Source organism: Schistocerca gregaria, unplaced genomic scaffold, assembly GCF_023897955.1.
Source record: "Schistocerca gregaria isolate iqSchGreg1 unplaced genomic scaffold, iqSchGreg1.2 ptg000156l, whole genome shotgun sequence".
Classification (NCBI taxonomy): Eukaryota; Metazoa; Arthropoda; class Insecta; order Orthoptera; family Acrididae; genus Schistocerca; species Schistocerca gregaria.
In genome coordinates, this window is record NW_026061720.1 from 3,056,010 (window position 1) to 3,125,999 (window position 69,990).

At 47.7% G+C, this 69,990-nt stretch overlaps 24 non-coding genes across 24 annotated transcripts; all 24 read left to right on the forward strand.

Moving 5' to 3' along the window:
• Positions 1-11,107: 11,107 nt before the first annotated feature.
• Trnar-ucg (transfer RNA arginine (anticodon UCG)) lies at positions 11,108-11,180 on the forward strand. The gene has a single exon. It is a non-coding gene; the product is annotated as a tRNA-Arg (tRNA).
• A 1,424-nt stretch (positions 11,181-12,604) lies between these two features.
• On the forward strand, positions 12,605-12,677 carry Trnar-ucg (transfer RNA arginine (anticodon UCG)). Its single transcript has one exon. It is a non-coding gene; the product is annotated as a tRNA-Arg (tRNA).
• Positions 12,678-13,129: 452 nt separating this feature from the next.
• On the forward strand, positions 13,130-13,202 carry Trnak-cuu (transfer RNA lysine (anticodon CUU)). Its single transcript has one exon. It is a non-coding gene; the product is annotated as a tRNA-Lys (tRNA).
• Positions 13,203-14,183: 981 nt separating this feature from the next.
• Positions 14,184-14,256, forward strand: Trnar-ucg (transfer RNA arginine (anticodon UCG)). The gene has a single exon. It is a non-coding gene; the product is annotated as a tRNA-Arg (tRNA).
• Positions 14,257-15,119: 863 nt separating this feature from the next.
• On the forward strand, positions 15,120-15,191 carry Trnat-agu (transfer RNA threonine (anticodon AGU)). The gene has a single exon. It is a non-coding gene; the product is annotated as a tRNA-Thr (tRNA).
• Positions 15,192-15,718: 527 nt separating this feature from the next.
• Trnar-ucg (transfer RNA arginine (anticodon UCG)) lies at positions 15,719-15,791 on the forward strand. Its single transcript has one exon. It is a non-coding gene; the product is annotated as a tRNA-Arg (tRNA).
• Positions 15,792-17,199: 1,408 nt separating this feature from the next.
• On the forward strand, positions 17,200-17,272 carry Trnar-ucg (transfer RNA arginine (anticodon UCG)). The gene has a single exon. It is a non-coding gene; the product is annotated as a tRNA-Arg (tRNA).
• A 2,922-nt stretch (positions 17,273-20,194) lies between these two features.
• Trnar-ucg (transfer RNA arginine (anticodon UCG)) lies at positions 20,195-20,267 on the forward strand. Its single transcript has one exon. It is a non-coding gene; the product is annotated as a tRNA-Arg (tRNA).
• Positions 20,268-21,676: 1,409 nt separating this feature from the next.
• On the forward strand, positions 21,677-21,749 carry Trnar-ucg (transfer RNA arginine (anticodon UCG)). Its single transcript has one exon. It is a non-coding gene; the product is annotated as a tRNA-Arg (tRNA).
• Positions 21,750-22,201: 452 nt separating this feature from the next.
• Trnak-cuu (transfer RNA lysine (anticodon CUU)) lies at positions 22,202-22,274 on the forward strand. The gene has a single exon. It is a non-coding gene; the product is annotated as a tRNA-Lys (tRNA).
• Positions 22,275-23,220: 946 nt separating this feature from the next.
• Trnar-ucg (transfer RNA arginine (anticodon UCG)) lies at positions 23,221-23,293 on the forward strand. The gene has a single exon. It is a non-coding gene; the product is annotated as a tRNA-Arg (tRNA).
• Positions 23,294-24,704: 1,411 nt separating this feature from the next.
• On the forward strand, positions 24,705-24,777 carry Trnar-ucg (transfer RNA arginine (anticodon UCG)). Its single transcript has one exon. It is a non-coding gene; the product is annotated as a tRNA-Arg (tRNA).
• A 1,449-nt stretch (positions 24,778-26,226) lies between these two features.
• On the forward strand, positions 26,227-26,299 carry Trnar-ucg (transfer RNA arginine (anticodon UCG)). Its single transcript has one exon. It is a non-coding gene; the product is annotated as a tRNA-Arg (tRNA).
• Positions 26,300-27,739: 1,440 nt separating this feature from the next.
• On the forward strand, positions 27,740-27,812 carry Trnar-ucg (transfer RNA arginine (anticodon UCG)). The gene has a single exon. It is a non-coding gene; the product is annotated as a tRNA-Arg (tRNA).
• A 452-nt stretch (positions 27,813-28,264) lies between these two features.
• Trnak-cuu (transfer RNA lysine (anticodon CUU)) lies at positions 28,265-28,337 on the forward strand. The gene has a single exon. It is a non-coding gene; the product is annotated as a tRNA-Lys (tRNA).
• A 934-nt stretch (positions 28,338-29,271) lies between these two features.
• On the forward strand, positions 29,272-29,344 carry Trnar-ucg (transfer RNA arginine (anticodon UCG)). Its single transcript has one exon. It is a non-coding gene; the product is annotated as a tRNA-Arg (tRNA).
• Positions 29,345-29,796: 452 nt separating this feature from the next.
• On the forward strand, positions 29,797-29,869 carry Trnak-cuu (transfer RNA lysine (anticodon CUU)). The gene has a single exon. It is a non-coding gene; the product is annotated as a tRNA-Lys (tRNA).
• An 884-nt stretch (positions 29,870-30,753) lies between these two features.
• Trnar-ucg (transfer RNA arginine (anticodon UCG)) lies at positions 30,754-30,826 on the forward strand. Its single transcript has one exon. It is a non-coding gene; the product is annotated as a tRNA-Arg (tRNA).
• A 452-nt stretch (positions 30,827-31,278) lies between these two features.
• Trnak-cuu (transfer RNA lysine (anticodon CUU)) lies at positions 31,279-31,351 on the forward strand. The gene has a single exon. It is a non-coding gene; the product is annotated as a tRNA-Lys (tRNA).
• Positions 31,352-32,252: 901 nt separating this feature from the next.
• Trnar-ucg (transfer RNA arginine (anticodon UCG)) lies at positions 32,253-32,325 on the forward strand. Its single transcript has one exon. It is a non-coding gene; the product is annotated as a tRNA-Arg (tRNA).
• Positions 32,326-32,777: 452 nt separating this feature from the next.
• On the forward strand, positions 32,778-32,850 carry Trnak-cuu (transfer RNA lysine (anticodon CUU)). Its single transcript has one exon. It is a non-coding gene; the product is annotated as a tRNA-Lys (tRNA).
• Positions 32,851-34,297: 1,447 nt separating this feature from the next.
• Trnar-ccu (transfer RNA arginine (anticodon CCU)) lies at positions 34,298-34,370 on the forward strand. The gene has a single exon. It is a non-coding gene; the product is annotated as a tRNA-Arg (tRNA).
• A 3,121-nt stretch (positions 34,371-37,491) lies between these two features.
• On the forward strand, positions 37,492-37,564 carry Trnar-ucg (transfer RNA arginine (anticodon UCG)). The gene has a single exon. It is a non-coding gene; the product is annotated as a tRNA-Arg (tRNA).
• A 5,244-nt stretch (positions 37,565-42,808) lies between these two features.
• Positions 42,809-42,881, forward strand: Trnar-ccg (transfer RNA arginine (anticodon CCG)). Its single transcript has one exon. It is a non-coding gene; the product is annotated as a tRNA-Arg (tRNA).
• Positions 42,882-69,990: the final 27,109 nt, after the last annotated feature.

Sequence of the window (69,990 nt, forward strand, 5' to 3'; positions counted from 1 at the left end):
AGTCGCAGTCGCAGTCGCAGTCGCAGTTCCGGAACCGCCAGCAGCAGCAGCAGCAGCAGCAGCAGTTTCCAGTGCCGCCAGTTTTGCAGTAGCAGTCGTCGCCGGACCCAGCCGCAGCTTCCGGACCCAGCCGCCGCCGCCGCCGCCGCCGCCGCAGCTTCCGGCCCCCGCCGCCGCCGCCGCCGCCGCCGCCGCCGCAGCTTCCGGCCCCCGCCGCCGCCGCCGCCGCCGCCGCCGCCAGGACCCAGTGCTTCGTCTTCCTCTCCTGCTTTCGTTGTCGTCGCTATTCTCGTCTTCGTCTTTGCCTTCATCCTTTCGCTCCTCGACGTCTCTTATCTGTCATCTGTAATCTGTTCCTGACTTTGTCCCTTGTCTGTCCCCATTCTTCTTTTCTGTGTTTCCAGTTTTCCTTACTGCCATCATGACCACCCCCACCACCACCGCCACTACCACCGCCATCGTCTATACGACGCCCTCCCTCGCTGCCACTACTCTTACTTGGTGTGCTCAGTCGCCCCCGTCCTACTATATCCCGCCCCTCCTCACCCTTCCCACCCCAGCTCCCTTTGTCGCCCCATCCCCTGCTCCTTCTCCCCAAGCCTCCACACACGACCCCTTTCCCCCACTCCCCCACACCACTCATGCGGCCCCTGCCAGGGTTGTGTCTCGTCGGGCTACGACCCATGCCGCACCATCGCCGGCGCCAGCACCACCACCTGCAGCAGCGCCACAACCAGCAGCAGCACCAACAGCAGCACCAACAGCAGCACCAGCACCAGCACCGACACCGGGACCTGCCGCTTCCCGTCATCTCCCCGTCACTCCTGTGCCCCACACCTCCTCCCATCCTGTCCCCGCTGTTAAGCGTCCCAGTGGCACCCCCGCCTCCTCTGCACCCAAGAAGTCCCAGCATCTTCCCCCTCCCCCACCCCTAGATGCCATGGATGTCTCCCCTCCAGCCCCCTCTACTTCCTCTTCTAACTCCCCCTCCTACAAGTATCTCCTCTCCCGTCCTGATCCCTCTCTCCTGGAGGCCCGCAACCTGACCTTGCTCCTCCGCCAATACTTCCCTGCAGCCCCCATCTCCCTTCTTACCCCCCGTAGGGACTCTGTCTTGATCACCTCCCCAAGCCCTACCCTACACTCCGACATCCTCTCCCGAATTCCTCTCACCCGATTTGGACCTAATGCCTCCCTTGCCCCTGCTCCTTCCCCTTCCTCCCCCCGTCAACCCCAACCCCCACGTCGCCCGCCGACCCTCACCGCCGTGATCACTCGGCTTAGCCCGACGATCACGGAGGAAGAGGTGCTGGCGGAGTTGAAGGCCCACCCGTACCTGGAGGTGCGAGCTGTTCGCCGCATTTTCAACTCTGCGGGCCCCACTCGCCTTATGCGAGTTTTCTCCGAACACGCTCCCTCCATCGACCATCTCCTTAAGGAGGGTGCCCTCCTCTTCCACCGCCGGTATAAGGTTGACCCCTCCCGCTCCCCACCACAATCCATTCGCTGCCAGAGGTGTCTGCGTTATAACGCACACCCAACATCAGAGTGCCGCGAGGCCCCAGTCTGCCCGCATTGTAAGCAAGCGCACTTCCTCCGGCAGTGCCCCAACCTTCAGTCTCCTCCCTCCTGCAATACCTGCAACCTCCAACACCCTACCTACTCCCAGAAATGCAAGGCTCGACCTCCTCCATCCGCTCCTGAACTCACTGTTCCTCTCCGCCCTTTGGATGACCCCACCCCTCCTGGCAATTCCCTCCGTCCTCCCCCCACCGCAGAGGACATCATCAGGTTCGTCACAATAGTGCTCCAGAACGTCCATCCCTTTCAGCGTCCCCACACCCTCCTCCAGATTTCCCTCGCTGCCCGTTCCGTGTTCCATCTCAACACCTACGCCACCTATTCCCACAACCAGGCCCATTTCACCTTCTCCCGTCTCGACACCCTCGTTTAAATTCCCATTATGGCACGACAGCACCGTATCCTGTTCAATAACATCCGCTCCCTTCCCACCAACAAGCACCTCCTTATGCATACCCTTACGACCCACCGTGTGGATGCCTTCCTTCTGAACGAAACCTTTCTTCAGCCCCACCACACCGTCCACACCTCGCCCTACCTCCTTCACCGGTCTGACAATCCACTCCAGATAGCGCGTGGCGGAGTTGCCATTGGCCACCACCGCCAGATCCCTGTCCGGCTCCAACCCCTCCTTCCTGACCCCACAGAACACTTGATCCTTAGTCTCTTCTTCCCCGGCCTTACCCTTACTTGTGCCACCATCTATGTCCGCCCCGCTGCACCTATTCCTTTCGACTTCCTTTCCCACATCGACCGTACCTTCTCCTCCTACGTGATCGCCGCCGACCTTAACATCCATAGTCGTTCTGCCGCCCAGTTACGGCGGTGGCATCGGTTCCTTGCCACCCTCCAAGGCGACGTCCTTCCAATTCCCCAACACACCCGCCCTGAATCCAATACCACTCCCGATGTCGTCCTAGCCTCCCCCACCCTGCTTGGCCGCATAGCGGTGGACGTCCTTGATCCCATTGGCAGTGACCATCTCCCTGTCCTCCTCACTGTATCAGACGGTCGTCGCCCCCGTCCCGACCCGCGCCATGACCCTCCCCCGAAATATGTCCATGACTACTCCCGTGCCAACTGGAATGCCTACCGGGACTCCCTTGCTCTCCAAGTCGATAGCCACCCCCTCACCTACCACCAACCTGATGACGTTACCCGTGCTGCCTCCTTTCTCCAGCAGACCTTGTCTGAGGCCGTGGAGGCCCACGTCCCTACCATTGCCATCCATCCGCACCGCCCCACCTTACCCCCACAGGCCGTCCTTCTCCTGCGTGAATCCCGCCGGCTCTACCGTGCCTTCCTTCACACACGTGACCAGGACACACTACGACGCCACCGGCAACTACAGCGACACATCAGGAACTTACTCACGGCAAAGAAACGCCGGGACTGGCGACAGACATGCACCCGTCTTAATGCCACCTTACCTATCAACTCGTCCAAGTACTGGTCAGCCTTCCGCCGCCTTACCGGATCTAAACCCTCTCCCTACTACCCTCTCCTTCATGATGACCACCCCTTCCCTGATGCCCTTAGTAAGGCCAACCATTTCGCCTCCTACCTCTCCGATATCCTTACCATCCCTGACGATCCCCAGTTCGATTATTCCCTCTTTCCTGATGTCCGTGATCGAACTGATACCTCTGTCCCCCCGCTTGCTCCTGGCTTCCAGTACTTGGACAACATCACACACACAGAACTAAATACCCCAATCACCACTCAAGATATCATTGCTACACTTCGCCCTAAACGCAACACTGCTCCCGGTCACGATCGTGTTACTTACCGTCACCTCCGTGAAGCTCCTGCCTCCTTCCTCTCCACATTGGCCAGGCTCTACAATGTGGTCCTGTCCACCGGCTACTACCCCGACCTGTGGAAAACCTCCCGGATCCTGATGTTCCTCAAGCCCGACAAACCGCCTTCCGCTGTCTCCTCCTACCGTCCCATCAGCCTTACCTCGGTCTTCAGCAAGGTCCTGGAATCCATTCTTACCCGCCGCCTACACAAGCACCTTCACCAACACCGCCTCCTCCCCCCTACCCAATGTGGCTTTCGGCCGTCCTTCTCAGCCGATGACCTCCTCCTTCACCTCACTCACCTCCTCTCCGAACAACTCAATTCCCGTCGTTCCGCCATCTTCCTTTCCCTCGACCTCGAACGCGCATATGACCGTGTGTGGCATTCCGGTCTCCTTTTCAAGCTCCAAACCTTTGCTCTTCCTCTCAACTATGTCCGTCTGGTCGCTTCCTTCCTTTCCCACCGTCCTTCCTATGTCACCATCCACAACACTGATTCCTACACCTTCTACCCCTCCGCCGGTGTGCCCCAAGGTTCCGTCCTTTCCCCTCTTCTCTACCTCCTTTACACGGCAGACATGCCTCCACCTGCACCTCCCCTACACCTTCTCCAGTACGCCGATGACACTGCCTTCCTTGCCCTCGCTCCCACCCTGCAACGCTCCCAGCACCTTCTCCAATCCTATCTTGACCGGTTCACCACTTGGTGTAACCAGTGGTTGCTCAAGGTCAATCCTTCCAAGACCCAGGCGATCATTGTAGGCAAAACCACTCGTTCCTTCCGTCTCCTTGATTTCTATCTTACTATTTATGGCCGTCCCATCACCCTCACACCTACTCTCAAGTACCTTGGTGTCACCCTCGACCGTCGCCTCTCCTGGAACCCACATCTCCGGACGATCCAAGCCAAGGCACGCTCCCGCCTCCGCCTCCTTAAGCTCCTTTCTGGCCGTACATGGGGTCTGGACCCTTCCACCATCCTCTACACCTACAAGTCCCTCATCCGTCCTATCCTTTGCTATGCTCATCCCGCCTGGATCTCTGCCCCTCCTACCTTCTACAAGTCCATTCAGATCCTAGAACGCCATGCGCTCCGCCTCGCCTATCGCATCCGTCTCCCTTCCCCCACGCGGATCCTCTATGACCTGATTCCCTTCCCGCACCTCCTCCTTTTCCTCGAACGGTTACGGATCCTCTACACCTCCCGCAAGCTTGATCCTCCACACCCTCTTGTCTCTCCCATCCTCTCCCACCCCAACCCGCTGCCGCGCCTGCATTCCTATATCCCACCTGCTCTCCATCTTTACACCCTCCACACCCTCTCCCTCGGTGGCTTCCGTCAACTCCCCCTCCCTGATGATGCCCTCCTCCCCTCCATCTACCCCTCCTACCAACTTTGAGCCTTACCTTCCCTCTCCTCTCCTTTTCCTGTGGGCACCCTCTCTCCCTTCTCTCCCTCCCTCCCCTCCCCTTTCTCCTTGGGCTTCCACTCCCCCTACCCTCCCCCTTCTCCTCCATCCCTCTCCTCCACTGGCATCTTCCCCTCCCCCTCTCTCTCCTCTTCCCCACACCTTTTCCCCTTGGCAGGCCACGACTCTGCTGTCTTCCATCAGTTACTTTCATCGTCCTACGCCGAAGACCATCGCATGTGTTTGTGCCTCGACTCTCCTGCAGTGTGTTTGTGTTTCGTCGTTTGTGCTCCGCTGGTTCACGTGTGGCCATCTGCCATCTGCGTTTGTGCACCGTGTTTCTCCGCTTTTATCCATTGTGCTACGCACGTGACCGACTCCGTTTTAACTCTGTTTTGTCTACTGTTTGTACCCCGCCGTCTTGATTGTTTTTATATCTCACTCATCTCTGTTCTGTGTATACTCTGAGGCCGAAGAGCGGCATACTTGGTCCGCTGCCGGCCTACCTGTTTGTCACAGGTATTAAAATCACAATAAAGGAAAAAAAAGCAGTACGGCCTCGCATCTTCGGTGTAACTCGAGAGGTTTGCGCCCTTCGATATTATTGTCGTTAATATCGAAGTGTTAGGAGTTTCAGTGATCGCTGCAGCTGCCGTTGTCCCGAGCCTTTGCCGCCGTTGGTCCCAGCCGCCGCTGCCGCCGCCGCCGGTTCCCACCGCCGCCGCCGCCGCCACCGCCGGTCTCCCGCCGACGCCGGTTGCCGCCATCGTATCCGGTTCCTTCCGCTGCCGCTGCTCGCCGCCGACGCCGCCGCCGGTTCCCGCCGCCGCCGCCGGTTTCCGCCGCCGCCGCCGCCGCCGCCATCGCCGCTCCCTGCCCGTCTTTCGTTCTGTCGTCTCTGCTTACGTTTTACCCTTCCTCTTCGTCAGTCTCTTGTCCTTGTCCTTTGACTGTCCCCTGTTATTTTTCCTCTTTTCCCCTCTCCCACTTATCCTCTCACCATGACAACCCCCACAACTACCGCCACTACCACTGCAATCGTGTACACGTCCCCCTCACTTGCTGCCACCACCATCACGTGGTGTGCTCAATCGCCGCCTCCCCCATATATTCCCCCCCTCCTCACTCTTCCCACCCCCGCTCCTTTTGTTGCTCCCTCCCCTGTTCCTACCCCCCATGCCTCACGTGACCCATTCCCTCCCCTCCCACATGTAACTCATGCCACCCCCGCCAGGGTTGTTGCCCGTCGGGCCACCACCCACGCCACACCATCATCATCGTCATCACCATCACCATCACCATCGCCCTCGCCATCGCCAGTGCCAACCACTGCCACTGCATCTTCTGTGGCGCCAGCTCCAGCTCCAGCGCCAGCACCAGCACCACCATCAGTGCCTGCACCGCCGGTGGGACCTGCCATCTCCCGCCATCTCCCGGTCGTCCCTATCCCCCACACCTCTTCCCGTCCCTCTCCCGCTGTGAAACGTCCCAGCGGCACCCCAGCCTCTTCTGCTCCCAAGAAGTCGCAGACTCTCCCCCCTCCAACCCCCCAGGCTGCCATGGATACCACCCCACCTGCCCTATCTACTCCCTCCTCTACCTCCCCCTCCTACAGGTACCTCCTTTCTCACCCTGATCCCTCTCTCCTGGAGACCCGCAATCTTACCCTTCTCCTCCGCCAGCACTTCCCCGGAGCCCCGATCTCCCTTCTCACCCCCCGTCGGGACTCCGTCCTGATCACATCCCCCAGCCCCACCCTCCACTCCGACATCCTCTCCCGCATTCCCCTCACCCGGTTTGGTCCCCATGCCTCCCTTGCCCCTGCTCCCTCCCCCTCCTCATCCCGACAACCCCAGCCACCCCGTCGCCCACTGACCCTCACTGCCGTGATCACTCGGCTTAGCCCGATGATCACGGAGGAGGAGGTGTTGGCGGAGCTGAAGGCCCATCCCTATCTAGAGGTTCGAGCTGTCCGCCGGATTCACAATCCAGCCGGCCCCACCCGCCTCATGCGGGTGTTCTCCGAGCATGCTCCCTCCATAGACCTCCTCCTCAAGGAGGGTGCCCTCCTTTTCACCCGCCGTTATAAGGTCGACCCCTCCCGCTCCCCTCCACAGTCCATCCGCTGCCAGAGGTGCTTGCGCTATAATGCACATCCTACATCTGAGTGCCGCGACGCCCCCGTCTGCCCGCACTGCAAATAAGCACACTTCCTCCGGCAGTGCCCCAACCTTCAGTCCCCCCCCTCCTGTAACACCTGTAACCTCCAACACCCAACCTACTCCCAAAAGTGCAAGGCCCGACCCCCTCCCTCCGCTCCTGAACTCACTGTCCCTGTCCGCCTCTTGGATGCCCCCACCCCTCACGGCAATTCCCTCCGTCCCCCCCCCCACAGCTGAGGACATCATCCGCTTTGTAACCGTTGTCCTTCAGAACATCCACCCCTTTCAGCGCCCCCACACCCTCCAGCAGATATCCCTTGCCGCCCGTTCCGTCTTCCAGCTCAACACTTACGCCACCTACTCCCATAACCAGGCCCATTTTACCTTCTCCCGTCTCGACACCCTCGTCTAAATTCCCACTATGGCGCGACAGCAACGTATCCTGTTTAACAACATCCGTTCCCTTCCTGTCAACAAGAATCTCCTTATGCATACCCTCACCACCCACCGCGTGGATGCCTTCCTCCTAAACGAAACATTTCTCCAGCCCCACCATACTGTCCATACCTCGCCCTACCTCCTTCACCGCTCTGACAACCCCCTCCCGATAGCGCGTGGCGGAGTTGCCATTGGCCACCATCGCCAGATCCCTGTTCGGCTCCAACCCCTCCTTCCCAACCCCACGGAACACCTGATCCTTAGTCTATTCTTCCCCGGCCTCACCGTTACCTGCGCCACCATCTATGTCCGCCCCTCTGCCCCTATTCCTTTTGACTTCCTTTCCCACATCGACCGTACCTTCTCCTCCTACGTGATTGCCGCAGATCTCACTATCCATAGTCGCTCCGCCACCCAGTTACGGCGGTGGCATCGGTTCCTCGCCACCATCCAAGGAGATGTCCTTCCTCTTCCCCAACACACCCGCCCTGAATCCAATACCACACCCGATGTCGTCCTAGCCTCCCCCAACCTCCTTGGCCGCATAGCGGTGGACGTCCTCGACCCTATTGGCAGTGACCATCTCCCTGTCCTTACCATATCAGACGGTCGTCGCCCCCGTCCCGATCCTCGCCCTGACCCTCCCCCCAAGTATGTCCATGATTACTCCCGTGCCGACTGGAATGCATACCGGGATACCCTTACTACCCGAGTCGATAGCCACCCCCTCACCTACCACCGCCCACATGACATAACCCATGCCGCATCCTTTCTCCAGCAGACCTTGTCTGAGGCCGTGGAGGCCCACATCCCTACCGTCGCCATCCACCCGCACCGTCCCACTTTACCCTAACAGGCCGTCCTCCTCCTTCGAGAATCCCGTCGTCTCTACCGTGCCTTCCTCCACACGCGTGACCGGGACACACTACAACGCCACCGGCAACTCCAGAGACACATCCGGAACTTGCTCGCAGCTAAGAAACGCCGGGACTGGCGACAGACATGCACCCGTCTTAATGCTACCCTACCTATTAACTCGTCCAAATACTGGTCAGCCTTCCGCCGCCTTACTGGATCAAACCCCCCCCCTTACTATCCTCTCCTTCATAATGACAATCCCTTTCCTGACAACCTTAGTAAGGCCAAACATTTTGCCTCCTACCTCACCGATGTCTTTACCATCCCTGACGATCCCCAGTTCGATTATTCCCTCTTCCCCGATGTCCGCGATCGAACTGACACTTCTATCCCTCCACTAGCTCCTGGCTTCCAGTACTTGGACAACATTACACACACAGAACTCAATAACCCTATAACTACTCAAGACATCATCGATATACTCCGCACCAAACGCAACACTGCTCCTGGTCACGACCGTGTTACTTACCGTCACCTCCGTGAAGCTCCCGCCCCCTTCCTCTCCACCCTGGCCAGGCTGTACAATGTGGTCTTGTCCACCGGCTTCTACCCCGACCTGTGGAAAACCTCCCGGATCCTGATGTTCCTCAAACCCGATAAACCACCTTCCGCTGTCTCCTCCTACCGTCCTATAAGCCTTACCTCGGTCTTCAGCAAGGTCCCGGAATCCATTCTAACCCGCCGCATCCACCAGCATCTCGACCGGCACCGCTTCCTTCCCTCCACCCAATGTGGCTTTCGACCATCCTTCTCTGCCGATGACCTTCTCCTTCACCTCACTCACCTCCTCTCCGAACAACTCAACTCCCGTCGCTCCGCCATATTCCTCTCCCTTGACCTTGAACGCGCCTATGACTGAGTGTGGCATTCTGGTCTCCTCTTCAAGTTCCAAACCTTTGCTCTTCCTATTAACTACGTCCGTCTGATCGCCTCCTTCATTTCCCACCGCCCTTCCTATGTCACTATCCACAACACTGATTCCTACACCTTCTACCCCTCTGCCGGTGTGCCCCAAGGTTCCGTCCTTTCCCCTCTTCTTTGCCTTCTTAATACGGCGGACATGCCTCCACCTGCACCCCCCCTTCACCTTCTCCAGTACGCCGATGACACCGCCTTCCTTGCCCTTGCCCCCACCCTGCAACGCTCCCAACACCTTCTCCAATCCCATCTTGACCGGTTCACCTCTTGGTGTAACCAGTGGTTGCTCAAGGTCAATCCTTCCAAGACCCAGGCAATCATTGTAGGCAAAACCACCCCTTCCTTCCGTCTCCTTGATTTCTATCTTACCATTTATGGCCGTCCTATTAACCTCACACCCACCCTCAAGTACCTTGGCGTCACCCTTGACCGTCGCCTCTCCTAGACCCCTCATCTCCGGACAATCCAAGCCAAGGCACGCTCCCGACTACACCTCCTGAAACTCCTTTCTGGCCGCACATGGGGTCTGGACCCCTCCACCGTCCTCCACACCTATAAATCTCTCATCCGCCCTATCCTCTGTTATGCCCATCCCGCCTGGATCTCTGCCCCGCCTACCTTTTACAAATCCCTTCAAATCCTTGAACGGCATGCACTCCGCCTCGCCTATCACATCCGCCTCCCTTCCCCCACGTGGCTCCTCTATGACCTCATCCCCTTCCCACACCTCCTCCTCTTCCTGCAACGGATACGGATCCTCTACACCTCCCGCAAGCTTGATCCTCCCCCCCCGCTTGTCTCTTCCATCCTCTCCCACCCCAACCCACTGCCGCGCCTGTACTCCTGTATCCCACCTGCTCTCCATCTTCACACTCTCCTAACCCTCTCCCAAGGTGGCTTCCGCCGACTCCCCCTCCCGGATGATGCCCTCCTCCCCTCCATCTACCCCTCCTACCAACTTTGAGCCTTGCCTTCCCCTCTCCTCTCATTTTCCTGTGGGCACCCTCTCTCCCTTCTCTCCCTTCCTCTCTCCCTCCTTCCATCCTTACATCCCCTCCCCCTCTCCCTGGGCTTCCACCCCCCTCTTTTCGTTTTCTCCCCTCCTCCTCCCTGGCATCCTATCTCCCTCTCCCTCCTTCCCTCCCCCTGTTTTTTCCCTTGGCAGGCCCCCAGCTTTTCGGTGTGGACAGTGCCCCTGCAAGCGCCGAAGCCCATCTCCGCAGTGTCCGTGTCTTTCGTCCCGTCTGTGCCTCGAGTGTTTCTTCGTTTTCTGCTCCACCGTTCAACTGTGCTAGTATTCTCTGTTCCGTGCTGTGCTGCCCGTTTTTTTTTTTTTAAACTGAAACAGTGCTGCGTCGGTGAACGACTTCAATTCTTTTTATTCTCTGTTGTCTTCTGATTTTTTGTCCTCCATGTCTGTGTTTTGAGATTATGTCTTCCTGTTTTTATCTCTTGTATGTTTCTTGTGGCCGAAGAGCGGCGTATTAGGCCGCTGCCGGCCTACCTTCGTAGGTATAAAAAAAAATAACAGTACGGCATAAAGTAGGACGAGGCAGTCTGAATTACATTTTATAGATGTATTTCTCACAAATCTCTGAGCCTGTCGTCGTCGTCGTCGTCGCCGCCGCCGCCGCTTCTGCAGAAGTAGCAAATGGCCATCGTAGCAAGTGCGGAGAGGGACACCCTGCCATCGATTCCGAATGCGCAAAGTGTGTGGTCTTGTTTTGCTGTCTATGTTTGGTCGGTCTCGTAAGAGGTTGAATGTAACGAATGGGTGGGAAAGAGTAAGGGGCAGCGGCTGTGTGGAACGAAAACACAATTCCTCAGGGGCGTGAGCGTTTCGAGATGAGTCGTATATAAGTTGTACTTGGTCGTCAGTGACCGTGTGGCCTAATGGATAAGGCGACGGACTTCGGATCCGAAGATTGCAGGTTCGAATCCTGTCACGGTCGTGTTTTTCCAGTTCTGAAAAAGAAACATACCGTTTTAATGTAGCAATTGAGCAGTACGAAACCGTCTGAATGTTGCTGTTGACCATTCTGTTCTTGGAGATGGTCTTGAGCCTGAAACACACACAACAAGAACGGTGTTAAATAGCGAAATGGTCGGCAGAGTGCCCTCACCGCGAGTTTTGACTGCCACTTGCACATCCAAAACAACGTCGGAAAGTAACTCGTACGGCTTTTGAGTCACGTCAAGCATGTGTGTTAATTTTGACGCCGCTAGCTCTGCAGATTCTCATGCAATTCCTTTACCTCTCAGAAATGATTATGAAATAAAAGTGAAGTACGTGACGAGTGTGACGTTAGGAAAACATTAGGCAGCATGGAGACATTCTGTATGGGACCACCCAACCCAAACGAGTACAGTGTGATCTGCTACCCAGCAGGTATCCGACGAGGCAGCACGGCTAGCTCAGTCGGTAGAACATGAGACTCTTATTCACAGGGTCGTGGGTTCGAGCCCTACGCTGGGGGGAACGGAATTTTTTTCCGCTGCAGATGTATATTACCGATTTTGTGATTAACGTGATGTAATGGAAATAGCAACTTTAAAATTTGCCTACGTCTCCATCAGTCGCAAGAAAACTGTATTTGAAGGTGAAGGTGATTTTGTAGACATGTGTGAAAGTCATGTTCTGAAGTGCAGGTGGTTTTGTTTGGAGAGAACATCGGCTACATGTCAGATGTGTAGCCAAGCAGTAATGGGTCGCCATAGTTGCAAATATTAGTGGAAAATATGAAGTGTTGTCAGCTGAAGTCTGATGATTCAGACGACCGTACCGACGAAGTACGCAAAAGTGCCGCTAGGCGGCGCCTGTTTAGCTCAGTGGTAGAGCATTGGTCTAGTAAACCAGGGGTCGTGAGTTCCATCCTCACAGGTGGAAGACGAATCTTGGAAATCAGTTGCGCGTCGTGGCCGTATAGCAAACAGTATCTGTGATGAGGTACAATTAGCGACAGGCGTATTATTAAGAATTACTCTCAGATGTGATTAAGGCGAATGGCGCAGATAAAGCATTTGCCAAAGCAGTACGGCATAAGGTGTTACGAGGCAGTCTGAATTACATTTTATAGATGTATTTCTCACAAATCTCAGAGCCTCTCGCGGTCGTCGTCGTCGTCGCCGCTTCTGCAGAAGTAGCAAATGGCCATCGTAGCAAATGCGGCGAGGGACACCCTGCCATCGATTCCGAATGCGCAAAGTGTGTGGTCTTGTTTTCCTGTCTATGTTTGGTAGGTCTCGTAAGAGGTTGAATGTAACGAATGGGTGGGAAAGAGTAAGGGGCAGCGGCTGTGTGGAACGAAAACACAATTCCTCAGGGGGTGTGAGCGTTTCGAGATGAGTCGTATATAAGTTTTACTTGGCCGTCAGTGACCGTGTGGCCTAATGGATAAGGCGTCGGAATTCGGATCCGAAGATTGCAGGTTCGAATCCTGTCACGGTCGTGTTTTTTTAGTTCTGAAAAACAAACATACCGTTTTAATGTAGCAATTGTGCAGTACGAAATCGTCTGAATATTGCTGTGGACAATTATGTGCTTGGAGATGGTCTTGAGTTTGAAACACACACAACAAGACCGGTGTTAACTAGCGAAATGATCGGCAGAGTGCCCTCACCGCGACATTTGACTGGCACTTGCACGTCTAAAACCACGTCGGAAAGTAACTCGTTCAGCTTTTGAGTCACGTAAAGTATATGTGTTAATTTTGACGCCGCTAGCTCTGCAGATTGTCATGCAATTCCTTTACCTCTCAGAAATGATTATGAAATAAAAGTGAAGTACGTGACGAGTGTGACGTTAGGAAAACATTAGGCAGCATGGAAAGATTCTGTATGGGACCACCCAACCCAAACGAGTACAGTGTGATCTGCTACCCAGCAGGTATCCAACGAGGCAGCACGGCTAGCTCAGTCGGTAGAGCATGAGACTCTTATTCACAGGGTCGTGGGTTCGAGCCCTACGCTTGGCGGAACGGAACTTTTTCCGCTGCAGATGTAAATTACCGATTTTCTGATTAACGTGATGTAATGGAAATAGCAACTTTAAAATTTGCCTACGTCTCCATCAGTCGCAAGAACACTGTATTTGAAAGTAAAGCTGATTTTGTAGACATGTGTGAAAGTCATATTTTCGACTAACATTTGCAGCTATGGCGACCCATTACTGCTTGGCTACACATCTGACACGTACCCGATGTTCTGAAGTGCAGGCGGTTTTGTTTGGAGAGAACATCGGGTACGTGCCAGATGTGTAGCCAAGCAGTAATGGGTCGCCATAGCTGCAAATGTTAGTCGAAAATATGAAGTGTTGTCAGCTGAAGTCTGATGATTCAGACGCCCGTACGGACGAAGTACGCAAAAGTGCCGCTAGGCGGCGCCTGTTTAGCTCAGTGGTAGAGCATTGGTCTAGTAAACCAGGGTTCGTGAGTTCCATCCTCACAGGAGGAAGACGAATCTTGGAAATCAGTTGCGCATCGTGGCCGTATAGCAAACAGTATCTGTGATGAGGAACAATTAGCGACATTCGTATTATTAAGAATTACTCTCAGATGTGATTAAGGCGAATGGTTCAGATAAAGAAATTGCCAAAGCAGTACGGCATAAAGTGGGACGAGGCAGTCTGAATTACATTTTATAGATGTATTTCTCACAAATCCCTGAGCCTGTCGTCGTCGTCGTCGTCGTCGTCGTCGTCGCCGCCGCCGCTTCTGCAGAAGTATCAAATGGCCATCGTAGCAAATGCGGCGAGGGACACCCTGCCATCGATTCCGAATGCGCAAAGTGTGTGGTCTTGTTTTGCTGTCTATGTTTGGTCGGTCTCGTAAGAGGTTGAATGTAACTAATGGGTGGGAAAGAGTAAGGGGCAGCGGCTGTGTGGAACGAAAACACAATTCCTCAGGGGCGTGAGCGTTTCGAAATGAGTCGTAAATAAGTTGTACTTGGTCGTCAGTGACCGTGTGGCCTAATGGATAAGGCGTCGGACTTCGGATCCGAAGATTGCAGGTTAGAATCCTGTCACAGTCGTGTTTTTCCAGTTCTGAAAAAGAAACATACCGTTTTAATCTAGCAATTGAGCAGCACGAAACCGTCTGAATGTTGCTGTTGACCATTCTGTGCTTGGAGATGGTCTTGAGCCTGAAACACACACAACAAGACCGGTGTTAAATAGCGAAATGTTCGGCAGAGTGCCCTCACCGCGAGTTTTGACTGGCACTTGCACATCTAAAACAACGTCGGAAAGTAACTCGTACGGCTTTTGAGTCACATCAAGCATGTGTGTTAATTTTGACGCCGCTAGCTCTGCAGATTGTCATGCAATTCCTTTACCTCTCAGAAATGATTATGAAATAAAAGTGAAGTACGTGACGAGTGTGGCGTTAGGAAAACATTAGGCAGCATGGAGAGATTCTGTATGGGACCACCCAACCCAAAAGAGTACAGTGTGATCTGCTACCCAGCAGGTATCCGACGAGGCAGCACGGCTAGCTCAGTCGGTAGAGCATGAGACTCTTATTCACAGGGTCGTGGGTTCGAGCCCTACGCTGGGGGGAACGGAATTTTTTTCGGCTGCAGATGTATATTACCGATTTTCTGATTAACGTGATGTAATGGAGATAGCAACTTTAAAATTTGCCTACGTCTCCATCAGTCGCAAGAAAACTGTATTTGAAGGTGAAGGTGATTTTGTAGACATGTGTGAAAGTCATGTTCTGAAGTGCAGGTGGTTTTGTTTGGAGAGAACATCGGCTACATGTCAGATGTGTAGCCAAGCAGTAATGGGTCGCCTTAGCTGCAAATATTAGTCGAAAATATGAAGTGTTGTCAGCTGAAGTCTGATGATTCAGACGACCGTACGGACGAAGTACGCAAAAGTGCCGCTAGGCGGCGCCTGTTTAGCTCAGTGGTAGAGCATTGGTCTAGTAAACCAGGGGTCGTGAGTTCCATTCTCACAGGAGGAAGACGAATCTTGGAAATCAGTTGCGCGTCGTGGCCGTATAGCAAACAGTATCTGTGATGAGGTACAATTAGCGACAGGCGTATTATTAAGAATTACTCTCAGATGTGATTAAGGCGAATGGCGCAGATAAAGCATTTGCCAAAGCAGTACGGCATAAGGTGTTACGAGGCAGTCTGAATTACATTTTATAGATGTATTTCACACAAATCTCAGAGCCTCTCGCGGTCGTCGTCGTCGTCGTCGTCGTCGTCGTCGTCGTCGTCGTCGTCGTCGCCGCCGCCGCTTCTGCAGAAGTAGCAAATGGCCATCGTAGCAAATGCGGCGAGGGACACCCTGCCATCGATTCCGAATGCGCAAAGTGTGTGGTCTTGTTTTCCTGTCTATGTTTGGTCGGTCTCGTAAGAGGTTGAATGTAACGAATGGGTGGGAAAGAGTAAGGGGCACCGTCTGTGTGGAACGAAAACACAATTCCTCAGGGGCGTGAGCGTCTCGAGATGAGTCGTATATAAGTTTTACTTGGCCGTCAGTGACCGTGTGACCTAATGGATAAGGCGTCGGACTTCGGATCCGAAGATTGCAGGTTCGAATCCTGTCTTGGTCGTGTTTTTCCAGTACTGAAAAAGAAACATAGAGTTTTAATGTAGCAATTGAGCAGTACGAAACCGTCTGAATGTTGCTGTTGACCATTCTGTTCTTGGAGATGGTCTTGAGCCTGAAACACACATAACAAGACCGGTGTTAAATAGCGAAATGGTCATCAGAGTGCCCTCAACGCGAGTTTTGACTGCCACTTGCACATCTAAAACAACGTCGGAAAGTAACTCGTACGGCTTTTGAGTCACATCAAGTATGTGTGTTAATTTTCACGCCGCTAGCTCTGCAGATTGTCATGCAATTCCTTTACCTCTCAGAAATGATTATGAAATAAAAGTGGAGTACGTGACGAGTGTGACGTTAGGAAAACATTAGGCAGCATGGAGAGATTCTGTATGGGACCACCCAACCCAAACGAGTACAGTGTGATCTGCTACTCAGCAGGTATCCAACGAGGCAGCACGGCTAACTCAGTTGGTAGAGCATTAGACTCTTATTCATAGGGTCGTTGGTTCGAGCCCTACGCTGGGGGGAACGGAATTTTTATCCGCTGCAGATGTATATTACCGATTTTCTGATTAACGTGATGTAATGGAAATAGCAACTTTGAAATTTGCCTACGTCTCCATCAGTCGCAAGAAAACTGTATTTGAAGGTGAAGGTGATTTTGTAGACATGTGTGAAAGTCATGTTCTGAAGTGCAGGTGGTTTTGGTTGGAGAGAACATCGGCTACGTGTCAGATGTGTAGCCAAGCAGTAATGGGTCGCCATAGCTGCAAATATTAGTCGAAAATATGAAGTGTTGTCAGCTGAAGTCTGATGATTCAGACGACCGTACGGACGAAGTACGCAAAAGTGCCGCTAGGCGGCGCCGGTTTAGCTCAGTGGTAGAGCATTGGTCTAGTTAACCAGGTTTCGTGAGTTCCATCCTCACAGGAGGAAGACGAATCTTGGAAATCAGTTGCACATCGTGGCCGTATAGCAAACAGTATCTGTGATGAGGAACAATTAGCGACAGGCGTATTATTAAGAATTACTCTCAGATGTGATTAAGGCGAATGGCGCAGATAAAGCATTTGCCAAAGCAGTACGAGGCAGTCTGAATTACATTTTATAGATTTATTTCTCACAAATCTCAGAGCCTCTCGCGGTCGTCGTCGTCGTCGCCGCTTCTGCAGAAGTAGTAAATGGCCATCGTAGCAAATGCGGCGAGGGACACCCTGCCATCGATTCCGAATGCGCAAAGTGTGTGGTCTTGTTTTCCTGTCTATGTTTGGTAGGTCTCGTAAGAGGTTGAATGTAACGAATGGGTGGGAAAGAGTAAGGGGCACCGTCTGTGTGGAACGAAAACACAATTCCTCAGGGGCGTGAGCGTCTCGAGATGAGTCGTATATAAGTTTTACTTGGCCGTCAGTGACCGTGTGACCTAATGGATAAGGCGTCGGACTTCGGATCCGAAGATTGCAGGTTCGAATCCTGTCTTGGTCGTGTTTTTCCAGTACTGAAAAAGAAACATACCGTTTTAATGTAGCAATTGAGCAGTACGAAACCGTCTGAATGTTGCTGTTGACCATTCTGTTCTTGGAGATGGTCTTGAGCCTGAAACACACATAACAAGACCGGTGTTAAATAGCGAAATGGTCATCAGAGCGCCCTCAACGCGAGTTTTGACTGCCACTTGCACATCTAAAACAACGTCGGAAAGTAGCTCGTACGGCTTTTGAGTCACATCAAGTATGTGTGTTAATTTTCACGCCGCTAGCTCTGCAGATTGTCATGCAATTCCTTTACCTCTCAGAAATGATTATGAAATAAAAGTGGAGTACGTGACGAGTGTGACGTTAGGAAAACATTAGGCAGCATGGAGAGATTCTGTATGGGACCAGCCAACCCAAACGAGTACAGTGTGATCTGCTACTCAGCAGGTATCCAACGAGGCAGCACGGCTAACTCAGTTGGTAGAGCATGAGACTCTTATTCATAGGGTCGTTGGTTCGAGCCCTACGCTGGGGGGAACGGAATTTTTATCCGCTGCAGATGTAAATTACCGATTTTCTGATTAACGTGATGTAATGGAAATAGCAACTTTAAAATTTGCCTACGTCTCCATCAGTCGCAAGAAAACTGTATTTGAAGGTGAAGGTGATTTTGTAGACATGTGTGAAAGTCATGTTCTGAAGTGCAGGTGGTTTTGGTTGGAGAGAACATCGGCTACGTGTCAGATGTGTAGCCAAGCAGTAATGGGTCGCCATAGCTGCAAATATTAGTCGAAAATATGAAGTGTTGTCAGCTGAAGTCTGATGATTCAGACGACCGTACGGACGAAGTACGCAAAAGTGCCGCTAGGCGGCGCCGGTTTAGCTCAGTGGTAGAGCATTGGTCTAGTTAAGCAGGTTTCGTGAGTTCCATGCTCACAGGAGGAAGACGAATCTTGGAAATCAGTTGCACATCGTGGCCGCATAGCAAACAGTATCTGTGATGAGGAACAATTAGCGACAGGCGTAATATTAAGAATTACTCTCAGATGTGATTAAGGCGAATGGCGCAGATAAAGCATTTGCCAAAGCAGTACGAGGCAGTCTGAATTACATTTTATAGATGTATTTCTCACAAATCTCAGAGCCTCTCGCGGTCGTCGTCGTCGTCGTCGCCGCTTCTGCAGAAGTAGCAAATGGCCATCGTAGCAAATGCGGCGAGGGACACCCTGCCATCGATTCCGAATGCGCAAAGTGTGTGGTCTTGTTTTCCTGTCTATGTTTGGTCTGTCCCGTAAGAGGTTGAATGTAACGATTGGGTGGGAAAGAGTAAGGGGCACCGTCTGTGTGGAACGAAAACACAATTCCTCAGGGGCGTGAGCGTCTCGAGATGAGTCGTATATAAGTTTTACTTGGCCGTCAGTGACCGTGTGACCTAATGGATAAGGCGTCGGACTTCGGATCCGAAGATTGCAGGTTCGAATACTGTCACGGTCGTGTTTTTCCAGTACTGAAAAAGAAACATACCGTTTTAATGTAGCAATTGAGCAGTACGAAACCGTCTGAATGTTGCTGTTGACCATTCTGTTCTTGGAGATGGTCTTGAGCCTGAAACACACACAACAAGACCGGTGTTAAATAGCGAAATGGTCGGCAGAGTGCCCTCACCGCGAGTTTTGACTGCCACTTGCACATCTAAAACAACGTCGGAAAGTAACTCGTACGGCTTTTGAGTCACATCAAGCATGTGTGTTAATTTTGACGCCGCTAGCTCTGCAGATTGTCATGCATTTCCTTTACCTCTCAGAAATGATTATGAAATAAAAGTGAATTACGTCACGAGTGTGACGTTAGGAAAACATTAGGCAGCATGGAGAGATTCTGTATGGGATCACCCAACCCAAACGAGTACAGTGTGATCTGCTACCCAGCAGGTAACCGACGAGGCAGCACGGCTAGCTCAGTCGGTAGAGCATGAGACTCCTATTCACAGGGTCGTGGGTTCGAGCTCTACGCTGGGGGGAACGTAATTTTTTTCCGCTGCAGATGTATATTACCGATTTTCTGATTAACGTGATGTAATGGAAATAGCAACTTTAAAATTTGCCTACGTCTCCATCAGTCGCAAGAAAACTGTATTTGAAGGTGAAGCTGATTTTGTAGACATGTGTGAAAGTTATGTTCTGAAGTGCAGGCGGTTTTGTTTGGAGAGAACATCGGGTACGTGTCAGATGTGTAGCCAAGCAGTAATGGGTCGCCATAGCTGCAAATGTTAGTCGAAAATATGAAGTGTTGTCAGCTGAAGTCTGATGATTCAGACGCCCGTACGGACGAAGTACGCAAAAGTGCCGCTAGGCGGCGCCTGTTTAGCTCAGTGGTAGAGCATTGGTCTAGTAAACCAGGGTTCGTGAGTTCCATCCTCACAGGAGGAAGACGAATCTTGGAAATCAGTTGCGCATCGTGGCCGTATAGCAAACAGTATCTGTGATGAGGAACAATTAGCGACATTCGTATTATTAAGAATTACTCTCAGATGTGATTAAGGCGAATGGTTCAGATAAAGAATTTGCCAAAGCAGTACGGCATAAAGTGGGACGAGGCAGTCTGAATTACATTTTATAGATGTATTTCTCACAAATCCCTGATCCTGTCGTCGTCGTCGTCGTCGTCGTCGTCGTCGTCGCCGCCGCTTCTGCAGAAGTATCAAATGGCCATCGTAGCAAATGCGGCGAGGGACACCCTGCCATCGATTCCGAATGCGCAAAGTGTGTGGTCTTGTTTTGCTGTCTATGTTTGGTCGGTCTCGTAAGAGGTTGAATGTAACGAATGGGTGGGAAAGAGTAAGGGGCAGCGGCTGTGTGGAACGAAAACACAATTCCTCAGGGGCGTGAGCGTTTCGAAATGAGTCGTAAATAAGTTGTACTTCGTCGTCAGTGACCGTGTGGCCTAATGGATAAGGCGTCGGACTTCGGATCCGAAGATTGCAGGTTCGAATCCTGTCACAGTCGTGTTTTTCCAGTTCTGAAAAAGAATCATACCGTTTTAATCTAGCAATTGAGCAGCACGAAACCGTCTGAATGTTGCTGTTGACCATTCTGTGCTTGGAGATGGTCTTGAGCCTGAAACACACACAACAAGACCGGTGTTAAATAGCGAAATGTTCGGCAGAGTGCCCTCACCGCGAGTTTTGACTGGCACTTGCACATCTAAAACAACGTCGGAAAGTAACTCGTACAGCTTTTGAGTCACATCAAGCATGTGTGTTAATTTTGACGCCGCTAGCTCTGCAGATTGTCATGCAATTCCTTTACCTCTCAGAAATGATTATGAAATAAAAGTGAAGTACGTGACGAGTGTGGCGTTAGGAAAACATTAGGCAGCATGGAGAGATTCTGTATGGGACCACCCAACCCAAAAGAGTACAGTGTGATCTGCTACCCAGCAGGTATCCGACGAGGCAGCACGGCTAGCTCAGTCGGTAGAGCATGAGACTCTTATTCACAGGGTCGTGGGTTCGAGCCCTACGCTGGGGGGAACGGAATTTTTTTCGGCTGCAGATGTATATTACCGATTTTCTGATTAACGTGATGTAATGGAGATAGCAACTTTAAAATTTGCCTACGTCTCCATCAGTCGCAAGAAAACTGTATTTGAAGGTGAAGGTGATTTTGTAGACATGTGTGAAAGTCATGTTCTGAAGTGCAGGTGGTTTTGTTTGGAGAGAACATCGGCTACATGTCAGATGTGTAGCCAAGCAGTAATGGGTCGCCTTAGCTGCAAATATTAGTCGAATATATGAAGTGTTGTCAGCTGAAGTCTGAAGATTCAGACGACCGTACGGACGAAGTACGCAAATGTGCCGCTAGGCGGCGCCTGTTTAGCTCAGTGGTAGAGCATTGGTCTAGTAAACCAGGGGTCGTGAGTTCCATCCTCACAGGATTAAGACGAATCTTGGAAATCAGTTGCTCGTCGTGGCCGTATAGCAAACAGTATCTGTGATGAGGAACAATTAGCGACAGGCGTATTATTAAGAATTACTCTCAGATGTGATTAAGGCGAATGGCGCAAATAAAGCATTTGCCAAAGCAGTACGAGGCAGTCTGAACTACATTTTATAGATGTATTTCTCACAAATCTCAGAGCCTCTCGCGGTCGTCGTCGTCGTCGCCGCTTCTGCAGAAGTAGCAAATGGCCATCGTAGCAAATGCGGCGAGGGACACCCTGCCATCGATTCCGAATGCGCAAAGTGTGTGGTCTTGTTTTCCTATCTATGTTTGGTAGGTCTCGTAAGAGGTTGAATGTAACGAATGGGTGGGAAAGAGTAAGGGGCAGCGGCTGTGTGGAACGAAAACACAATTCCTCAGGGGGTGTGAGCGTTTCGAGATGAGTCGTATATAAGTTTTACTTGGCCGTCAGTGACCGTGTGGCCTAATGGATAAGGCGTCGGACTTCGGATCCGAAGATTGCAGGTTCGAGTCCTGTCACGGTCGTGTTTTTCCAGTTCTGAAAAAGAAACATACCGTTTTAATGTAGCAATTGAGCAGTACGAAACCGTCTGAATGTTGCTGTTGACCATTCTGTTCTTGGAGATGGTCTTGAGCCTGAAACACACACAACAAGACCGGTGTTAAATAGCGAAATGGTCGGCAGAGTGCCCTCACCGCGAGTTTTGACTGGCACTTGCACATCTAAAACAACGTCGGAAAGTAACTCGTACGGCTTTTGAGTCACATCAAGCATGTGTGTTAATTTTGACGCCGCTAGCTCTGCAGATTGTCATGCATTTCCTTTACCTCTCAGAAATGATTATGAAATAAAAGTGAATTACGTCACGAGTGTGACGTTAGGAAAACATTAGGCAGCATGGAGAGATTCTGTATGGGATCACCCAACCCAAACGAGTATAGTGTGATCTGCTACCCAGCAGGTATCCGACGAGGCAGCACGGCTAGTTCAGTCGGTAGAGCATGAGACTCTTATTCACAGGGTCGTGGGTTCGAGCCCTACGCTGAGCGGAACGGAATTTTTATCCGCTGCAGATGTATATTACCGATTTTCTGATTAACGTGATGTAATGGAAATAGCAACTTTAAAATTTGCCTACGTCTCCATCAGTCGCAAGAAAACTGTATTTGAAGATGAAGGTGATTTTGTAGACATGTGTGAAAGTCATGTTCTGAAGTGCAGGTGGTTTTGTTTGGAGAGAACGTCGGCTACATGTCAGTTGTGTAGCTAAGCAGTAATGGGTCGCCTTAGCTGCAAATATTAGTCGAAAATATGAAGTGTTGTCAGCTGAAGTCTGATGATTCAGACGACCGTACGGACGAAGTACGCAAAAGTGCCGCTAGGCGGCGCCTGTTTAGCTCAGTGGTAGGGCATTGGTCTAGTAAACCAGGGGTCGTGAGTTCCATCCTCACAGGAGGAAGACGAATCTTGGAAATCAGTTGCGCGTCGTGGCCGTATAGCAAACAGTATGTGTGATGAGGTACAATTAGCGACAGGCGAATTATTAAGAATTACTCTCAGATGTGATTAAGGCGAATGGCGCAGATAAAGCATTTGCCAAAGCAGTACGGCATAAGGTGTTACGAGGAAGTCTGAATTACATTTTATAGATGTATTTCACACAAATCTCGGAGCCTCTCGCGGTCGTCGTCGTCGTCGTCGTCGTCGTCGTCGTCGTCGTCGTCGTCGTCGCCGCCGCCGCCGCCGCCGCATCTGCAGAAGTAGCAAATGGCCATCGTAGCAAATGCGGCGAGGGACACCCTGCCATCGATTCCGAATGCGCAAAGTGTGTGGTCTTGTTTTCCTGTCTATGTTTGGTCGGTCTCGTAAGAGGTTGAATGTAATGAATGGGTGGGAAAGAGTAAGGGGCACCGTCTGTGTGGAACGAAAACACAATTCCTCAGGGGCGTGAGCGTCTCGAGATGAGTCGTATATAAGTTTTACTTGGTCGTCAGTGACCGTGTGGCCTAATGAATAAGGCGTCGGACTTCGGATCCGAAGATTGCAGGTTCGAGTCCTGTCACGGTCGTGTTTTTCCAGTTCTGAAAAAGAAACATACCGTTTTAATGTAGCAATTGAGCAGTACGAAACCGTCTGAATGTTGCTGTTGACCATTCTGTTCTTGGAGATGGTCTTGAGCCTGAAACACACACAACAAGACCGGTGTTAAATAGCGAAATGGTCGGCAGAGTGCCCTTACCGCGAGTTTTGACTGCCACTTGCACATCTAAAACAACGTCGGAAAGTAACTCGTACGGCTTTTGAGTCACATCAAGCATGTGTGTTAATTCTGACGCCGCTAGCTCTGCAGATTGTCATGCATTTCCTTTACCTCTCAGAAATGATTATGAAATAAAAGTGAATTACGTCACGAGTGTGACGTTAGGAAAACATTAGGCAGCATGGAGATATTCTGTATGGGATCACCCAACCCAAACGAGTACAGTGTGATCTGCTACCCAGCAGGTATCCGACGAGGCAGCACGGCTAGTTCAGTCGGTAGAGCATGAGACTCTTATTCACAGGGTCGTGGGTTCGAGCCCTACGCTCGGCGGAACGGAATTTTTATCCGCTGCAGATGTAAATTACCGATTTTCTGATTAACGTGATGTAATGGAAATAGCAACTTTAAAATTTGCCTACGTCTCCATCAGTCGCAAGAAAACTGTATTTGAAGGTGAAGGTGATTTTGTAGACATGTGTGAAAGTCATGTTCTGAAGTGCAGGTGGTTTTGTTTGGAGAGAACATCAGCTACGTGTCAGATGTGTAGCCAAGCAGTAATGGGTCGCCATAGCTGCAAATATTAGTCGAAAATATGAAGTGTTGTCAGCTGAAGTCTGATGATTCAGACGACCGTACGGACGAAGTACGCAAAAGTGCCGCTAGGCGGCGCCGGTTTAGCTCAGTGGTAGAGCATTGGTCTAGTTAACCAGGGTTCGTGAGTTCCATCCTCACAGGAGGAAGACGAATCTTGGAAATCAGTTGCACATCGTGGCCGTATAGCAAACAGTATCTGTGATGAGGAACAATTAGCGACAGGCGTATTATTAAGAATTACTCTCAGATGTGATTAAGGCGAATGGCGCAGATAAAGCATTTGCCAAAGCAGTACGAGGCAGTCTGAATTATATTTTATAGATGTATTTCTCACAAATCTCAGAGCCTCTCGTGGACGTCGTCGTCGTCGTCGCCGCTTCTGCAGAAGTAGCAAATGGCCATCGTAGCAAATGCGGCGAGGGACACCCTGCCATCGATTCCGAATGCGCAAAGTGTGTGGTCTTCTTTTCCTGTCTATGTTTGGTCGGTCTCGTAAGAGGTTGAATGTAACGAATGGGTGGGAAAGAGAAAGGGGCAGCGGCTGTGTGGAACGAAAACACAATTCCTCAGGGGCGTGAGCGTTTCGAGATGAGTCGTATATAAGTTGTACTTGGTCGTCAGTGACCGTGTGGCCTAATGGATAAGGCGTCGGACTTCGGATCTGTAGATTGCAGGTTCGAATCCTGTCACGGTCGTGTTTTTCCAGTTCTGAAAAAGAAACATACCGTTTTAATCTAGCAATTGAGCAGTACGAAACCGTCTGAATGTTGCTGTTGACCATTCTGTGCTTGGAGATGGTCTTGAGCCTGAAACACACACAACAAGACCGGTGTTAAATAGCGAAATGGTCGGCAGAGTGCCCTCACCGCGAGTTTTGACTGGCACTTGCACATCTAAAACAACGTCGGAAAGTAACTCGTATGGCTTTTGAGTCACATCAAGCATGTGTGTTAATTTTGACGCCGCTAGCTCTGCAGATTGTCATGCAATTCCTTTACCTCTCAGAAATGATTATGAAATAAAAGTGAAGTACGTGACGAGTGTGACGTTAGGAAAACATTAGGCAGCATGGAGAGATTCTGTATGGGACCACCCAACCCAAACGAGTACAGTGTGATCTGCTACCCAGCAGGTATCCGACGAGGCAGCACGGCTAGCTCAGTCGGTAGAGCATGAGACTCTTATTCACAGGGTAGTGGGTTCGAGCCCTTCGCTGGGGGAACGGAATTTTTTTCCGCTGCAGATGTATATTACCGATTTTCTGATTAACGTGATGTAATGGAAATAGCAACTTTAAAATTTGCCTACGTCTCCATCAGTCGCAAGAAAACTGTATTTGAAGATGAAGGTGATTTTGTAGACATGTGTGAAAGTCATGTTCTGAAGTGCAGGTGGTTTTGTTTGGAGAGAACGTCGGCTACATGTCAGTTGTGTAGCCAAGCAGTAATGGGTCGCCTTAGCTGCAAATATTAGTCGAAAATATGAAGTGTTGTCAGCTGAAGTCTGATGATTCAGACGACCGTACGGACGAAGTACGCAAAAGTGCCGCTAGGCGGCGCCTGTTTAGCTCAGTGGTAGGGCATTGGTCTAGTTAACCAGGGGTCGTGAGTTCCATCCTCACAGGAGGAAGACGAATCTTGGAAATCAGTTGCGCGTCGTGGCCGTATAGCAAACAGTATGTGTGATGAGGTACAATTAGCGACAGGCAAATTATTAAGAATTACTCTCAGATGTGATTAAGGCGAATGGCGCAGATAAAGCATTTGCCAAAGCAGTACGGCATAAGGTGTTACGAGGAAGTCTGAATTACATTTTATAGATGTATATCACACAAATCTCGGAGCCTCTCGCGGTCGTCGTCGTCGTCGTCGTCGTCGTCGCCGCCGCCACCGCCGCCGCATCTGCAGAAGTAGCAAATGGCCATCGTAGCAAATGCGGCGAGGGACACCCTGCCATCGATTCCGAATGCGCAAAGTGTGTGGTCCTGTTTTCCTGTCTATGTTTGGTCGGTCTCGTAAGAGGTTGAATGTAATGAATGGGTGGGAAAGAGTAAGGGGCACCGTCTGTGTGGAACGAAAACACAATTCCTCAGGGGCGTGAGCGTTTCGAGATGAGTCGTATATAAGTTGTACTTGGTCGTCAGTGACCGTGTGGCCTAATGGATAAGGCGTCGGACTTCGGATCCGAAGATTGTAGGTTCGAATCCTGTCACGGTCGTGTTTTTCCAGTTCTGAAAAAGAAACATACCGTTTTAATCTAGCAATTGAGCAGTACGAAACCGTCTGAATGTTGCTGTTGACCATTCTGTGCTTGGAGATGGTCTTGAGCCTGAAACACACACAACAAGACCGGTGTTAAATAGCGAAATGGTCGGCAGAGTGCCCTCACCGCGAGTTTTGACTGGCACTTGCACATCTAAAACAACGTCGGAAAGTAACTCGTACGGCTTTTGAGTCACATCAAGCATGTGTGTTAATTTTGACGCCGCTAGCTCTGCAGATTGTCATGCAATTCCTTTACCTCTCAGAAATGATTATGAAATAAAAGTGAAGTACGTGACGAGTGTGACGTTAGGAAAACATTAGGCAGCATGGAGAGATTCTGTATGGGACCACCCAACCCAAACGAGTACAGTGTGATCTGCTACCCAGCAGGTATCCGACGAGGCAGCACGGCTAGCTCAGTCGGTAGAGCATGAGACTCTTATTCACAGGGTAGTGGGTTCGAGCCCTTCGCTGGGGGAACGGAATTTTTTTCCGCTGCAGATGTATATTACCGATTTTCTGATTAACGTGATGTAATGGAAATAGCAACTTTAAAATTTGCCTACGTCTCCATCAGTCGCAAGAAAACTGTATTTGAAGGTGAAGGTGATTTTGTAGACATGTGTGAAAGTCATGTTCTGAAGTGCAGGTGGTTTTGTTTGGAGAGAACATCGGCTACATGTCAGATGTGTAGCCCAGCAGTAATGGGTCGCCTTAGCTGCAAATATTAGTCGAAAATATGAAGTGTTGTCAGCTGAAGTCTGATGATTCAGACGACCGTACGGACGAAGTACGCAAAAGTGCCGCTAGGCGGCGCCTGTGTAGCTCAGTGGTAGAGCATTGGTCTAGTAAACCAGGGGTCGTGAGTTCCATCCTCACAGGAGGAAGACGAATCTTGGAAATCAGTTGCGCGTCGTGGCCGTATAGCAAACAGTATCTGTGATGAGGTACAATTAGCGACAGGCGAATTATTAAGAATTACTCTCAGATGTGATTAAGGCGAATGGCGCAGATAAAGCATTTGCCAAAGCAGTACGGCATAATTTGTTACGAGGCAGTCTGAGATACATTTTATAGATGTATTTCACACAAATCTCGGAGCCTCTCGCGGTCGTCGTCGTCGTCGTCGTCGTCGTCGCCGCCGCCGCTTCTGCAGAAGTAGCAAATGGCCATCGTAGCAAATGCGGCGAGGGACACCCTGCCATCGATTCCGAATGCGCAAAGTGTGTGGTCTTGTTTTCCTGTCTATGTTTGGTCGGTCTCGTAAGAGGTTGAATGTAACGAATGGGTGGGAAAGAGTAAGGGGCACCGTCTGTGTGGAACGAAAACACAATTCCTCAGGGGCGTGAGCGTCTCGAGATGAGTCGTATATAAGTTGTACTTGGTCGTCAGTGACCGTGTGGCCTAATGGATAAGGCGTTGGACTTCGGATCCGAAGATTGCAGGTTCGAGTCCTGTCACGGTCGTGTTTTTCCAGTTCTGAAAAAGAAACATACCGTTTTAATGTAGCAATTGAGCAGTACGAAACCGTCTGAATGTTGCTGTTGACCATTCTGTTCTTGGAGATGGTCTTGAGCCTGAAACACACACAACAAGACCGGTGTTAAATAGCGAAATGGTCGGCAGAGTGCCCTCACCGCGAGTTTTGACTGGCACTTGCACATCTAAAACAACGTCGGAAAGTAACTCGTACGGCTTTTGAGTCACATCAAGCATGTGTGTTAATTTTGACGCCGCTAGCTCTGCAGATTGTCATGCATTTCCTTTACCTCTCAGAAATGGTTATGAAATAAAAGTGAATTACGTCACGAGTGTGACGTTAGGAAAACATTAGGCAGCATGGAGAGATTCTGTATGGGATCACCCAACCCAAACGAGTATAGTGTGATCTGCTACCCAGCAGGTATCCGACGAGGCAGCACGGCTAGTTCAGTCGGTAGAGCATGAGACTCTTATTCACAGGGTCGTGGGTTCGAGCCCTACGCTGAGCGGAGCGGAATTTTTATCCGCTGCAGATGTATATTACCGATTTTCTGATTAACGTGATGTAATGGAAATAGCAACTTTAAAATTTGCCTACGTCTCCATCAGTCGCAAGAAAACTGTATTTGAAGATGAAGGTGATTTTGTAGACATGTGTGAAAGTCATGTTCTGAAGTGCAGGTGGTTTTGTTTGGAGAGAACGTCGGCTACATGTCAGATGTGTAGCCAAGCAGTAATGGGTCGCCTTAGCTGCAAATATTAGTCGAAAATATGAAGTGTTGTCAGCTGAAGTCTGATGATTCAGACGACCGTACGGACGAAGTACGCAAAAGTGCCGCTAGGCGGCGCCTGTTTAGCTCAGTGGAAGGGCATTGGTCTAGTAAACCAGGGGTCGTGAGTTCCATCCTCACAGGAGGAAGACGAATCTTGGAAATCAGTTGCGCGTCGTGGCCGTATAGCAAACAGTATGTGTGATGAGGTACAATTAGCGACAGGCGAATTATTAAGAATTACTCTCAGATGTGATTAAGGCGAATGGCGCAGATAAAGCATTTTCCAAAGCAGTACGGCATAAGGTGTTACGAGGCAGTCTGAAATACATTTTATAGATGTATTTCACACAAATCTCGGAGCCTCTCGCGGTCGTCGTCGTCGTCGTCGTCGTCGTCGTCGTCGTCGTCGTCGTCGCCGCCGCCGCTTCTGCAGAAGTAGCAAATGGCCATCGTAGCAAATGCGGCGAGGGACACCCTGCCATCGATTCCGAATGCGCAAAGTGTGTGGTCTTGTTTTCCTGTCTATGTTTGGTAGTTCTCGTAAGAGGTTGAATGTAACGAATGGGTGGGAAAGAGTAAGGGGCACCGTCTGTGTGGAACGAAAACACAATTCCTCAGGGGCGTGAGCGTCTCGAGATGAGTCGTATATAAGTTGTACTTGGTCGTCAGTGACCGTGTGGCCTAATGGATAAGGCGTCGGACTTCGGATCCGAAGATTGCAGGTTCGAGTCCTGTCACGGTCGTGTTTTTCCAGTTCTGAAAAAGAAACATACTGTTTTAATGTAGCAATTGAGCAGTACGAAACCGTCTGAATGTTGCTGTTGACCATTCTGTTCTTGGAGATGGTCTTGAGCCTGAAACACACACAACAAGACCGGTGTTAAATAGCGAAATGGTCGGCAGAGTGCCCTCACCGCGAGTTTTGACTGGCACTTGCACATCTAAAACAACATCGGAAAGTAACTCGTACGGCTTTTGAGTCACATCAAGCATGTGTGTTAATTTTGACGCCGCTAGCTCTGCAGATTGTCATGCATTTCCTTTACCTCTCAGAAATGATTATGAAATAAAAGTGAAGTACGTGACGAGTGTGACGTTAGGAAAACATTAGGCAGCATGGAGAGATTCTGTATGGGATCACCCAACCCAAACGAGTACAGTGTGATCTGCTACCCAGCAGGTATCCGACGAGGCAGCACGGCTAGTTCAGTCGGTAGAGCATGAGACTCTTATTCACAGGGTCGTGGGTTCGAGCCCTACGCTGAGCGGAACGGAATTTTTATCCGCTGCAGATGTATATTACCGATTTTCTGATTAACGTGATGTAATGGAAATAGCAACTTTAAAATTTGCCTACGTCTCCATCAGTCGCAAGAAAACTGTATTTGAAGATGAAGGTGATTTTGTAGACATGTGTGAAAGTCATGTTCTGAAGTGGAGGTGGTTTTGTTTGGAGAGAACGTCGGCTACATGTCAGATGTGTAGCCAAGCAGTAATGGGTCGCCTTAGCTGCAAATATTAGTCGAAAATATGAAGTGTTGTCAGCTGAAGTCTGATGATTCAGACGACCGTACGGACGAAGTACGCAAAAGTGCCGCTAGGCGGCGCCGGTTTAGCTCAGTGGTAGAGCATTGGTCTAGTTAACCAGGGTTCGTGAGTTCCATCCTCACAGGAGGAAGACGAATCTTGGAAATCAGTTGCACATCGTGGCCGTATAGCAAACAGTATTTGTGATGAGGAACAATTAGCGACAGGCGTATTATTAAGAATTACTCTCAGATGTGATTAAGGCGAATGCCGCAGATAAAGCATTTGCCAAAGCAGTACGAGGCAGTCTGAATTACATTTTATAGATGTATTTCTCACAAATCTCAGAGCCTCTCGCGGTCGTCGTCGTCGTCGCCGCTTCTGCAGAAGTAGCAAATGGCCATCGTAGCAAATGCGGCGAGGGACACCCTGCCATCGATTCCGAATGCGCAAAGTGTGTGGTGTTGTTTTCCTGTCTATGTTTGGTAGGTCTCGTAAGAGGTTGAATGTAACGAATGGGTGGGAAAGAGTAAGGGGCAGCGGCTGTGTGGAACGAAAACACAATTCCTCAGGGGGTGTGAGCGTTTCGAGATGAGTCGTATATAAGTTTTACTTGGCCGTCAGTGACCGTGTGGCCTAATGGATAAGGCGTCGGAATTCGGATCCGAAGATTGCAGGTTCGAATCCTGTCACAGTCGTGTTTTTTTAGTTCTGAAAAACAAACATACCGTTTTAATGTAGCAATTGTGCAGTACGAAATCGTCTGAATATTGCTGTGGACAATTATGTGCTTGGAGATGGTCTTGAGTTTGAAACACACACAACAAGACCGGTGTTAACTAGCGAAATGATCGGCAGAGTGCCCTCAACGCGACATTTGACTGGCACTTGCACGTCTAAAACCACGTCGAAAAATAACTGGTTCAGCTTTTGAGTCACGTAAAGTATATGTGTTAATTTTGACGCCGCTAGCTCTGCAGATTCTCATGCAATTCCTTTACCTCTCAGAAATGATTATGAAATAAAAGTGAAGTACGTGACGAGTGTGACGTTAGGAAAACATTAGGCAGCATGGAGAGATTCTGTTTGGGACCACCCTACCCAAACGAGTACAGTGTGATCTGCTACCCAGCAGGTATCCAACGAGGCAGCACGGCTAGCTCAGTCGGTAGAGCATGAGACTCTTATTCACAGGGTCGTGGGTTCGAGCCCTACGCTGGGCGGAACGGAATTTTTTTCCGCTGCAGATGTAAATTACCGATTTTCTGATTAACGTGATGTAATGGAAATAGCAACTTTAAAATTTGCCTACGTCTCCATCAGTCGCAAGAAAACTGTATTTGAAGGTGAAGGTGATTTTGTAGACATGTGTGAAAGTCATGTTCTGAAGTGCAGGTGGTTTTGTTTGGAGAGAACATCGGCTACGTGTCAGATGTGTAGCCAAGCAGTAATGGGTCGCCATAGCTGCAAATGTTAGTCGAAAATATGAAGTGTTGTCAGCTGAAGTCTGATGATTCAGACGACCGTACGGACGAAGTACGCAAAAGTGCCGCTAGGCGGCGCCTGTTTAGCTCAGTGGTAGAGCATTGGTCTAGTAAACCAGGGTTCGTGAGTTCCATCCTCACAGGAGGAAGACGAATCTTGGAAATCAGTTGCGCATCGTGGCCGTATAGCAAACAGTATCTGTGATGAGGAACAATTAGCGACATTCGTATTATTAAGAATTTCTCCCAGATGTGATTAAGGCGAATGGTTCAGATAAAGAATTTGCTAAAGCAGTACGGCATAAAGTGGGACGAGGCAGTCTGAATTACATTTTTTAGATGTATTTCTCACAAATCTCTGAGCCTGTCGTCGTCGTCGTCGTCGCCGCCGCCGCTTCTGCAGAAGTAGCAAATGGCCATCGTAGCAAATGCGGCGAGGGTCACCCTGCCATCGATTCCGAATGCGCAAAGTGTGTGGTCTTGTTTTCCTGTCTATGTTTGGTCGGTCTCGTAAGAGGTTGAATGTAACGAATGGGTGGGAAAGAGTAAGGGGCACCGTCTGTGTGGAACGAAAACACAATTCCTCAGGGGCGTGAGCGTCTCGAGATGAGTCGTATATAAGTTGTACTCGGTCTTCAGTGACCGTGTGGCCTAATGGATAAGGCGTCGGACTTCGGATCCGAAGATTGCAGGTTCGAGTCCTGTCACGGTCGTGTTTTTCCAGTTCTGAAAAAGAAACATACCGTTTTAATGTAGCAATTGAGCAGTACGAAACCGTCTGAATGTTGCTGTTGACCATTCTGTTCTTGGAGATGGTCTTGAGCCTGAAACACACACAACAAGACCGGTGTTAAATAGCGAAATGATCGGCAGAGTGCCCTCACCGCGAGTTTTGACTGGCACTTGCACATCTAAAACAATGTCGGAAAGTAACTCGTACGGCTTTTGAGTCACATCAAGTATGTGTGTTAATTTTGACGCCGCTAGCTCTGCAGATTGGCATGCAATTCCTTTACCTCTCAGAAATGATTATGAAATAAAAGTGAAGTACGTGACGAGTGTGACGTTATTAAAACATTAGGCAGAATGGAGGGATTCTGTATGGGACCACCCAACCCAAACGAATACAGTGTGATCTGCTACCCAGCAGGTATCCAACGAGGCAGCACGGCTAGCTCAGTCGGTAGAGCATGAGACTCTTATTCACAGGGTCGTGGGTTCGAGCCCTACGCTGGGCGGAACGGAATTTTTTTCCGCATCAGATGTAAATTACCGATTTTCTGATTAACGTGATGTAATGGAAATAGCAACTTTAAAATTTGCCTACGTCTCCATCAGTCGCAAGAAAACTGTATTTGAAGGTGAAGGTGATTTTGTAGACATGTGTGAAAGTCATGTTCTGAAGTGCAGGTGGTTTTGTTTGGAGAGAACATCGGCTACATGTCAGATGTGTAGCCAAATAGTAATGGGTCGCCATAGTTGCAAATATTGGTGGAAAATATGAAGTGTTGTCAGCTGAAGTCTGATGATTCAGACGACCGTACCGACGAAGTACGCAAAAGTGCCGCTAGGCGGCGCCTGTTTAGCTCAGTGGTAGAGCAGTGGTCTAGTAAACCAGGGGTCGTGAGTTCCATCCTCACAGGAGGAAGACGAATCTTGGAAATCAGTTGCGCGTCGTGGCCGTATAGCAAACAGTATCTGTGATGAGGAACAATTAGCGAGAGGCGTTTTATTAAGAATTACTCTCAGATGTGATTAAGGCGAATGGCGCAGATAAAGCATTTGCCAAAGCAGTATGGCATAAGGTGGGACGAGGCAGTCTGAATTACATTTTATAGATGTATTTCTCACAAATCTCAGAGCCTCTCGCGGTCGTCGTCGTCGTCGTCGTCGTCGTCGTCGTCGGCGACGCCGCTTCTGCAGAAGTAGCAAATGGCCATCATAGCAAATGTGGCGAGGGACACCCTGCCATCGATTCCGAATGCGCAAAGTGTGTGGTCTTGTTTTCCTGTCTATGTTTGGTCGGTCTCGTAAGAGGTTGAATGTAACGAATGGGTGGGAAAGAGTAAGGGGCAGCGGCTGTGTGGAACGAAAACACAATTCTTTAGAGGCGTGAGCGTTTCGAGATGAGTCGTATATAAATTGTACTTGGTCGTCAGTGACCGTGTGGCCTAATGGATAAAGCGTCGCACTTCGGATCCGAAGATTGCAAGTTTGAATCCTGTCACGGTCGTGTTTTTCCAGTTCTGAAAAAGAAACATACCGTTTTAATGTAGCAATTGAGCAGTACGAAACCGTCTGAATATTGCTGTTGACCTTTCTGTGCTTGGAGATGGTCTTGAGCCTGAAACACACACAACAAGACCGGTTTTAATTAGCGAAATGGTCGGCAGAGTGCCCTCACCGCGAGTTTTGACTGGCACTTGCACATCTAAAACAACGTCGGAAAGTAACTCGTTCGGTTTTTGAGTCACATCAAGTATGTGTGTTAATTTTGATGCCGCTAGCTCTGCAGATTGTCATGCAATTCCTTTACCTCTCAGAAATGATTATGAAATAAAAGTGAAGTACGTGACGAGTGTGACGTTAGGAAAACATTAGGCAGCATGGAGAGATTCTGTATGGGACCACCCAACCCAAACGAGTACTGTGTGATCTGCTACCCAGCATGTATCCAACGAGGCAGCACGGCTAGCTCAGTCGGTAGAGCATGAGACTCCTATTTACAGGGTCGTGGGTTCGAGCCCTACGCTGGGCGGAACGGAATTTTTTTCCGCTGCAGATGAAAATTACCGATTTTCTGATTAACGTGATGTAATGGAAATAGCAACTTTAAAATTTGCCTACGTCTCCATCAGTCGCAAGAAAACTGTATTTGAAGGTGAAGGTGATTTTGTAGACATGTGTGAAAGTCATGTTCTGAAGTGCAGGTGGTTTTGTTTGGAGAGAACATCGGCTACGTGTCAGATGTGTAGCCAAGCAGTAATGGGTCGCCTTAGCTGCAAATATTAGTCGAAAATATGAAGTGTTGTCAGCTGAAGTCTGATGATTCAGACGACCGTACGGACGAAGTACGCAGAAGTGCCGCTAGGCGGCGCCTGGTTAGCTCAGTGGTAGAGCATTGGTCTGGTAAACCATGGTTCGTGAGTTCCATCCTCACAGGAGGAAGACGAATCTAGGAAATCAGTTGCGCATCATGGCTGTATAGCAAACAGTATCTGTGATGAGGAACAATTAGCGACAGGCGTATTATTAAGAATTACAATCCGATGTGATTAAGGCGAATGGCGCAGATAAAGCATTTGCCAAAGCAATACGGCACTCCCTGACGATCCCCAGTTCGATTATTCCCTCTTCCCCGATGTCCGCGATCGAACTGACACCTCTATCCCTCCACTAGCTCCTGGCTTCCAGTACTTGGACAACATTACACACACTGAACTCAATACCCCTATAACTACTCAAGACATCATCGATATACTCCGCACCAAACGCAACACTGCTCCTGGTCACGACCGTGTTACTTACTGTCACCTCCGTGAAGCTCCCGCCCCCTTCCTCTCCACCCTGGCCAGGCTGTACAATGTGGTCTTGTCCACCGACTTCTACCCCGACCTGTGGAAAACCACCCGGATCCTGATGTTCCTCAAACCCGATAAACCACCTTCCGCTGTCTCCTCCTACCGTCCTATAAGCCTTACCTCGGTCTTCAGCAAGGTCCTGGAATCCATTCTAACCCGCCGCATCCACCAGCATCTCCACCGGCACCGCTTCCTTCCCTCCACCCAATGTGGCTTTCGACCATCCTTCTCTGCCGATGACCTTCTCCTTCACCTCACTCACCTCCTCTCCGAACAACTCAACTCCCGTCGCTCCGCCATATTCCTCTCCCTTGACCTTGAACGCGCCTATGACCGAGTGTGGCATTCTGGTCTCCTCTTCAAGCTCCAAACCTTTGCTCTTCCTATTAACTACGTCCGTCTGATCGCCTCCTTCATTTCCCACCGCCCTTCCTATGTCACTCTCCACAACACTGATTCCTACACCTTCTACCCCTCTGCCGGTGTGCCCCAAGGTTCCGTCCTTTCCCCTCTTCTTTACCTTCTTTATACGGCGGACATGCCTCCACCTGCACCCCCCCTTCACCTTCTCCAGTACGCCGATGACACCGCCTTCCTTGCCCTTGCCCCCACCCTGCAACGCTCCCAACACCTTCTCCAATCCCATCTTGACCGGTTCACCTCTTGGTGTAACCAGTGGTTGCTCAAGGTCAATCCTTCCAAGACCCAGGCAATCATCGTAGGCAAAACCACCCCTTCCTTCCGTCTCCTTGATTTCTATCTTACCATTTATGGCCGTCCTATTAACCTCACACCCACCCTCAAGTACCTTGGCGTCACCCTTGACCGTCGCCTCTCCTGGACCACTCATCTCCGGACAATCCAAGCCAAGGCACGCTCCCGACTCCACCTCCTGAAGCTCCTTTCTGGCCGCACATGGGGTCTGGACCCCTCCACCGTCCTCCACACCTATAAATCTCTCAACCGCCCTATCCTCTGTTATGCCCATCCCGCCTGGATCTCTGCCCCGCCTACCTTTTACAAATCCCTTCAAATCCTTGAACGGCATGCACTCCGCCTCGCCTATCGCATCCGCCTCCCTTCCCCCACGTGGCTCCTCTATGACCTCATCCCCTTCCCACACCTCCCCCTCTTCCTCCAACGGATACGGATCCTCTACACCTCCCGCAAGCTTGATCCTCCCCACCCGTTTGTCTCTTCCATCCTCTCCCACCCCAACCCACTGCCGCGCCTGTACTCCTGTATCCCACCTGCTCTCCATCTTCACACTCTCCACACCCTCTCCCAAGGTGGCTTCCGCCGACTCCCCCTCCCGGATGATGCCCTCCTCCCCTCCATCTACCCCTCCTACCAACTTTGAGCCTTGCCTTCCCCTCTCCTCTCATTTTCCTGTGGGCACCCTCTCTCCCTTCTCTCCCTCCCTCTCTCCCTCCTTCCATCCTTACCTCCCCTCCCCCTCTCCCTGGGCTTCCACCCCCCTCTTTTCGTTTTCTCCCCTCCTCCTCCCTGGCATCCTATCTCACCCTCCCTCCTTCCCTCCCCCTGTTTTTTCCCTTGGCAGGCCCCCAGCTTTTCGGTGTGGACAGTGCCCCTGCAAGCGCCGAAGCCCATCTCCGCAGTGTCCGTGTCTTTCGTCCCGTCTGTGCCTCGAGTGTTTCTTCGTTTTCTGCTCCACCGTTCACCTGTGCTAGTGTTCTCTGTTCCGTGCTGTGCTGCCCGTCTTTTTAAAACTGAAACAGTGCTGCGTCGGTGAATGACTTCATTTCTTTTTATTCTCTGTTGTCTTCTGATTTTTGTCCTCCATGTCTGTGTTTTGAGATTATGTCTTCCTGTTTTTATCTCTTGTATGTTTCTTGTGGCCGAAGAGCGGCATATTAGGCCGCTGCCGGCCTACCTTTGTAGGTATAAAATGACAATAAAGGAAAAAAAAAAAAAAAGTACGGCACAAGGTGGGACGAGGCAATCTGAATTACATTTTATAGATGTATTTCTCACAAATCTCAGAGTCTCTCGTGGTCGTTGGCGTCGTCGTCGTCGTGGCCGCCGTCGCCGCTTCTGCAGAAGTAGCAAATGGCCATCGTAGCAAATGCGGCGAGGGACACCATTTCATCGATTCCGAATGCGCAAAGTGTGTAGTCTTGTTTTCCTGTCTATGTTTGGTCGGTCTCGTAAGAGGTTGAATGTAACGAATGGGTGGGAAAGAGTAAGGGGCAGTGGCTGTGTGGAACGAAAACACAATTCCTCAGGGGCGTGAGCGTTTCGAGATGATTCGTATATAAGTTGTACTTGGTCGTCAGTGACCGTGTGGCATATTGGATAAGGCGTCGGACTTCGGATCCGAAGATTGCAGGTTCGAATCCTGTCACGGTCGTGTTTTTCCAGTTCTGAAAAAGAAACATACCGTTTTAATGTAGCAATTGAGCAGTACGAAACCGTCTGAATGTTGCTGTTGACCATTCTGTGCTTGGAGATGGTCTTGAGCCTAAAACACACACAACAAAACCGGTGTTAACTAGCGAAATGGTCGGCAGAGTGCCCTCACCGCGAGTTTTGACTGCCACTTGCACATCTAAAACAACGTCGGAAAGTAACTCGTTCGGCTTTTGAGTCACATCTAGTATGTGTGTTAATTTTGAAGCCCCTAGCTCTGCAGATTGTCATGCAATTCCTTTACCTCTCAGAAATGATTATGAAATAAAAGTGAAGTACGTGACGAGTGTGACGTTAGGAAAACATTAGGCAGCATGGAGAGATTCTTTATGGGACCACCCAACCCAAACGAGTACAGTGTGATCTGCTACCCAGCAAGTATCCAACGAGGCAGCACGGATAGCTCAGTCGGTAGAGCTTGGGACTCTAATTCACAGGGTCGTGGGTTCGAGCCCTACGCTGGGCGGAACGGAATTTTTTTCCGCTGTAGATGTAAATTACCGATTTTCTGTTTACCGTAATGTAATGGAAATAGCAACTTTAAAATTTGCCTATGTCTCCATCAGTCGCAAGAAAACTGTATTTGAAGGTGAAGGTGATTTTGTAGACATGTGTGAAAGTCATGTTCTGAAGTGCAGGTGGTTTTCTTTGGAGAAAACATCGGCTACGTGTCAGATGTGTAGCCAAGCAGTAATGCGTCGCCATAGCTGCAAATATTAGTCGAAAATATGAAGTGTTGTCAGCTGAAGTCTGATGATTCAGACGACCGTACGGACGAAGTACGCAAAAGTGCCGCTAGGCGGCGCCTGTTTAGCTCAGTGGTAGAGCATTGGTCTAGTAAACCAGGGTTCGTGAGTTCCATCCTCACAGGAGGAAGACGAATCTTGGAAATCAGTTGCGCATCGTGGCCGTATAGCAAACAGTATCTGTGATGAGGAACAATTACCGACAGGCGTATTATTAAGAATTACTCTCAGATGTGATTAAAGCGAATGGCGCAGATAAAGCATTTGCCAAAGCAGTACGGCATCGATCTTCGGCGTAACTCGAGAGGGTTGCGCCCTTCGATATTATTGTCGTTAATATCGAAGTGCTAGGAGTTTCAGTGATCGCTGCAGCTGCCGTTGTCCCGAGCCTTTGCCGCCGTTGGTCCCAGCCGCCGCTGCCGCCGCCGCCGGTTTCCACCGCCGCCGCCGCCGCCGCCGACGCCGGTTGCCGCCATCGTATCCGGTTCCTGCCGCTGCTGCTGTTGCCGACCGCCGCCGCCGCCGCCGCCGCTCCCTGCCCGTCCTTCGTTCTGTCGTCTCTGCTTACGTCTTACCCTTCCTCTTCGTCAGTCTCTTGTCCTTGTCCTTTGACTGTCCCCTGTTATTTTCCCTCTTTTCCCCTCTCCCACTTATCCTCTTACCATGACAACCCCCACAACTACCGCCACTACCACTGCAATCGTGTACACGTCCCCCTCACTTGCTGCCACCACCATCACGTGGTGTGCTCAATCACCGCCTCCCCCATATATTCCCCCCCTCCTCACTCTTCCCACCCCCGCTCCTTTTGTTGCCCCCTCCCCTGTTCCTACCCCCCATGCCTCACGTGACCCATTCCCTCCCCTCCCACATGTAACTCACGCCACCCCCGCCAGGGTTGTTGCCCGTTGGGCCACCACCCACGCCACACCATCATCATCGTCATCACCATCACCATCACCATCGCCCTCGCCATCGCCAGTGCCAACCACTGCCACTGCATCTTCTGTGGCGCCAGCTCCAGCTCCAGCGCCAGCACCAGCACCACCACCAGTGCCTGCACCGCCGGTGGGACCTGCCATCTCCCGCCATCTCCCGGTCGTCCCCATCCCCCACACCTCTTCCCATCCCTCTCCCGCTGTGAAACGTCCCAGCGGCACCCCAGCCTCTTCTGCTCCCAAGAAGTCGCAGACTCTCCCCCCTCCAACCCCCCAGGATGCCATGGATACCACCCCACCTGCCCTATCTACTCCCTCCTCTACCTCCCCCTCCTACAGGTACCTCCTTTCTCACCCTGATCCCTCTCTCCTGGAGGCCCGCAATCTTACCCTTCTCCTCCGCCAGCACTTCCCCGGAGCCCCGATCTCCCTTCTCACCCCCCGTCGGGACTCCGTCCTGATCACATCCCCCAGCCCCACCCTCCACTCCGACATCCTCTCCCGCATTCCCCTCACCCGGTTTGGTCCCCATGCCTCCCTTGCCCCTGCTCCCTCCCCCTCCTCATCCCGACAACCCCAGCCGCCCCGTCGCCCACCGACCCTCACTGCCGTGATCACTCGGCTTAGCCCGATGATCACGGAGGAGGAGGTGTTGGCGGAGCTGAAGGCCCATCCCTATCTAGAGGTTCGAGCTGTCCGCCGGATTCACAATCCAGCCAGCCCCACCCGCCTCATGCGGGTGTTCTCCGAGCATGCTCCCTCCATAGACCTCCTCCTCAAGGAGGGTGCCCTCCTTTTCAACCGCCGTTATAAGGTCGACCCCTCCCGCTCCCCTCCACAGTCCATCCGCTGCCAGAGGTGCTTGCGCTATAATGCATATCCTACATCTGAGTGCCGCGAGGCCCCCGTCTGCCCGCACTGCAAAGAAGCACACTTCCTCCGGCAGTGCCCCAACCTTCAGTCCCCCCCCTCCTGTAACACCTGTAACCTCCAACACCCAACCTACTCCCAAAGGTGCAAGGCCCAACCCCCTCCCTCCGCTCCTGAACTCACTGTCCCTGTCCGCCCCTTGGATGCCCCCACTCCTCCCGGCAATTACCTCCATCCCCCCCCACAGCTGAGGTCATCATCCGCTTTGTAACCGTTGTCCTTCAGAACATCCACCCCTTTCAGCGCCCTCACACCCTCCAGCAGATATCCCTTGCCGCCCGTTCCGTCTTCCAGCTCAACACTTACGCCACCTACTCCCATAACCAGGCCCATTTTACCTTCTCCCGTCTCGACACCCTCGTCTAAATTCCCACTATGGCGCGACAGCAACGTATCCTGTTTAACAACATCCGTTCCCTTCCTGTCAACAAGAATCTCCTTATGCATACCCTCACCACCCACCGCGTGGATGCCTTCCTCCTAAACGAAACATTTCTCCAGCCCCACCATACTGTCCGTACCTCGCCCTACCTCCTTCACCGCTCTGACAACCCCCTCCCGATAGCGCGTGGCGGAGTTGCCATTGGCCACCATCACCAGATCCCTGTTCGGCTCCAACCCCTCCTTCCCAACCCCACGGAACACCTGATCCTTAGTCTATTCTTCCCCGGCCTCACCGTTACTTGCGCCACCATCTATGTCCGCCCCTCTGCCCCTATTCCTTTTGACTTCCTTTCCCACATCGACCGTACCTTCTCCTCCTACGTGATTGCCGCAGATCTCAATATCCATAGTCGCTCCGCCACCCAGTTACGGCGGTGGCATCGGTTCCTCGCCACCATCCAAGGAGATGTCCTTCCTCTTCCCCAACACACCCGCCCTGAATCCAATACCACACCCGATGTCGTCATAGCCTCTCCCAACCTCCTTGGCCGCATAGCGGTGGACGTCCTCGACCCTATTGGCAGTGACCATCTCCCTGTCCTTCTTACCATATCAGACGGTCGTCGCCCCCGTCCCGATCCTCGCCTTGACCCTCCCCCCAAGTATGTCCATGATTACTCCCTGCCGACTGGAATTCATACCGGGATACCCTTCCTACCCGAGTCGATAGCCACCCCCTCACCTACCACCGCCCACATGACATAACCCATGCCGCATCCTTTCTCCAGCAGACCTTGTCTGAGGCCGTGGAGGCCCACATCCCTACCGTCGCCATCCACCCGCACCGTCCCACTTTACCCCCACAGGCCGTCCTCCTCCTTCGAGAATCCCGTCGTCTCTACCATGCCTTCCTCCACACGCGTGACCGGGACACACTACAACGCCACCGGCAACTCCAGAGACACATCCGGAACTTGCTCGCGGCTAAGAAACGCCCTATCCTCTGTTATGCCCATCCCGCCTGGATCTCTGCCCCGCCTACCTTTTACAAATCTCTTCAAATCCTTGAACGGCATGCACTCCGCAACGCCTATCGCATCCGCCTCCCTTCCCCCACGCGGCTCCTCTATGACCTCATCCCCTTCCCACACCTCCTCCATCTTCACACTCTCCACACCCTCTCGCAAGGTGGCTTCCGCCGACTCCCCCTCCTGGATGATGACCTCCTCCCCTCCATCTACCCCTCCTACCAACTTTGAGCCTTGCCTTCCCCTCTCCTCTCATTTTGCTGTGAGCACCCTCTCTCCCTTCTCTCCCTTCCTCTCTCCCTCCTTCCATCCTTACCTCCCCTCCCCCTCTCCCTGGGCTTCCACCCCCCTATTTTCGTTTTCTCCCCTCCTCCTCCCTGGCATCCTATCTCCCCCTCCCTCCTTCCCTCCCCCTGTTTTTTCCCTTGGCAGGCCCCCAGCTTTTCGGTGTGGACTGTGCCCCTGCAAGCGCCGAAGCCCATCTCCGCAGTGTCCGTGTCTTTCGTCCCGTCTGTGCCTCGAGTGTTTCTTCGTTTTCTGCTCCACCGTTCACCTGTGCTACTGTTCTCTGTTCCGTGCTGTGCTGCCCGTTTTTTTTTTAAACTGAAACAGTGCTGCGTCGGTGAACGACTTCAATTCTTTTTTTCTCTGTTGTCTTCTGATTTTTGTCCTCCATGTCTGTGTTTTGAGATTATGTCTTCCTGTTTTTATCTCTTGTATGTTTCTTGTGTTCGAAGAGCGGCATATTAGGCCGCTGCCGGCCTACCTTTGTAGGTATAAAATGACAATAAAGGAAAAAAAAAAACAGTACGGCATAAGGTGGGACGGGGCAATCTGAATTACATTTTATAGATGTATTTCTCACAAATCTCAGAGCCTCTCGCGGTCGTCGTCGTCGTCGTTGCCGCCGCCGCTTCTGCAGAAGTAGCAAATGGCCATCGTAGCAAATGCGGCGAGGGACACCCTGCCATCGATTCCGAATGCGCAAAGTGTGTGGTCTTGTTTTCCTGTCTATGCTTGGTCGGTCTCGTAAGAGGTTGAATGCAACGAATGGGTGGGAAAGAGTAAGGGGCAGCGGCTGTGTGGAACGAAAACACAATTCCTCAGGGGCGTGAGCGTTTCGAGATGAGTCGTATATAAGTTGTACTTGGTCGTCAGTGACCGTGTGGCCTAATGGATAAGGCGTCGGAGTCCGAATCCGAACATTGCAGGTTCGAATCCTGTCACGGTCGTGTTTTTCCAGTTCTGAAAAAGAAACATACCGTTTTAATGTAGCAATTGAGCAGTACGAAACCGTCTGAATGTTGCTGTTGACCATTCTGTGCTTGGATATGGTCTTGAGCCTGAAACACACACAACAAGACCGGTGTTAACTAGCGAAATGGTCGGCAGACTGCCCCCACCGCGAGTTTTGACTGGCACTTGCACATCTAAAACAACGTCGGAAAGTAACTCGTTCGGCTTTTGAGTCACATCAAGTATGTGTGTTAATTTTGACGCCGCTAGCTCTGCAGATTGTCATGCAATTCCTTTACCTCTCAGAAATGATTATGAAATAAAAGTGAAGTATGTGACGAGTGTGACGTTAGGAAAACATTAGGCAGCATGGACAGATTCTGTATGGTACCAACCAACCCAAACGAGTACAGTGTGATCTGCAACCCAGCAGGTATCCAACGAGGCAGCACGGCTAGCTCAGTCAGTAGAGCATGAGACTCTTATTCACAGGGTCGTGGGTTCGAGCCCTACGCTGGATGGAGCGGAATTTTTTTCTGCTGCAGATGTAAATTACCGATTTTCTGAATAACGTGATGTAATGGAAATAGCAACTTTAAAATTTGCCTACGTCTCCATCAGTCGCAAGAAAACTGTATTTGAAGGTGAAGGTGATTTTGTAGACATGTGTGAAAGTCATGTTCTGAAGTGCAGGTGGTTTTGTTTGGAGAGAACATCGGCTACGTGTCAGATGTGTAGCCAAGCAGCAATGGGTTGCCATAGCTGCAAATATTAGTCGAAAATATGAAGTGTTGTCAGCTGAAGTCCGATGATTCAGACGACCGTACGGACGAAGTACGCAAAAGTGCCGCTAGGCGGCGCCTGTTTAGCTCAGTGGTACAGCATTGGTCTAGTAAACCAGGGTTCGTGAGTTCCATCCTCACAGGAGGAAGACGAATCTTCTAAATCAATTGCGCATCGTGGCCGTATAGCAAACAGTATCTGTGATGAGGAACAATTAGCGACAGGCGTATTATTAAGAATTACTCTCAGATGTAATTATGGCGAATGGCGCAGATAAAGCATTTGCCAAAGCAGTACGGCATAAGGTGGGACGAGGCAGTCTGAATTACATTTTGTAGATGTATTTCTCACAAATCTCTGAGCTTGTCGTCGTCGTCGTCGTCGTCGTCGCTTCTGGAGAAGTAGCAAAGGGCCATCGTAGCAAATGCGGCGAGGGACACCCTGCCATCGATTCCGAATGCGCAAGGTGTGTGGTCTTGTTCTCCTGTCTATGTTTGGTGAGTGGTGACGAGTATGTGGGGGCACTGGGACAAGGCCTAGCACTAAATGAACCTGACTCCTTGCCGCCATCTGCCTGGCCCATTTGATATATGTATAAAGAGAAATTTCGTTTTTTTATACGTTCATTTTCATATGGTTATGGAAATAAATAAAAAAAATTCAATAATTCTTTAGAATGAATGTGAGTGGTGACGAGTATGTGGGGGCACTGGGACAAAGAGTAGCAATAACTGACCATGACTCCTTGCAGCCATCTGCCTGGCACATTTGATATATGTACAAAGAGAAATTTGATTTTTTTATATGCTCATTTACATATGGTTAAGGAAATAAATGAAAAAAATTCAATGTTTCTTTAGAATCAATGTGAGTGGTGACGTGTTTGAGGGGCACTGGGACATTCCTAGCACTATCTGCCCCTGACTCCTTGCCGCCATCTGCCTGGCCCACTTGATATATGTATAAAGAGAAAGATGGTTTTTTTATATGTTCATGTACATATGGTTTGGGAAATAAATAAAAAAAATTCAATGTTTCTTTAGAATCAATGTGAGTGGTGACGGGCATGAGGGGGCACTGGGAAAAGGCCCAGCACAAACTGCCCCTTACTCCTTGCAGCCATCTGCCTGGTCCACTTGTTATATGTTTAAAGAGAAAGTTGCATTTTTTGATATGTTCATTTACATATGGTTTGGAAATAAATAAAATAAATTCAATGTTTCTTTAGAATCAATTTGAGTGGTGATGGGTATAAGGGGGCACTGGGACAAGGCCTAGCACTGACACCTTGCCGTCATCTGCCTGGCCCACTTGTTATATGTATAAAGAGAAAGGTTTTTTTATATGTTCATTTACATATGGTTAAGGAAATAAATATAGAAAAATCAATGTTTCTTTAGAATCAATGTGAGTGGTGACGAGCATGTGGGGGCACTGTTACAAGGCCTAGCACTAAATGAACCTGACCCCCTGCCGCCATCTGCCTGGCCCACTTGATATATGTATAAAGAGAAAGTTGGTTTCTTTATATGTTCATTTACATATGGGTTGGGAAATAAATAAAAAAATTCAATGTTTCTTTAGAATCAATGTGAGTGGTACGGGCATGAGGGGGCACTGGGAAAAGGCCCAGCACAAACTGCTCCTAACTCCTTGCTGCCATCTGCCTGGCCCACTTGATATGTGTATAAAGAGAAAGTTGCATTTTTTGATATGTTTATTTACATATGGTTTGGAAATAAATAAAAAAAATTCAATGTTTCTTTAGATTCAATGTGAGTGGTGACGGGTATGTTGGGGCACACGGACAAGGCCTAGCACTCACTGCCCCTGACTCCTTGCTGCCATCTGCATATCCCACTTGATATATGTATAAAGAGAAAGATTTTTTTATATGTTCATTTACATATGGTTTTGGAAATCAATAAAAAAAATTCAATGTTCTTTAGAATCAACGTGAGCTCTGATGAGTATGAAGGGGCAATGGGACAAGGCCTAGCACTAACTGCCCCTGACTCCTTGCCGACATCTGATTGGCCACTTGATATATGTATAAAGAGAAAGTTGGTTTTTCATATATGTTCGGTACGATATGGTTACGGAAGTAAGTAAAAAAAATTCAATATTTCTTTAGAATCAATGTGAGTGGTGACGGGTATGAGGGGGCACTGGGACAATCCCTAGCACTAACTGCCCCTGACTTCTTTATATGCTCAATTACATATGCTTTAGGAAATAAATAAAAAAATTAAATGTTTCTTTTGAATCAATATGAGTGGTGACGGGTATGAGGGGGCACTATGACAACGCCTAGCACAATCTAACCCTGGTTCCTTTCCGCCATCTGCCTGGCCCACTTGATATATGTACAAAGAGAAAGTTTTTTTTTATATGTTCATTTACATATGGTTTGGGATGTAAAAAAAAAAATTCAGTATTTTTGTAGAATCAATTTGAGTGGTGACGGGTCTGCGGGGGCACTGTGACAAGGTCTACCAAAATGTGCTTCTGACTCATTACCGCCATCTGCCTGGCCCACTTGATATATGTATAAAGAGAAAGTTAGTTATTTGATATGTACATTTACATATGGTTTGGGAAATAAATAAAAAAAGTTCAATGTTTCTATAGAATCAATGTGAGTGGTGACGGGTATGAGGGGCAGTCGGACAAGATCTAGCACTAACGGCCCCTGTCTCCTTGCCGCCATCTGCCTAGCCCACTTGATATATGTATAAAGAGAAAGTTGTTATTTTATATGTTCATTTACATATGGTTTGGGAAATCAATTAAAAAAATTCGATGTGTCTTTAGCATCAATGTGAGTGGTGACGGGTATGAGGTGGAACTGGGACAAGGCCTAGCATTAACTGCCCCTGACTCCTTGCCACCATCAGACTGGCCCACTTGATTTTTGTACAAAGAGAAAGTTGGTTTTTTGATATTTTCATTTACATATGGTTTGGGAAATCAATACAAAAAATGCAATGTTTCTTTACAATTAATGTGAGTGGTGACGGGTATGGAGGGGCATTGGGACAAGGCCTAACACTAACTGAACGTGACTCATTGCTGCCAACCGCCTGGCCCACTTGATATATGTATAAAGTGAAAGTTGGTTGTTTTGATATGTTCATTTACATATGGTTTGGGATATAAATAAAAAAAATTCAGTGTTTCTTTAGAATCAATGTGAGTGGTGACGGGCATGGGGTTCCACTGGGACAAGGCCTAGCACTAACTGCCCCTGACTCCTTCCCTAGATCTGCTTGGCCCACCTGATATATTTATAAAGAGAAATTTGTTTTTTTGATATGGTCATTTACATATGGTTTGGGAAATCAGTAAAAAAATTCAATATTTGCTTAGAATCAATGTGAGATGTGATGCGTATGAGAGGGCACTGGGACAAAGCCTAGCACTAACTACCCTGACTCCTTGCCGACATCTAACTGGCCCACTTGATATATGTATAAAGAGAAAGTTGTTTTTTTCATATGTTCATTTACATATGGTTAGGGAAATAAATAAAAAAAATTCAATGTTACTTTAGAATCAATGGGAGTGGTGACGGGCTTGAGGGGGCACTGGGACAAGGCCTAGCACAAACTGCCCCTGACTACTTGCCGCCATCTGCCTGGCCCGTTTGATATATGTATAAAGAGAAAGTTGGTTTTTTTATACGTTCATTTACATATGGTTTGGGAAATCAATAAAAAAAATTCAGTGTTTCTTTAGAATCAATGTGAGTGGTGACGGGCATGGGGGTCCACTGGGACAAGGCCTAGCACTAACTGCCCCTGACTCCTTGCCTCCATCTGCTTGGCCCACCTGATATATTTATAAAGAGAAATTTGTTTTTTTTGATTTGGTCATTTACATATGGTTTGGAAAATGAGTAAAAAAAATTCAATATTTGCTTAGAATCATTGTGTGATGTGATGCGTATGAGGGGGCACTGGGACAAAGCCTAGCACTAACTACCCCTGATTCCTTGCCGACATCTGCATGGCCCACTTGATATATGTATAAAGAGAAAGTTGTTTTTTTTATATGTTCATTTACATATGGTTAGGGAAATATATAAAAAAATTCAATGTTTCTTTAGAATCAATGGGAGTGGTGACGGGCTTGAGGGGGCACTGGGACAAGGCCTAGCACAAACTGCCCCTGACTACTTGCTGCCATCTGCATGGCCCACTTGATATATGTATAAAGAAAAAGTTGGTTTTTTTTATATGTTCATTTACATATGGTTAGGGAAATAAAGAAAAAAAATTCAATGTTTCTTTAGAATCAATGTGAGTGGTGATGGGTATAAGGGGGCACTGGGACAAGGCCTAGCACTGACACCTTGCCGTCATCTGCCTGGCCCACTTGGTATATATATAAGGAGAAAGGTTTTTTTTATATGCTCATTTACATATGGTTAGGGAAATAAATATAGAAAAATCAATGTTTCTTTAGAATCAATGTGAGTGGTGACGAGTATGTGGGGGCACTGGGACAAGGCCTAGCACTAAATGAACCTGACAACATGCCGCCATCTGCCTGGCCCACTTGATATATGTATAAAGAGAAAGTTGGTGTCTTTATATGTTGATTTACATATGGTTTGGGAAATAAATAAAAAAATTCAATGTTTCTTTAGAATCAATGTGAGTGGTGACGGGCATGAGGGGGCACTGGGAAAAGGCCCCGCACCAACTGCCCCTGACTCTTTGCTGCCATCTGCCTGGCCCACTTGATATATGTATAAAGAGAAAGTTGTTTTTTTTTATATATGTTCATTTACATATGGTTAGGGAAATAAATAAAAATTTCAATGTTTCGTTAGAATCAAAGTGAGTGCTGACGTGTATGAGGGGGCACTGGAAAAATTCCTAGAACTGACTCCTTGTCGTAATCTGCCTGGCCCACTGATATATGTATAAAGAGAAAGTTGGTTTTTGATATGTTCAGTTACATATGGTTAGGGAAATTAATACAAAAAATTCAATGTTTCTTTAGAATCAATGTGAGTGGTGAGGGTATGAGGGGGCACTTGAACAAGGCTTTGCAATGACTGACCGTGACTCCTTGCAGCCATCTGCCTGGCACATTTGATATATGTACAAAGAGAAAGTTGTTTTTTTATATGCTCATTTACATATGGTTTGAAAATAAATAAAAAAAATTGAATGTTTCTTTAGAATCAATGTGAGTGGTGACGGGAATGAGGGGGCACTGTGACAAGGCCTAGCTCTAACAGCCCCTGACTCCTTGCCGCACTCTGCCTGTCTCACTTGATATATGTATAAAGAGAAATTTGTTTTTTTTTATATGTTCATTTACATATGGTTTGGGAAATCAGTAAAAAAAATTCAATATTTGCTTAGAATCAATGTGAGATGTGATGGATATGAGGGGGCACTGGGACAAAGCCTAGCACTAACTACCCCTGAATCCTTGCCGACATCTGACTGGCCCACTTGATATATGTATAAAGAGAAAGTGATTTTTTTTATATGTTCATTTACATATGGTTAGGGAAATAAATAAAAAAAATTCAATGTTTCTTTAGAATCAATGTGAGTGGTGAGGGTATGAGGGGGCACTTGAACAAGGCTTAGCAATAACTGACCGTGACTCCTTGCAGCCATCTGCCTGGCACATTTGATATATGTACAAATAGAAAGTTGTTTTTTTATATGCTCATTTACATATGGTTTGAAAATAAATAAAAAAAATTGAATGTTTCTTTAGAATCAATGTGAGTGGTGACGGGTATGAGGGGGCACTGGGACAAGGCCTAGCTGTAACTGCCCCTGACTCTTTACCGAGATCAGCCTGGCCCTCTTGATATAAGTATAAAGAGAAAGATTTTTTTATATGTTCATTTACATATTGTTGTGGAAATCAATAAAACAATTCAATGTTTCTTTAGAATCAATGTGAGCTGTGATGAGTATGAGGGGCACTGGGACAAGGCCTAGCACTAACTGCCTCTGACTCCTAGCCGCACACTGCCTGTCCCACTTGATATATGTATAAAGAGAAAGTTGTTTTTTTTATATGTTCATTTACATATAGTTAGGGAAACAAATAAAAATTTCAATGTTTCTTTAGAATCAAAGAGAGTGGTGAGGTATGAGGGGGCACTTGAACAAGGCTTAGCAATAACTGAGCGTGACTCCTTGCAGCCATCTGCCTGGCACATTTGATATATGTACAAAGAGAAAGTTTTTTTTTTATATGCTCATTTACATATGGTTTGAAAATAAATTTAAAAAATTTAATGTTTCTTTAGAATCAATGTGAGTGGTGACGGGTATGAGAGGGCACTGGGACAAGGCCTAGCAGTAACTGCCCCTGACTCTATATCGAGATCAGCCTGGCCCTCTTGATATGTGTATAAAGAGAAAGATTTTTTTATATGTTCATTTACATATTGTTGTGGAAATCAATAAAAAAATTCAATGTTTCTTTAGAATCAATGTGAGCTGTGATGAGAATGAGGGGGCAGTGGGACAAGGCCTAGCACTAACTGCAGCTGACTCTTTGCCGCACTCTGCCTGTCCCACTTGATATATGTATAAAGAGAAAGGTGGTTTTAGGATGTTTTCATATATATATGGTTTGGGAAATAAATAAAAAAATAAAATATTTCTTTTGAATCAATGTGAGTGGTGACGGGTTTGAGGGGGCACTGGGACAAGGCCTAGCACTAACTGCCCCTGACTCCTTGCCGACATCTGCCTGGCCCACTTGATATATGTATAAAGAGAAAGTTGTTTTTTTATATGTTCATTTACAAATGGTTAGGGAGATAAATAAAAAAAATTCAATGTTTCTTTAGAATCAATGGGAGTGGTGACGGGCTTGAGGGGGCACTGGGACAAGGCCTAGCACAAACTGCCCCTGACTACTTGCCGCCATCTGCCTCTCCCGTTTGATATATGTATAAAGAGAAAGTTGGTTTTCTATACGTTCATTTACATATGGTTTGGGAAATCAAAAAAAAAAAAAAAAAAGATTCAGTGTTTCTTTAGAATCAATGTGAGTGGTGACGGGCATGGGGGTCCACTGGGACAAGGCCTAGCACTAACTGCCCCTGACTCCTTGCCTCCATCTGCTTGGCCCACCTGATATATTTATAAAGAGAAATTTGTTTTTTTTTTGACATGGTCATTTACATATGGTTTGGGAAATCAGTAAAAAAAATTCAATATTTGCTTAGAATCAATGTGAGATGTGATGCGTATGAGGGGGCACTGGGACAAAGCATAGCACTAACTACCCCCGACTCCTTGCCGACATCAGCCTGGCCCACTTGATATATGTATAAAGAGAAAGTTGTTTTTTTTATATGTTCATTTACATATGGTTAGGGAAATAAATAAAAATTTCAATGTTTCTTTAGAATCAAAGTGTGTGGTGACGGGTATGAGGGGGCACTTGAACAAGGCTTAGCAATGACTGACCGTGACTCCTTGCAGCCATCTGCCTGGCACATTTGATATATGTACAAAGAGAAAGTTGTTTTTTTATATGCTCATTTACATATGGTTCGAAAATAAATAAAAAAAATTGAATGTTTCTTTAGAATCAATGTGAGTGGTGACGGGTATGAGGGGGCACTGTGACAAGGCCTAGCTCTAACAGCTCCTGACTCCTTGCCGCACTCTGCCAGTCTCACTTGATATATGTATAAAGAGAAATTTGTTTTTTTTGATATGTTCATTTACATATGGTTTGGGAAATCAGTAAAAAAAATTCAATATTTGCTTAGAATCAATGTGAGATGTGATGGGTATGAGGGGGCACTGGGACAAAGCCTAGCACTAACTACCCCTGAATCCTTGCCGACATCTGCCTGGCCCACTTGATATATGTATAAAGAGAAAGTTGGTTATTTGATATGTTCATTTACACATGGTTTGGGAAATAAATAAAAAAATTTCAATTTTTCTATAGAATCAATGTGAGTGGTGACGGGTATGAGGGGCACTCGGACAAGGTCTAGCACTAACTGCCCCTGACTCCTTGCTGCCATCTGCCTGGCCCACTTGATATATGTATAAAGAGAAAGATGGTATTTTTGATACTTTCATATGCATATGGTTTGGGAAATCAATAAAAAAAAATGCAATGTTATGTAGAATCAATGTGTGGGGTAAAGGGTATGAGGGGGTACTGGACAAGGCCAAGCACAACCTGCCCCTGACTCCTTGCTGCCATCTGCCTGCCCCGCTTGATATACGTATAAAGAGAAAATTGGGTATTTTTATATGTTCATTTACATATGGTTTGGGAAATCAATTAAAAAATTCAGTGTGTCTTTAGCATCAATGTGAGTGGTGACGGGTATGAGGTAGAACTGGGACAAGGCCTAGCACTAACTTCCCCTGACTCCTTGCCGCCATCAGCCTGGCCCACTTGATATATGTACAAAAAGAAAGTTTGTTTTTTGATATTTTCATTTACATACGGTTTGGGAAATCAATTAAAAAAAATGCAATGTTTCTTTAGAATTAATGTGGGTGGTGCGGGTATGGAGGAGCATTGGGACAAGTCCTAGCTCTAACTGCCCCTGACTACTTGCCGCCATCTGCCTGGCCCACTTGATATATGTATAAAGAGAAAGTTGGTTTTTTTGATATTTTCATTTATATATTGTTTGGGAAATAAATAAAAAAAATCTATTTTTTTTTTTTTTTTGAATCAATGTGAGTGGTTACGGGTATGAGGGGGCACTGGGAGACGGCCTAGCACTAACTGCCCCTGACTTCTTGCTACCATCTGCCTGGCCCATTTGATATATGTATAAAGAGAAAGTTGTTTTTTTTTAATGTTCATTTACATATGGTTTGCGAAATAAATAAAAAAATTTCATGTTTCTTTAGAATCAATGTGAGTTGTGACGTGTATGAGGGGGCACTGTGACAAGGCCTAGAACTAACTGCCACTGAATAATTGACATGATCTGCCTGGCCCACTTGATATATGTATAAAAAGAAATTTGGATTCCTTGATATTTGGATATACAATTGGTTTCTGTAATCAATAAAAAAATTCAATGTTTCTTTACAATCAATGTGAGTGGTGATGGGTATGAGAGGACAAAGTGACAAGGCCTAGCATAAACTGCCCATTGACTCCTTGCCGCCATCTGCCTGGCCCATTTGATATATGTAAATAGAGAAAGTTGGTTGTTTTGATATGTTCATTTACATATGGTTCGGGAAATAAATAAAAAAAATTCAATGTCTCTTTAGAATCGATGTGAGTGGTGAGGGTATGAGGGGGCACTTGAACAAGGCTTAGCAATAACTGACCGTGACTCCTTGCAGCCATCTGCCTGGCACATTTGATATATGTACAAATAGAAAGTTGTTTTTTTATATGCTCATTTACATATGGTTTGAAAATAAATAAAAAAAATTGAATGTTTCTTTAGAATCAATGTGAGTGGTGACGGGTATGAGGGGGCACTGGGACAAGGCCTAGCTGTAACTGCCCCTGACTCTTTACCGAGATCAGCCTGGCCCTCTTGATATAAGTATAAAGAGAAAGATTTTTTTATATGTTCATTTACATATTGTTGTGGAAATCAATAAAACAATTCAATGTTTCTTTAGAATCAATGTGAGCTGTGATGAGTATGAGGGGCACTGGGACAAGGCCTAGCACTAACTGCCTCTGACTCCTAGCCGCACACTGCCTGTCCCACTTGATATATGTATAAAGAGAAAGTTGTTTTTTTTATATGTTCATTTACATATAGTTAGGGAAACAAATAAAAATTTCAATGTTTCTTTAGAATCAAAGAGAGTGGTGAGGTATGAGGGGGCACTTGAACAAGGCTTAGCAATAACTGAGCGTGACTCCTTGCAGCCATCTGCCTGGCACATTTGATATATGTACAAAGAGAAAGTTTTTTTTTATATGCTCATTTACATATGGTTTGAAAATAAATTTAAAAAATTTAATGTTTCTTTAGAATCAATGTGAGTGGTGACGGGTATGAGAGGGCACTGGGACAAGGCCTAGCAGTAACTGCCCCTGACTCTATATCGAGATCAGCCTGGCCCTCTTGATATGTGTATAAAGAGAAAGATTTTTTTATATGTTCATTTACATATTGTTGTGGAAATCAATAAAAAAATTCAATGTTTCTTTAGAATCAATGTGAGCTGTGATGAGAATGAGGGGGCAGTGGGACAAGGCCTAGCACTAACTGCAGCTGACTCTTTGCCGCACTCTGCCTGTCCCACTTGATATATGTATAAAGAGAAAGGTGGTTTTAGGATTTTTTCATATATATATGGTTTGGGAAATAAATAAAAAAATAAAATATTTCTTTTGAATCAATGTGAGTGGTGACGGGTTTGAGGGGGCACTGGGACAAGGCCTAGCACTAACTGCCCCTGACTCCTTGCCGACATCTGCCTGGCCCACTTGATATATGTATAAAGAGAAAGTTGTTTTTTTATATGTTCATTTACAAATGGTTAGGGAAATAAATAAAAAAAATTCAATGTTTCTTTAGAATCAATGGGAGTGGTGACGGGCTTGAGGGGGCACTGGGACAAGGCCTAGCACAAACTGCCCCTGACTACTTGCCGCCATCTGCCTCTCCCGTTTGATATATGTATAAAGAGAAAGTTGGTTTTCTATACGTTCATTTACATATGGTTTGGGAAATCAAAAAAAAAAAAAAAGATTCAGTGTTTCTTTAGAATCAATGTGAGTGGTGACGGGCATGGGGGTCCACTGGGACAAGGCCTAGCACTAACTGCCCCTGACTCCTTGCCTCCATCTGCTTGGCCCACCTGATATATTTATAAAGAGAAATTTGTTTTTTTTTTGATATGGTCATTTACATATGGTTTGGGAAATCAGTAAAAAAAATTCAATATTTGCTTAGAATCAATGTGAGATGTGATGCGTATGAGGGGGCACTGGGACAAAGCATAGCACTAACTACCCCCGACTCCTTGCCGACATCAGCCTGGCCCACTTGATATATGTATAAAGAGAAAGTTGTTTTTTTTATATGTTCATTTACATATGGTTAGGGAAATAAATAAAAATTTCAATGTTTCTTTAGAATCAAAGTGTGTGGTGACGGGTATGAGGGGGCACTTGAACAAGGCTTAGCAATGACTGACCGTGACTCCTTGCAGCCATCTGCCTGGCACATTTGATATATGTACAAAGAGAAAGTTGTTTTTTTATATGCTCATTTACATATGGTTCGAAAATAAATAAAAAAAATTGAATGTTTCTTTAGAATCAATGTGAGTGGTGACGGGTATGAGGGGGCACTGTGACAAGGCCTAGCTCTAACAGCTCCTGACTCCTTGCCGCACTCTGCCAGTCTCACTTGATATATGTATAAAGAGAAATTTGTTTTTTTTGATATGTTCATTTACATATGGTTTGGGAAATCAGTAAAAAAAATTCAATATTTGCTTAGAATCAATGTGAGATGTGATGGGTATGAGGGGGCACTGGGACAAAGCCTAGCACTAACTACCCCTGAATCCTTGCCGACATCTGCCTGGCCCACTTGATATATGTATAAAGAGAAAGTTGGTTATTTGATATGTTCATTTACACATGGTTTGGGAAATAAATAAAAAAATTTCAATTTTTCTATAGAATCAATGTGAGTGGTGACGGGTATGAGGGGCACTCGGACAAGGTCTAGCACTAACTGCCCCTGACTCCTTGCTGCCATCTGCCTGGCCCACTTGATATATGTATAAAGAGAAAGATGGTATTTTTGATACTTTCATATGCATATGGTTTGGGAAATCAATAAAAAAAAAATGCAATGTTATGTAGAATCAATGTGTGGGGTAAAGGGTATGAGGGGGTACTGGACAAGGCCAAGCACAACCTGCCCCTGACTCCTTGCTGCCATCTGCCTGCCCCGCTTGATATACGTATAAAGAGAAAATTGGGTATTTTTATATGTTCATTTACATATGGTTTGGGAAATCAATTAAAAAATTCAGTGTGTCTTTAGCATCAATGTGAGTGGTGACGGGTATGAGGTAGAACTGGGACAAGGCCTAGCACTAACTTCCCCTGACTCCTTGCCGCCATCAGCCTGGCCCACTTGATATATGTACAAAAAGAAAGTTTGTTTTTTGATATTTTCATTTACATACGGTTTGGGAAATCAATTAAAAAAAATGCAATGTTTCTTTAGAATTAATGTGGGTGGTGCGGGTATGGAGGAGCATTGGGACAAGTCCTAGCTCTAACTGCCCCTGACTACTTGCCGCCATCTGCCTGGCCCACTTGATATATGTATAAAGAGAAAGTTGGTTTTTTTGATATTTTCATTTATATATTGTTTGGGAAATAAATAAAAAAAATCTATTTTTTTTTTTTTTTTTTTGAATCAATGTGAGTGGTTACGGGTATGAGGGGGCACTGGGAGACGGCCTAGCACTAACTGCCCCTGACTCCTTGCTGCCATCTGCCTGGCCCATTTGATATATGTATAAAGAGAAATTTGGTTATTTAAAAATGTTGATATACATATGCTTTTGGAAATCAATAAAAAATTCAATGTTTCTTCAGAATCAATGTGAGTGTGACAGGTATGAGGGAGCATTGGACAAGGCCTAGCACTAAAATCTCCTGACATCTTGCCGCCATCTGCCTCTCCCGTTTCATATATGTATTAATAGAATGTTGGTTTTTTTTATATGTACATTTCACATATGGTTTGGGAAATAAATAAAAAAAATTCAATGTTTCATTAGAATCAATGTGAGTGGTGATGGGTATGAGTCAGCACTGGGACAAGGCCTAGCACTAACTGCCCCTGACTCCTTGCCGACATCTGCCTGGCCCATTTGATATATGTATAAAGAGAAAGTTGGTATTTTTAATATTTTCATATACATATGGTTTGGGAAACAAATAAAAAAAATTCAAAGTTTCTTTAGAATCAATGTAAGTGGTGACGGTTATGAGGGGGCAGTGTGACAACGCCTATCAAAAACTGCCCTTGACTCCTTGCCTCAATCTGCCTGGCCCACTTGATATATGTATTAAGAGAAAGTTTTTTTTATATGTTCATATACATATGCTTTGGGAAATCAATAAAACAATTCAATGCTTCTTCAGAATCAATGTGAGTAGGGATGGGTATGAGGGTGCACATGGACAAGGCCTAGCACTAACTGCCCCTGACTCTAGATGCCATCAGCCTGGCCCATTTCATATATGAATGAAGAGTATGTTTTTTTTGATATGTTCTTTTACATATGGTTTGGGAAATAAATAAAAAAATTCAATGTTTCTTTAGAATCAATGTGACTGGTGACAGGTATGTGGGGGCACTGGGACAAAGCCTAGCACTAACTGCGACTGACTCCTTGCCGCTATCTGCCTGGCCCATTTGATATATGTATAAAGAGAATGTTAGTATTTTTGATATTTTCAAATACATATGGTTTGGGAAATAAATTAAAAAAATTCAATGCTTCTTTAGAATCAATGTGAGTGGTGACGGGTATAATGTGGCACTCGGACAAGGCTTTGGACTATCTGCGCCTGACTCCTTGCTGCCATCTGCCTGGCCAATTTGATATATGTATAAAGAGAAAGTTGGCTTTTTTGATATGCTCATTTACATATGGTTTGGGAAATAAGTAAAAATAATTCAATGTTTCTTTAGAATCATTGTGAGCGGTGATGGGTATTAGAGGGCACTGTGCAAGGCCTCGCACTAACTGACCCTTCCTCCATGCCGCCATCTGCCTGGCCCCTTTGATATATGTATAAAGAGAATGTTGGTTTTTGTGATATGTTCATATACATATGGTTTGGGAAATCAATAAAAAAATCCAATGTTTCTTCAGAATTAATGTGAGTGGTGTCGGGTATGGGGGGGGGGGGGCACTGGGACAAGGCCCAGCACTAACTGCCCCTGACTCCTTGCCGCCATCTTCCAGGCCAACTTGATATATGCATAAAGAGAAACTTGGTTTTTTTGATATGGTCATATACATATGGTTTGGGAAATCAATAAAAAAATTCAACGTTTCTTTAGAATCAATGTGAGTGGTAACTGGCCCACTTGATATACACTCCTGGAAATTGAAATAAGAACACCGTGAATTCATTGTCCCAGGAAGGGGAAACTTTATTGACACATTCCTGGGGTCAGATACATCACATGATCACACTGACAGAACCACAGGCATATAGACACAGGCAACACAGCATGCACAATGTCGGCACTAGTAGAGTGTATATCCACCTTTCGCAGCAATGCAGGCTGCTATTCTCCCATGGAGACGATCGTAGAGATGCTGGATGTAGTCCTTTGGAACGGCTTACCATGCCATTTCCACCTGGCACCTCAGTTGGACCAGCGTTCGTGCTGGACGTGCAGACCGCGTGAGACGACGCTTCATTCAGTCCCAAACATGCTCAATGGGGGACAGATCCGGAGATCTTGCTGGCCAGGGTAGTTGACTTACACCTTCTAGAGCACGTTGGGTGGCACGGGATACATGCGGACGTGCATTGTCCTGTTGGAACAGCAAGTTCCATTGCCGGTCTAGGAATAGTAGAACGATGGGTTCGATGACGGTTTGGATGTACCATGCACTATTCAGTGTCCCCTCGACGATCACCAGAGGTGTACGGCCAGTGTAGGAGATCGTTCCCCACACCACGATGCCGGGTGTTGGCCCTGTGTGCCTCGGTCGTATGCAGTCCTGATTGTGGCGCTCACCTGCACGGCGCCAGACACGCATACGACCATCATTGGCTCCAAGGCAGAAGCGACTCTCATCGCTGAAGACGACACGTCTCCATTCGTCCCTCCATTCACGTCTGTCGCAACACCACTGGAGGCGGGCTGCACGATGTTGGGGCGTGAGCGGAAGACGGCCTAACGGTGAGCGGGACCGTAGCCCAGCTTCATGGAGACGGTTGCGAATGGTCCTCGCCGATACCCCAGGAGCAACAGTGTCCCTAATTTGCTGGGAAGTGGCGGTGCGGTCCCCTACGGCACTATGTAGGATCCTACGGTCTTGGCGTGCATCCGTGCGTCGCTGCGGTCCGGTCCCAGGTCGACGGGCACGTGCACCTTCCGCCGACCACTGGCGACAACATCAATGTACTGTGGAGACCTCACGCCCCACGTGTTGAGAAATTCGGCGGTACGTCCACCCGGCCTCCCGCATGCCCACTATACGCCCTCACTCAAAGTCCGTCAACTGCACATATGGTTCACGTCCACGCTGTCGCGGCATGCTACCAGTGTTAAAGACTGCGATGGAGCTCCGTATGCCACGGCAAACTGGCTGACACTGACGGTAGCGGTGCAAAAATGCTGCGCAGCTAACGCCATTCGACGACCAACACCGCGGTTCCTGGTGTGTCCGCTGTGCCGTGCGTGTGATCATTGCTTGTACAGCCCTCTCGCAGTGTCCGGAGCAAGTATGGTGGGTCTGACACACCGGTGTCAATGTGTTCTTTTTTCCATTTCCAGGAGTGTATGTATAAAGAGAAAGTTGGTTTTTTCGATATGTTCATTTACATACGGTTTGGGAAATAATTAAAAAAAATTCAATGTTTCTTTAGAATCAATGTGAGTGGTGACGGGTATGTGGGGGCATTGGGACAAGGCCTAGCACTAACTGCCCCTGACTCCTTGCCGCCATCTGCGTGGCCCATTTGATATATGTATAAAGAGAAAGTTTTTTTTTGATATTTTCATATACATATAGTTTGGGAAATCAATTAAAAAATTCAATGTTTCTTTAGAATCAATGTGAGATGTGACGGGTATGAGGGATCACTGGGACATGGCCTAGCACTAACTGCCCGTGACACCTTGCCGCCATCTGCCTGGCCCATTTGATAAATGCCTAAAGAGAAAGTTGGTTTCTTTTATATGTTCATTTACATATGGTTAGGGAAATAAATAAAAAAAATTCAATGTTTCTTTAGAATCACTGTGATTGGTGACAGGTATAAGGGGGCAGTGGGACAAGGCCTAGCAGTAACTGCCCCTGACTCCTTGCCATCATCTGCCTGGCCCATTTGATATATGTATTAGGAGAAAGTTGTTTTTTTTTATATGTTCATTAGCAAACGGTTTGGGAAACAAATAAAAAAAAATCAATATTTCTTTAGAATCAACGTAAGTGGTGACAGGTATGAGGGGGCATTGGTAGAAGGCCTAGCACTAACTGCTCCTGACTCCTTGTCGCCATCTGCCTGGCCCATTTGATATATGTATAAAGAGAAACTTGGTTTTTTTTGATATGTTCATATACATATGGATGGGAAATAAATTAAAAAATTTCAATGTTTCTTTAGAATCAATGTGAGTGGTGACGGGTATGATGGGGCACTGGGACTAGGCCTAGCACTAACTGCCCACGACTCCTTGCCGCCACCTGCCTGGCTCACTTGATATATGTAAAAAGAGAAAGTGGTTTCTTTGATATGATCATTTACATATGGTTTGGGAAATATATAAAAAAAATTTAATTTTTCTTTAGAATCAATGTGACTGGTGACGGGTATGAGGGGGCACTTTGACAAGCCCTAACATTAACTTCCCGTGACTTTTTGCCGGCATCTGCCTGCCTCACTTGGTATATCTATAAATAGAAAGTTGGTTTCTTTGATATTTTCATATACATATGGTTTGAAAAATCAATAAAAAAATTCAATGTTTCTTTAGAATCAATGTGAGTGGTGACGGGTATGAGGTAGCACTGGGTCAAGGCCTAGCACTAACTGCCCGTGACTCCTTGCCACCATGTGCCTGTCCAATTTGATATACTTATAAAGAGAACGTTGGTTTCCTTTATATGTTCACTTACATATGGTTTGGGAAATCAATAAAAAAATTCAACGTTTCTTTAGAATCAATGTGAGTGGTGATGGGTATGAGGGGGTGCTGGGACAAGGCCTAGCACTAACCGCACCTGACCCCTTGCCGCCATCTGCCTGGATCATTTGATATATGTATAAAGAGAAAGTTGGTTTCTTTGATATGATCATTTACATACGGTTTGTGAAATAAATAAAAAAAATTCAATTTTTCTTTAGAATCAATGTGACTGGTGACGGGTATGTGGGGGCACTGGGACAAGGCCTAGCACTAACTGCCCCTGATTCCTAGCCGCCATCTGCCGGGCCCACTCGATATATTTATGAAGAGAACGTTGGTTTTTTTTATATGTTCATTTACCTATGGTTTGGGAAATCAATAAAAAAAATTCAATGTTTCTTTAGAATCAATGTAAGTGGTGACGTTTAATAGGGGCACTGGGACAATGCCTAGCACTAACTGCCATTAACTCCTTGCCGCAATCTGCCTGGCCCACTTGATATATGTATAAAGAGAAAGTTGCTTGTTTTGATATGTTAAATGACATATGGTTTGGGAAATAAATAAAAAAAATTCAATGTTTCCTTAGAATCAATGTTATGGTTTACGGGTATAAGTTGGTACTGGGACAAGGCCTAACACTAACTGCCCATGACTCATTGCGGCCATGTGCCTGGCCCATTTGATATATGTATAAAGAGAAATTTGGTTTTTTGATACGTTCATCTACATATGGTTTGGGAATTCAATAAAAAAATTCTATGTTTCTTTAGAATCAATGTGGGTGGTGTTGGGAATGAGGGGGCACTTGGACAAGGCCTAGCACTAACAGCCCCTGAACTCATTGCCACCATTAGCCTGGCCCCTTTGATAAATGTACAAAGACAAAGTTCGTTTTTTTGATATCTTCATGTACATATGGTTTCGGAAATAAATAAAAAAAATTCAATTTTTCTTTAGTATCAATGTGAGTGGTGACGGGAACGAGGGGGCACTGGGGCAAGGCCTACCACTAACTGCCCCTGACTCCTAGCCACCATCTGCCTGGCCCACTTGATATATGTATCAAGAGAAAGTTGGTTTCTTTTTTATATTTTCATATACATGTGGTCTCGGAAATCAATAAAAAATTCAATTTTCCTTTACAATCAATGTGAGTGGTGCCGGGTATGATGACGGCATTGTGACCAGGACTTGGACTAACGGATCCAGACTACTTGCCACCATCTGCTTGGCACGCTTGATATGTGAAGAAAGAGAAAATTAGCTTGGTGACATTTTTATACGTACATGGACTGGGAAATCAATAAAAAAAATTAATGTACCTTTACAATCAATGTGAGTGGTGACGGTTATGAGGGCGGCACTGGGACCACGCCTAGGACTATGTGCCCTGAAACTCCTTGGCGCAATCTGCAAGCCCTGCTTGATATATGTATAAAGAGAATCTTGGTTTGGTGAGATGCTCATATACATATGGACTGGGAAATAATAAAAAAAATATTCAATGTTCCTGTACAGTCAATGTGAGTAATGACGGGTATGAACGCGGCACTAGGACAAGGCCTAGCACTAGCTGCCCCTGAACTTCTTGTCTTCATCTGCTGGCCCGCTTTTATATATGTATAAAGAGAAAGTTGGTTTGGTGATAAGATCAAATACTTATAGACTGGGAAACCAATAAAAAAATCAGTGTTCCTTTACAATCCATGTGAGTGGTGACTGGTATGAGGGCGGCACTGGGACAACGACTAGCACTAACTGCTCCTGACTCCTTGATGCCATCTGCATGGCCCACTTGATATATGTATAAAGAGTAAGTAGGTTCAGTGATATACTCATAAACATATGGCCAGAGAAATCAATAAAAAAATTCAATGTTCCTCTACAATCATTGTGAGTGGTGACGAATATGAGGAAGGCACTGGGACAAGGCCTAGCAGTAACTGACCCTGACTCCTTGCCGCCATCTGCCTGACCCGCTAGATATATGTATAAAGAGAAAGTTGGTTTGGTGAAATGTTCATATACATATGGTCTGGGAAAGCAATTAACAAAATTCAATGTTCCTTTAAAATATATGTGAGTGGTGACGGGTATGAGGGCAGCACTGGGACATGGCGTAGAACAAATGGCTCCTCAACTCATTGCTGCCATCTTTCTGGCCCCCTTGATATTTGTATAAAGAGAAAGTTGGTTTGGTGATATGTTCATATACACATGGTCTGGGAAATCATCAAAAAATTCAATGTTCCTGTATAATCAATGTGAGTGGTGACGAGTATGAGGGCAGTACTAGGACAAGGCCCAGCCCTAACTGCGGCTGACTCCTTGCCGCCATCAGCTTGGTCCGCTTGATATATGTATATGGAGAATGGTGGTTTGGTGATATGTTCATATACATATGGTCTTGGAAATCAATAAAAAATATTCAATCTTCCTTTAGAATCTATGTGATTGCTGACGGGTTTGATGTCAGCACTGTGAACAGGCCTAGCACTAAATGCCGCTGACTCCTTGATGCCATTTGCTGGCCCGCTTGATATATGTATAAGGAGAATGTTGATTTGGTGATAAGTTCATATACATATGGACTGGGAAATCAATAAAAAAAAATTCAATGTTCCATTACAATCAATGTGAGTAGTGACGGATATGAAGGCGTCACTGGGAAAAGGCTTAGCCCTAGATGCCCCGGACTCCTTGCCGCCATTTGCCTGGCCCGCTTCACATATTTATAAAGAGAAAGTTGATTTGGTGATATGTTCATAAACATATGGTTTGAGAAATCAATAACAAAATTCAATGTTCGTTTACAATCAATGTGAGTAGTGACGGATATAAGGGCGGAACTGAGAAAAGGCTTAGACCTAACTGCCTCTGACTCCTTGTAGCCTTTTGCCTGGACCGCTTGATATATGTATAAAGAGAAAGTTGATTTGGTGATATGACCATATACATATGGTTTGGGGAATCAATGAAAGATATTCAATGTTACTTTACAATCAATGGAAGTGGTGACAGGTATGAGGGCGGCACTCAGACATGGCTTAGCCTTAACTGCCACTGACTCCTTGCCGCCATCTGCCTGGCCCGCTTGATATATGTATAAAGAGAAGGTTTGTTTGGTAATATGTTTATATACATATGGACTGGTAATTCAATAAAAAAATTCAATGTTCCATTACATTCAATGTGAGTGGTGACGGGTATTAAGGCGGCACTGGGACAAGTACCTAGCATTAACTGCCACTGACTCTTTGCTGCCTTTTTCCTTGCTTGCCTGATATATGTATAAGGAGAATGTCTTTTTGGTGATGTGTTCATATACATATGGTCTTGGAAATCAATAAAAAAAAATTCAATCTTCCTTTAGAATCTATGTGATTGCTGACGGGTTTGATGTCAGCACTGGGAACAGGCCTAGCACTAAATGCCGCTGACTCCTTGACGCCATTTGCTGGCCCGCTTGATATATGTATAAGGAGAATGTTGATTTCGTGATAAGTTCATATACATATGGACTGGGAAATCAATAAAAAAAAATTCAATGTTCCATTACAATCAATGTGAGTAGTGACGGATATGAAGGCGTCACTGGGAAAAGGCTTAGCCCTAGATGCCCCGGACTCCTTGCCGCCATTTGCCTGGCCCGCTTGACATATTTATAAAGAGAAAGTTGATTTGGTGATATGTTCATAAACATATGGTCTGAGAAATCAATAAAAAAATACAAAGTTCGTTTACAATCAATGTGAGTAGTGACGGATATAAGGGCGGAACTGAGAAAAGGCTTAGACCTAACTGCCCCTGACTCCTTGCCGCCTTTTGCCTGGACCGCTTGATATATGTATAAAGAGAAAGTTGATTTGGTGATATGTTCATATACATATCGTTTGGGAAATCAATGAAAGATATTCAATGTTACTTTACAATCAATGTAAGTGGTGACAGGTATGAGGGCGGCACTCAGACATGGCTTAGCCTTAACTGCCACTGACTCCTTGCCGCCATCTGCCTGGCCCGCTTGATATATGTATAAAGAGAAGGTTTGTTTGGTAATATGTTTATATACATATGGACTGGTAATTCAATAAAAAAATTCAATGTTCCATTACATTCAATGTGAGTGGTGACGGGTATTAAGGCGGCACTGGGACAAGTACCTAGCATTAACTGCCACTGACTCTTTGCTGCCTTTTTCCTTGCTTGCCTGATATATGTATAAGGAGAATGTCTTTTTGGTGATGTGTTCATATACATATGGACTGTGAAATCAAAAAAAAAAAAATTCAATGTTCCTTTCAAATCAATGTGAGTGATGACGGGTATGTTGGCGGCACTGGTACAAGGCTTAGCACTAACTGCCCCCGACTCCTTGCTGCCATTTGCCTGGCCCGCTTGATTTATGTATATGGAGAATGTAGGTTTGGTGATATGTTCATACACATATGGACTGGGAAATCAATAATAAAAATTCAATGTTCCTTTACAATCAATCTGAGTGGTGACGGGTATGTAAAAGGCACTGGGACAAGGCTTAGCTCTAACTGCCCGTGACTCCTTGCTGCCATCTGCCTCTCCCTCTGATATATGTATGTAAAGAAAGTTTGTTTGGTAATATGTTGATATACATATGTTCTGGAAATCAATAAACAAAAATTCAATGTTCCTTTACTACACTCCTGGAAATTGAAATAAGAACACCATGAATTCATTGTCCCAGGAAGGGGATACTTTATTGACACATTCCTCGGGTCTGATACATCACATGATAACACTGGCAGAACCACAGGTACATAGACACAGGCAACAGAGCATGCACAATGTCAGCACTAGTACAGTGTATATCCACTTTTTGCAGCAATGCAGGCTGCTATTCTCCCATGGAGACGATCGTAGAGATGCTGGATGTAGTCCTGTGGAACAGCTTGCCATGCCATTACCACCTGGCTCCTCAGTTGGACCAACGTTCATGCTGGACGTGCAGACCACGTGAGACGACGCTTCATCCAGTCCCAAACATGCTCAATGGGGGACAGATCTGAAGATCTTGCTGGCCAGGGTAGTTGACTTACACCTTCTAGAGCATGTCAGGTGGCACGGGATACATGCGGACATGCATTGTCCTGTTGGAACAGCAAGTTCCCTTACCGGTCTAGGAATGGAAGAACGATGGGTTCGATGATGGTTTGGATGTACCGTCCACTGTTCAGTGTCCCCTCGACAATCACCAGAGGTGTACAGCCAGTGTAGGAGATCGCTCCCCACACATTGGTGCCGGGTGTTGGCACTGTGTGCCTCAGTCGTATGCAGTCCTGATTGTGGCGCTCACTTGCATGGCGCTAAACACGCATACGACCATCATTGGCACCAAGGCAGAAGCGACTCTCATTGCTGAAGACGACACGTCTCCATTCGCCCTCCATTCACGCCTGTCGCGACACCACTGGAGACGGGTTGCATGATGTTGGGGCGTGAGCGGAAGACGGCCTAATGGTGTGCAGGACCGTAGCCCAGCTTCATGGAGACGGTTGCGAATGGTCCTCACCGATACCCCAGGAGCAACAGTGTCCCTAATTAGCTGGGAAGTGCTGGTGTGGTCCCCTACGGCACTGCGTAGGATCCTACGGTCTTGGCGTGCATCCGTGCGTCGCTGCGGTCCGGTCCCTGGTCGACGGGCACGTGCACCTTCCGCTGACCACTGGCGACAACATCGATGTAATGTGGAGACCTCAGGCCCCACGTGTTAAGCAATTCGGCAGTACGTCCTCCCGGCCTCCCGCATGCCCACTATACGCCCTCACTCAAAGTCCGTCAACTGCACATACGGTTCACGTCCACGCTGTCGCGGCATGCTTCCAGTGTTAAAGACTGTGATGGAGCTCCGTATGCCACGGCAAACTGGCTGACACTGACGGCGGCGATGCACAAATGCTGCGCAGCTAGCGCCAATCGACGGCCAACACCGAGGTTCCTGGTGTGTCCGCTGTGCCGTGCGTGTGTGCATTCCTTGTACAGCCCTCTCGCAGTGTCCGGAGCAAGTATGGTGGGTCTGACACACCGGTGTCAATGTGTTCTATTTTCCATATCCAGGAGTGTATTTATGTGAGTGGTGATTGGTGTGAGGGCGGAACTGGAACAAGGCTTAGCACTAACTGCCCCTGACTGCTTGCCGCCAGTTTGGCGGTGATATGTTCATATACATATGGTCTTAGAAATCAATAAAAAATATTCAGTGACCCTTTACAATCAATATGAGTGGTGACGGGTATGAGGGTGGCACTGGGACAAGGATGAGCACTAACTACCCCTGACCACTTGCTGCCATCTGCCTGGACTGCTTGATATATGTATAAAGAGAAAGTTCGTTTGGTAATATGTTTATGTACATATGGTCTGGGAAATCAATAAAAAAAATTCAATGTTCCTTTACAATCAATGTGAGTGGTGAAGTGTATGAATGCGGCCCTGGGACAAGGCCTAGCACTAACTACCATTGACTCCTGGCCCTTATCTGCCTGGCTCGCTTGATATATGTATAAAGAGAAAGTTGCTTAGATGATATGTTCATATACACTCCTGGAAATTGAAATAAGAACACCGTGAATTCATTGTCCCAAGAAGGGGAAACTTTATTGACACATTCCTGGGGTCAGATACATCACATGATCACACTGACATAACCACAGGCACATAGACACAGGCAACAGAGCATGCACAATGTCAGCACTAGTACAGTGTATATTCACCTTTTGCAGCAATGCAGGCTGCTATTCTCCCATGGAGACAATCGTAGAGATGCTGGATGTAGTCCTGTGGAATGGCTTACCATGCCATTTCCACCTGGCGCCTCAGTTGGACCAGCGTTCATGCTGGACGTGCAGACCACACGAGACGACGCTTCATCCAGTCCCAAACATGCTCAATGGGGGACAGATCCGGAGACCTTACTGGCCAGGGTAGTTGACTTACACCTTCTAGAGCACGTTGGGAGGCACGGGATACATGCGGACGTGCATTGTCCTGTTGGATCAGCAAGTTCCCTTGCCGGTCTAGGAATGGTAGAACAATGTGTTTGATGACGGTTTGGATGTACCGTGCACTATTCAGTGTCCCCTCGACGATCACCAGAGGTGTACGGCCAGTGTAGATCGCTCCCCACACCATGATGCCGGGTGTTGGCCGTGTGTGCCTTGGTCGTATGCAGTCCTGATTGTGGCGCTCACCTGCATGGCGCCAAACGTGCATACGACCATCATTGGCACCAAGGCAGAAGCGACTCTCATTGCTGAAGACGACACGTCTCCGTTCGTCCCTCCATTCATGCCTGTCGCGACACCACTGGAGGCGGGCTGCACGATGCTGGGGCGTGAGCGGAAGACGGCCTAACGGTGAGCGGGACCGTAGCCCAGCTTCATGGAGACAGTTGCGAATGGTCCTCGCCGATACCCCATGAGCAACAGTGTCCCTAATTTGCTGGGAAGTGGCAGTGCGGTCCCCTACGGCACTGCGTAGGATCCTATCGTCTTGGCGTGCATCCGTGCATCGCTGCGGTCCGGTCCCAGGTCGACGGGCACGTGCACCTTCCGCCGACCACTGGCGACAACATCGATGTACTGTGGAGACCTCACGCCCCATGTGTTAAGCATTTCGGCGGAACGTCCACCCGGCCTCCCGCATGCCCACTATACGCCCTTGCTCAAAGTCCGTCAACTGCACATACGGTTCACGTCCATGCTGTCGCGGCATGCTACCAGTGTTAAAGACTGTGATGGAGCTCCGTATGCCATGGCAAACTGGCTGACACTGACGGCAGCGGTGCACAAATGCTGCGCAGCTAGCGCCATTCGACGGCCAACACCGCGGTTCGTGGTGTGTCCGCTGTGCCGTGCGTGTGATCATTGCTTGTACAGCCCTCTTGCAGTGTGCGGAACAAGTATGGTGGGTCTGACACACCGGTGTCAATGAGTTCTTTTTTCCATTTCCGGGAGTGTACATATCATCTGGGAAATCATAAAAAAGTTAAATGTTCCTTTACAATCAAAGTGAGTGGTGATGTGTCTGAGGGCGGCACTGGGAGAAGGCCTAGCACTAACTGCCCGTGACTCCTTGCCCTTATCTGCCTGGCTCGCTTCATATATGTATAAAGAGGAATTTGGTATGGCGATAGGTTCATATACATATGGTCTGGGAAATCAATAACGAAATACAATTTTCCTTTACAATCAATGTCAGTGGTGATGTGTCTGAGGGCAGCACTGGGCAAGGCTTAGCAATAACGGCCCGTGTCTCCTTGCCGCCATCTGCCTTGCCCGCTTGATATATGTATAAAGAGAAAGTTATTTTGGTGATATGTTCATATACATATGGTCTGGGAAATCAACAAAAAAATGTCAATGTTCTTTTACAATCAATTTGAGTGGTGACGGGTATGAGGGCGGCACTGGGACAATGCCTCGCACTAACTTCCCCTGACTCTCATCGCTATCTGCCCGCTTGATATATGTATAAAGGGAAAGTTGGTTTGGTGATATGTGCATATACGTATGGTCAGGGAAATCAATAAAAAAGGTTCCTTGTTAATATTCAATCCATGTGTGTGGTGTCGGATATGAGGGCGGCACTTGCACAAGGCCTAGCACTAATTGCCCCTGATCCATTGCCGCCATCTGCCTGGACCGCTTGATATATGTATAAAGAGAATGTTGGTTTGGTGATATGTTCATATACCCATGGTGTGGGAAATCAATAAAAAAAAAATCGATGTTCCTTAGCAATCAATGTGAGTGGTGACGGGTATGAGGGGAGCACTGAGACCAGACCTAGCCCTAACTGCCACTGAATAATTGCAATTATCTGCCTGGCCTGCTTGATATATGTATAAAGAGAAAGTTGTTTTGGTGATATGTTCGAATACATATGGTCTGCAAAATTAATGAAAAAATTCAGTGTTCCTTTACAATCAATGTGAGTGGTGATAAGTATGAGAGCGGCACTGGGACAAGAACTAGCACTAACTGCCCCTGACTCCTTGCAATTATCTGCCTGGCCCGCCTGATACATCTATAAAGAGAAAGTTGGTTTGGTGATATGTTCATATACATACGGTCTGGGAAATCAATAAAAAAATTCAATGTTCCTTTACAATCAATGTGAGTGGTAATGGGTATAAGGGCAGCACTGTGACAAGGCCTAGCACTAACTGCACCTGACTCCTTGCCGTTATCTGAATGGGCAACTTGATATATGTATAAAGAGGAAGTTGGTTTGGTGAAAAGGTCGTATACACATGGTGTGGGAAATAAAAAAAAATAATAAAAAATCTATGTTCCTTTACAATCAATGTGAGTGGTGGTGGGTATGAGGGCCACACTGGGACAAGGCGTAGCTCTAACTGCTTCAGACTCCCTGCCGTTATGTGATTGGCCAGCTTGATATATGTATAAAGAGAG